Source organism: Larus michahellis, chromosome 1 (genome assembly GCF_964199755.1).
Source record: "Larus michahellis chromosome 1, bLarMic1.1, whole genome shotgun sequence".
In the NCBI taxonomy this organism is placed as follows: Eukaryota; Metazoa; Chordata; class Aves; order Charadriiformes; family Laridae; genus Larus; species Larus michahellis.
In genome coordinates, this window is record NC_133896.1 from 48,853,156 (window position 1) to 48,920,457 (window position 67,302).

Genomic DNA, 67,302 nt, shown 5'->3' on the forward strand with positions numbered 1-67,302 from the left:
GTTGGTTATATATATGGCACCGCTTGCAAAAATAATTTATTAGAGCAAGGTGGGTTTTTTTCACATAATGTATGACACAGTTTTCTTTTTAAAGTAATGAAAAAGTAAATTAAACTTTATGGAGTGGAATGGAATACAGGCTTTAAATTAGCAGGAAAATAATTCTTAATAGCTTTGTCAACTCAAACAGTAGTTCCAGTTCACAAAATCTCTATTGTGCTAATGCTACCTATTAATTTGGCTAACACTCAAAAGGCAAAAAAGTTGACATATGCCCCCATAAAGTTCTTTATTTTTGTCTTTATATAAAAGAAAAATTAAAAAATTTATGCATACGTTCCAACTGTTACAAGTAATGCTATTTAGTAGGTGAAAATTGTTTAATTCATTTTTAAGTCTCTGATTATCATTAAGATAGGGATGACGCAGACACTTTTGGGGACTATTATTTGTATTTATTTTAAAATAAGTCCTTTATTTAATAATGTGATCTTAAAACTTATAGTCAGATAGTTTTAATTTTCTGACTCTTTGGTGAAGAGCAAGTTACATGTAAAAAATGAAAGTAAAATTGTTTCCTTATAAAAATATCTTCTTTTTTTTTGGGGGGGGAGGGGTAGGGGGGGAGGTTTATTCAAAAATACTGCACAAAGAAAGCGGAAAAACTGGTCAGGAATTTTCTTTAGTGGTTTTCATTGAGTCTTGCCGCTTGGCTCCAGAGTTTGATTTCAGAAAAATAACCCTACTTGGTTCAGCTATCACCTCTGGAAAAAAAATATTGATTTTTCATGAAATTGTAAGTTTTTAGTGCTGGAACTTGACAAAAAAAAAATGATTTATCTTGTTTTCAGGAGTATTGTGTACTGAGACATTCATTAGAGTGTGAGGACATGCTTCAGGAGTTTTGTATCAAGAAATGATTTAATATTCTACCTCCAAATACTCCTGTTCTTAGTTTCTAAAAGTTGTAGAATTTATATCCTGTTCTCCTTCTAAAGCAGTACTGAAAGATTATTGTAAAAAGCATTGGAAGGACTGCAAAAACCTGTTAAATTATGGGTCTCTTACGACTGAACTTCAGGTTAATTCTATTTGTGAGTTTAAGGAGTTTTATGAACTGATTTTTAGAAGTAAAGTTACAATGGTACTAAAATCAACTATTGAATTGCAGATGATGCTAACTGAATCGTCTAAGAGCTATGAAATGTCTTGCCCTTGACATATAAATATATAATATGACAATAAAAATGCCTAAAAAATTACATTATCTCTAAATTATGTGCAGCTTTTCATTATTTCCATGATGCAGTCCTCAGCCTCTCTGCTCACCCCAAAATTTACATTCTGCAATCACATTCTGCCCTGATACAATGTTGTCACAGTGGAAAAAGGATCAATAAAACTGGTTTTGGAAAAAAGTACCTTGTGACACAAATACCTAATAATGTGAAGTTTGTCCATTTAACACTTCAAAACTTGACTGCATAAAAAGTCTTGAACCAAAATGGGTTTATTTTTTTTTGTTTTGTGTTGGGGGTTTTTTGCTTGTTTGATTATTTTTTTTTAAAATAGTAATTATTTCAATGTCTTACACACATAATGAAGATTTCATTTACGTATATAAAAAAACAAAGACAAGTTTGGCCATTAGGATCTCAGCATTTTCTGAAATGTCTGGGGTAGTACCTTAGAATTCTTCCCAGAAAATCCTTATTGTCCACACTAATTATATCTTACTAGCTTTGCAAACAAAGAATGAGTTATGTGCTAAGTTTTATCCATCATTGCAGAGAAATGTATGCACCAAGGAAACTTTCCTAGCTTGGTTTATTATTTTATTTTATTTTTTTAAACAAACAAATAAGCACTATTGTTAAGACTAAAAGCACGTTTTGAGAATACCTGATATTGTGGAACAGTTTCAACATTTGCCTCTAGTGCAGAACAGTTTGTGAGGCAGATTCTCAGAAGTACACGGAGGTGAAGGTATGAGGATACCTGGCACGTCTACACAGGAGCCTCTGCTTTACTGTACGTATGGCGGCATGTTCACAAGTGCAGTACAGATGGGCCCTGGCGTGCATTGGCCAGACCTCTAACCATCTGCCCTCAAAGTGATATCCCCAGAGCTGTGTCCAACAGGAAATTTGCCAGGGCGAAAGTAGGTAGTGTACTTCTTAGGCTCTTGTCAAAAGACAATTAGGATTTTGGAGCGGTCTAACTTCAACAGCAAAGAACAATGATCTCTATATGGAGGTGGGAGCTTCTCTTTGGCAGTGTACCAGGTTTTGGTCTGCCTCTAGCTAGCTCAAGGACATTATAGATATCGCCTTAATTTCTGGTAGTTCAGCACATCTTTCAGTTTTAGCTTAAAGGCAAATGCTGTTTTCAGAACTTTTTTTGGAGGTAGGAATACAGACGACAAACTTGTTGCTTGTAAATTTGGGTTTACTTCACAAAAAATCTTTTCTGCAGAAAATGTTATACATCTACATAGTAAGTACTCTTAGACTTGCCACAAATATTTTGGTTTTTATTTTAAATGCACATTTGAATCATGGCCTCCTGGCTTAACATATTAAGAACAAAATTCTTGTGGCATAGCACTCCACTAACCTTCCTCTGAAACATAACGTGCTCATTTTCACGTTCTCCACAAAAATCTGTCAAAATAGAAATTTCAGCAGTGTTCCAGAAAGCCATCTTTCATCCTAGAACAAGCACATACGAACACCTGCTCTTCCACGTTGGAAAAGTCTCAGAGGCAAGAAAAGAGGCTCTCATGTGAATCCAAGGATTACTCAGCAATGCCTGCTGCTGTCTTGAGCAAACACATTAGTCTGTTGCTTAAAACAGATGCAGGTCACGTTCTCTGGGCCAACAAGCGCAGACAAGACTGTTGAATTGCCATCTGTGCTTAATCTGTCACTAAAGAGCAAACAAGGGTGTTCCAGCCTTTCAAAGGAAATGCTGACTGGTAGGAACATGTGCCGCATTCGAAGGCCCTCCAGTAACAGGGCTTTCTTCAGTTGCGCCTTCTGTGTGATTGCTTTCTTAATTCCTTCTCCAAGGCACTTTGCTTTATTCTGACATCTTACAAGGCTGCGCGTCTCATTTAGTATGCTCCTTTCTCTTTTGTTTTTTTTTAAAGACTTTTTTTTTTTTTAAATTATTTTTATTCTTGAGGTAAAAAGGGATCCACCACCTAGTCCAAATTTTTCAAATAATTCTTTAGGTAAAATGATAATCCAAACAGAAATCTGCCCCAGGAAACCCTTATTCTGAGCACTGAATTAGTGAATTTTAGCTGTAAAATATTTTCAAATAATGAAGCGATTTATAGACAATTAATCAAAACATTGGATGTTTATTTGGCCCAGATAGCTATCTTATATCAGTATAGGCACTTATTTAAAAGATTAAATGCTAAAAAAGAAAAAAAAATCCCCTTGAAGATTTTTTTTCAGTATATTACAGAAGTTACGTAATTTCTGGACATGTCTGTTCCAATTAGCCATCTTCTTGTTAAAGAAATCCTGGTTTTTAAAACATGATTTAACAAAGTACGTGCTTAGGGATGTAAAAATGCACAAGAAGTACTTTCAAGTTACTTTATTTTAATATATTATCTGAGGGGTTTTTTTAGAGGCAATTCACACCACACCATGTTTTCAGAAGAAATGTTCTGCCAAAACCATCAGTTTGCCAGTGGGTATTTTAGTCCTCTTTTCTGCACTAGAGATACTTCTATGGATTAAAAGTAGGCTTTACCCTGCCAAAATCCATCTCTTCTCTAAATCTCTCCTACGTATACACTAATTCATGCAGCTCCCTCTATCTTATTGCCCATCACCAAAGAAAGGATGTAATTTCACAAACCGTGTACTATGACTCAGCTACTGTAGCAACTAGAAAAACATATTAAATTACTTTCTCTCTAGAGGCAAGACATCTCTTTGATAATTAAGCAAGGCGGCAGCGAAAGTTGGTGAAAACAAGTTCAAGATAAATCTCCCCAGATTTTAAATAACGTGGATGAGATGTGTATCTTGTATGAAGTGATAGAGTTCCCCTGATTTAAATGACATCCTTATTAATACAGCCAGAGAATTAAGCTTGGTGTGCTTTTGGTTATTGTAATTTATCTAATTTAGCTACCTGCTATCATGGACTGGGTGGTGGGGGCAGGGAGAGAAGATAATGTATAAATAGTCAGGCAGTTTATTTCCCCAGGCAGTTAGAGGGCCTCCCAGTGGAGTCACTGAAATAGTAGTAGGAAAATAATTTTGTTGCACCTTCCATTCTGCTAGAAAGCTCCAGCAAACTGGACAATTTGTTAGCCTTTAAAAAGTCTGCATGAGTTTGGTTTCCTACAAAAGAAGCAAAATTATGAAGAGAAAGACTTCTGAAAATAGATAGTTTTTTTTTTTTTTGCTCTGCCAGTGCATGAAGTCCTCATGAATCTTCCATAACCTCACAAGTTTTTTTGGCCAAGCATACCCTTTTTCTGAAACTTACTATTATATTTCAATATGTCTCTGTCTCCTCAGACAATTGATTATAAGTAGGTTTTCTTCCACATTTAAGATCAGAGATATCCCTAGCCTGTATTTTGCTGAGCCTAAAAGGAAGGAGATCTACCCCTAGAATGGTAACACTTTTTTTTGTATGGAGCTTTGCCAAGTTCAATGGCATATTGCATCAACTATAGGCAGCTCTATAAATAAATCTCTATGGTTTTTTTCAGCATATGGACATAAAATCATCACTGTATTTCATATTCAGTTTGGTTTTGCGCTCCCAAGCTCTTTTCTATAGAGGCAATGACATTAAAAAAAAAAAACAGTGTGTGGATTTTTTTTTTTTAATTCTCTAAAACATTTCTAAAGCAGTTTTTATGTGCTCTTTGTGATATAACCAGAACACATGGCAGTGCAATATAATGGCCATTTTTAGCAGTCTTTTGGGATGTATGATGTAACCTGATCCTGCTCTTATCATTTATACATAATTTAGTTTCCCCAAACTCACGCTAGCAGAAATTAAAAATTATTTGGGAACAAGACCAAAATATGTTCCCTGTTGCTCTTAGCAGAATACCCCCTCTGTCACCATTGTTATTTTTTAAATGATGACAGTTTGTCAGTGTGACCCTGAACTATGTTTCAATTTTGATAAAATGTGTTTTCAAGCAAGAAAATGCTCTGTTGGACTCTTTGACTAGCTCTGCATACTAGAGCTGAGCAGATGGAAAGCTCCTTCTACTACTCCCACCAGCAGCGAGATTCAGGGGGTTGATGCTTTTCACTTCCCGGGAATTTTTACTGGCTTAAAATTTTCCTCCTCCCACTCCTAACACTCAATCCTCTTTGGGGCTGAAACGAGCTTTTCTTCTGTTTTTCAGCTCTTGCTTCTTAGTAACAGTTAAAAATACTCCACACCTCAAATAAGAGCTGGGATGACCCCAAGATACACAGACACTTGTATTTATTTTGCAGTGGGCATCCAGAGCTTTCTAAACAGTTTATGAATGGATTAAACACACTGATAATATCACACTGGTAATATCAAGTAAAAGATCACTATTTTACCTGTAGAAAAATCAAAGTTAAAAGTAGGTTGGCAAGTCCCTTATCAGTGTTCAGCATACCAAGCTTGGAGCGGAGATAAAAACTCGTGTTTTACATGGCTGTGGGCACATTATACCTGGTTTCCCGAACTATTTTGTCTCTTAAGTATCAAACTATTGAGGCTATTAAACCATTCAGGACTTGTCACAAGAGGACTGTCCCTTCAATGCCCAAATAATGTAGCGCCTTAGTGCCCAGGTGCCATTTGTCAGGGAAACTTGAAAGGGTATTTTGAAGTTGTAACCTAGTCCTTTCAGAGTGCTGCCACTTGGTGCAAAACGCTCTGCTGAACAGAGAAGGGTTTCAGTGCAAGGACTGAGAGCTGGCATCTGACAAAAACCTACAATCAAAACTAAAACCTTTTTTTTTTTCTGCAAAAGGCCTGCCACTTATTTCGGGAAAAAGACCTGTTAAACTAACAATGCCGAAATGCCGCTGCTCCCCCGTTTTGCATTATTCTGAACGCACGGGGATTGTGCCGCTGCTGGAAAAGACCCGCAGCCGAGCCGTAAGGAAGAGGCAGGGGGAGGCGGTGCTGCCGGAGCTGGGAGAAGGAGCAGGAGCGATCTCCTTCCCACCGCCGCCTCCGCCTCCCCGGCGGCGGCCGCCCCCGCCCGCCCGGCGCCCGGCGCGGCGTTCCCGCAGCCGCAGCGCCGCCGGACGGCAGCGGGACGGAGCCGCCGCCGATGGCCGGGAGCGGGATGGAGCCGCCGCCGCCAATGGGGAGCGGGATGGAGCCGCCGCCGCTCGCCAGCAGCCCCGTCTCGCCAGCCCCGTTGCCTGGGAATCGGCACAACTCTTTCCGAAAAGCAATGTCAAAATGTAGGCGACTGGGAAGGAGAATGTTTGTTCATATAGAGAAAAAGAAGAAGAAAAAAAAAAAAACCACAACCAAACAAAAAACAAAACAAAACAAACAAACCACCCCATTTAATTTCGTTAGTGCACCCTCCTCTCTTGTTTCACCATGCTGGCTCCATAATTACTTAAGGATTTCCATCCAGATCTTTCACATTCAAAAGGATTTTAAAAGGTCAGCAGGTAGTTTAAGCCACAGTTTTGATCCCATTGTAGAAGAAATGGTACAGTACTGGGATCTCGAGTTTGTCATAGCTATCACAACCTGGCCAGTCCTCTGACTGAAAAAGTCATAACTCATGGGTCTGTATGGCTTATTCTTACCTCAGTGACCAAAATTTTACATGGACATCTTAAGTAGTGGATATGTAAATACTGTATCCTGCCAATATCTCCATAATGCATGCATTGGTCTGCCAAAATGTTGCACCAATTTGAACTCTGTAATGCCTCAGAAATCACCTTTTGCTCTCAGGGCTAAAACTAGCCCTGCTGTGGATGAGGAACGGAGCTGAGCTTCCTGTGACCTGGAGAACGTATCTTGCACTTGCAGCGCTGGAGCTCGTTTTTCTTTTCTTCTGTGTCTGGACCTTGTTCTTAAAGCCCTGTAGGGAGCAACTGACATTGTAGATCTCTAAAGTTAGGTGGGATGATTTCCATCTCAGGTTTAGGTATTTAAACTTTGGCAGAGTCCCAAGCAGTGATCACAGATTCCCGCCCCCCGGCTAACCCCCGTTTATATATTGAGCATGATGTCTACGGTATGGAATATTTCATTGGCCATTCCATTGTTCTGTCTGTTTTTCTATGGGAAGCTGGAAAAAAGTCCTTGAATAGTGTAATTATCACTTAGCAACAGCTAAAACCAATAGGCATTATTGACATTCCTTTCACAGCATTCACTAAAAAGAAAATTATCTCTTTCCCAGCTGAAACCAGGACATACGTTCAGGCCAAAATGATACCTGACTCCACATTAATGGTGTGGAGATCTGCACAACAGTCCCTTGAGTATTTCAGTTTTCTAGTCTAGATGAAGGCTTATGGTGGGAGGTGGGAACAGGGAAAACGTTCAGCTGCTCGGTCTGGGACTATTAAAGGATAAGACTGAGGAAGGGCTCTACATGAGAAATGGGACACTGGGAGAGAGCTGTCTTTAAAGAAAGTGCTTACCATGAATGAAGAGTTCCTGGACTGGGAAGGCTGGGATCAGAAATTAATTTAATTGCAGTCTTTGTAAACAGCTATATCATTTTCAAATACTATATACTCATCTCCTAAACATCTGTCAAAGCAAGGTGCCCACATCTCTGGTGTAGCAATACCAGCAGTCAGTACAGAATGACAATCAGTCTAGTGCTTTGCAGTCCCAGATTAGATTTCATGGATTTTGAAGGATGTTACATTTTTGTACTTTTGTGATGATATCAATACATAATAGAATATAAAACATGTGGATGTCTTAATTGCAAAAAAAAAAAGTTATTACATATTTTGGATTTCTTTTAAGCATCTCCTTAACTCTGCAATTTCTTAAATTTATGTGGTTTAATTTGGAAAAAAATTACAAGTACTGTTTAATGTTTACATTTCAGATGTATATTCTAAGCCACACCTCCCACTGAAACTATAATTTCTGCAGGAATTTTATTGCTTTTCAAAAGGTTGATTCACAATCACTAGGTAAATGCAAAGGAACACTATTATGTAATCATTAATGGTATGGAGCTGTGTTTTCAGTAGAATTCAGTTTATTAGAGTAGTGATTAACAACTACTTTGCATTGCCAAAGGAGAAAAACACAGCCAAGGTAAAGTGCTTACAGAATCACACAATGGCTGACGTTGGGAGGCCCCTTTGGAGACAGCTGAGACAAACCCTCCTGCTCAGAACATGGTCTGCTAGAGCAGGTTGCCTAGGACCATGTCCAGTCAGGTATTGGAGATCCAGAGATGGAGACTCCACAGCCTTTCTGGGCAATCTGTCTCAGTGTTTGACCACCCTCATTGAGATGGTCAGTATTTCTCATATTTAAAAGGAATTGCTTGTATTTCAATTTGTGCTTATTTTTCTTGTCCGTTCCCTGGGCACCACTGAGAAAAGTCTGACTCTGTTTTCTTTACTGCCCTCATTACGCATTTTTTAACATTCATAAGACACGCCCCCTCCCCCCCCCTCCCCCGGCTTCTCTTCTCCAGGCTGAGCAGTCCCAGCTCTCTTAGCAACTCGCCATATGTCAGATACTCCAATCCCTTAACAAACTTCCTGGCCCTTCACTGGACTCTCTCCATTATCCCATGTCTCCAGACCTAGCTTAGTCTCACTTTCTCTCAACAGCTTTTTTGTACCAGAGTAACATGAAAGTGGAATAAGGATGTGTGCATGCCAGAGCGTCTCTTTAAAAGACTCTCTCAATAGTCCAGTTCCATTTTCTTTAGTAGTTTTCTCAAGGGACCTGAAGTGTTATTCAATTGCCCATCCTTACACCCAACATAGAGTTATTCCCTTGTCACAGTGTGACAAGAGATTGGTTCAAGAGATCAGGCCAACAGCAGCAACGAGACTTCACTGTGACATGAGAGCTGTACAATTAACTATCTGTGAAGGAGACATGGTGCTTAGCCGAATCATCGGTGATGTAGTAGCCTTACTCAGGACTTAGCTAACTATTTCTCTGAACCTATGTGGTCATAGCTATTTCATATCAATACATCTGTTACCAACACTGTCCTAGAGACGGTGCGTGCTCAATTTCTCATATAGTTGCACTACAAAGATTCAAAGAAGAGAATCTCAAAGTTTCTCAAGTTGAGGGTGATACTGTTCCCTCACCATTTAACAGCTTGGTGATTTCAGTACTTAAGATTCAGGAGACCTGACTGTCCATTCTTTCTTAATCCATTCTCTTGACTCTATACAACTTTGTAGTCCCATAAATTGCATGCTGGAGCACAGATAGAAATCCAGATATCTTATCTGTTGAAGTAATATGCTAAGCTAGTGGCTGCAAGGTTGTTCTCAGCTTACCTTTGGTCACTGTTTGCATGTAATGTCTAAAATGAAACACTGATCAGTCTGATCTCTTGTGTCTGACACATGAGAAAGGAAGAGATGCCACCTTGCTGCGCTGCTTGTAAGAAACACTCCCAGGTCATAACTAGTTCTGTCAATGTCACATTCACTAAATGAAGAATAGGACTTTGTTTTCCAGCACCACTATTAGGAAAAAGGAAATAAGAAATAGTAAAAATAACCTTGCTGCTTCATTAATATACAATAAAGAGATATTAGCAAGCCTGTGGAGTGCCATTAAAGGCATTCATAGCAATACCCTGTTGGCCTCATTTACCAAATCAAGTATATATTTAATTATGTACAGTAAAAATATTAGTGATTTAGATTTTTAAGTAATGAGCTTTTTAATGTAAATGTCAGTGCCGAGCTGATCTTTAGGTACATTCAGATGTCACTAGAAATACTTATTCAGACATAGTTCACGACAAATTCATGGTTTAGGAAGTGTGTATTTTGGGAGACATTATGAAATGTTATTTGGGAAGCTTAAGGTATGTTATCCTTATACATAAAGAATTCACTTTCTCATTCTGTTGATGTGCCACATATTTGAACGTGTTTACACCTTGGCTTGAAATTATTAGATTGGTTGTCTGGAGAACTTACCTTGAATATAAAATGTAGTTTGATAAATAAGATTAATTCAAAATCTTGCCATAAAGTTAGTGTTGCCTCAGCCTCTTACCTGCGAGACTATTTTAGAGCAAACTATTTTATGCCGTATTAGCCCACATTAAAAAAAAGAAAAGGTGAATAAAGAAGCTTATATTTTCTCTCGGCTACTGCTTTTCACTGTGAGTTCCCTACATCTGGTTCATACCCTCTTGGGACACTATAATAGATAATCCCTTCAGCAGAATTTTCCCAAGCTCTTTACTGCTGTAAGAACATCTTCACTTTCTACCTTTTTTTCTTTCTCTTATCCACACCAGTAAATTAAAAAACAAAATTCTCCTTGTGCTCTTGAGATAAAATAGTATTCACGGACAGAACTCATCTAGCAACTGTAGTTTCTTTTGTCAGAAGATGAATCTGTTAAAAATGCAATAAGCTTTTTTTCCCTAGAGGCATTTTAGACAGAAATTCAATATTTAAACCATGCTCTGCTATATTATTGAGCAGTACCGCAGAGTTGCTTTTCCCAATTATATCACAAAAGCAGATGAAACAGAAGAAAAAATCAGATATTCAAAATTCAGGCTTTAAAAAGTTTTATTTAAAAAAAAAACAGATTACAAGCACTTCTGAAAGATTAATTATTTTTTAATAAAAAAATGGCAGAAGAAACTCTGAAGAAAGGCATTTCAACTTTATAGCTGAGGTCATAGTCAAGATCTTTTAAAACAGTCTCCTGCATGGCAACACCTGAGCAATACAATGTCAATGGTCCATCATTGAAGTCAAGAAGATGACACACAACTTGTAGATTGTGAATGGGGAAAATGCCCTGTAATAAATTCAAACTAGTTCAGTTGTGTAGCAAAATTATAAATATTTTGTACTAACTGTCGTATACTGCATTCTCTTCTTTTCTAGTACACTAAAAAAATAGAGAAAAGGAATAAGTAATTCCAGCTTAATAGAGCACTGTTATTTCAACAACGAAAGAATTATTAAGTAAAGAAACCAAAATTTATTTTTTTCCGAATTCTGAATACTAATTCATACTACTTGAAATATCAATTCCACTGTTCAGTGATAACATTACGAACTGTTTGCTAAACTGTGATCATGTAATACTACAGCTCTGTGAAAACAGAAAAAAATTAATAAATCAAACATACAAATAAGCCCCAGTATAAAACATGGAAGTCTGAACTTCTGTTAATTTTCAAAATGAAGTCAGTGAAGAACTAATAAGTGACAAAAGCAGCATTGTGCTACATCACAGTTCATTTTAGCAGACATCTGTAGCTAGTACGCTTACTTCATATCAACCATGATACCTTCTTACACAGCAAAACCTATAGATTTCACTTTTCTACTGTCAGAATGAACAGTTTTATTTCTGTCATTTTTTATGAACCAAATATTTTTCAGCGCATTGGAACTGAAATTTGCATCAAGATAAATATCCCAGTGCAGTTTGGGTTAATAGAATACCCAGTTTGACCAAAATGTCAATTTTTGAGTGATTGCTAGCATTATGTCATTTGTAGTTCTGCCAAAGTATTTCTGCAGACAGATTCACTTTTACATACAACTAGAAGTTAACTAAGAGGGAGAAAGAAGAAAAACATTTTCCTCTTCTAATCTCAGGAAGTCTTAGAAATCATCTTGATAGGGAAAGTCACTTAAAAAAATAATCAGACAAATCTCTCCTTATCTGTAAAGCAAAAGAAAGTTTTTTATCTTAATTTTATAATTTAAAAACAAAAAAAGAAGATTTGAATAGAAACATTCTGAATGAGAATATGAAATAATTGAGAACTACATTTGAAATATTTGGGGGGAAACTCTCTTTTCTGGTCTTATGACGATTCAGTTCTTGTTAACCTTCCAACTTTGAATAGAATAGAATAGAATAGAATAGAATAGAATAGAATAGAACAGAACAGAACAGAACAGAACAGAACAGAACGGAACAGAACCAATTGGAAGGGACCCACAATGATCCTCTAGTCCAACTGCCTGACCACTTCAGGGCTGACCAAAGGTTAAAATATGTTATTAAGGGCATTATCCAACTGCCTCTTAAACACTGATAGGGCATAGCACACCTCTCTAGGAAGCCTGTTACAGTGTTTGACCTCGCTCAGTAAAGAAATGCTTCCTACTATCAAGTCTGAACCTTTCCTGGCACAGCTTTGAACCATTCCCACTGGATACCAGGGAGAAGAGATCAGCACCTCCCTCGCCACTTCCCCTCCTCCGGAAGCCATAGAGAGCAATGAGGTTGCCCCTCAGCCTCCTTTTCTCCAAACTAGACAAACCCAAAGTCTTTAGCCGCTCCTCATAGGACATTCCTTACAGCCCTTTCACCAGCTTTGTTGCCTTCCTCTGGACATAGTCAAGGACTTTCACACCCTTCTAAATTTGTGGGCCCCAGAACTGCACACAGTACTCAAGGTGAGGTCACACCAACACTGAGTACAGTGGGATAATCACTTCTCTTGGCCAGCCACTTATATTGTGTTTGATGCACCTAGGATGCGGTTTGCCCTCTGGGCTGCCAGGGCACGCTGCTGGCTCATATTGAGCCTGCTGTTGACCAACTCCCACAGATCCCTTTGTGCAGGGCTCCTCTCCAGCCCCTCCTCTTCCAATCCATACCTGTGCCCAGGTACACTCCGTCCTAGTTGCAGAATCCGTCATTTCAACTTCTTGAATTTCATACCATTAATCATAGACCAATGCTCCAATCTATCTAGATCTATTTTGATAAGCCTAAAGGGTTTATCAAGCTTTTATTGCCTTTCAAAGGTAGAAATATACCAAAAGGGGATACTATAATGAAGCTATAAATCTTACATGTATTCAGATGTAATTCACATAGTCTTCATGATTAGCAAAGTTTCAAAACATTCTTAAAGGCACAAAAATGATTGAAAATCACACTGATTTAGGAATAAATTTAATAATGTGATTTTTAATTAAGTAAAGGTTTGAGAAGTCTAATATGAAGTAGCAGTTTCTACTAGTTAGTTTATGGCTTATCAAACCTTTCCTTCTTGCTTTATTGTCTCTTTCTCTACACGAGGCTATCCCATTTAAGTCTATTATGTCATCTCATGGGCTATGTCAAGATATGGGAGCTAAGAATGAGGATTTCTGCCAAATAAGAGATTTGCAGTCTGCTAAATGTTCAAGGTCTAACTTTTTGAGAGGGTTTCTTATTAACTACCAGTGAACCAGAATGTGAAAGAGGAAGAACAAAAAAAGTGTTAAAGCATTGTGAGATTTAAAGGTGCACTTCAGTAAGAGCATTTGGGGGTTTTAAACAATTATTTGGAGAAAGGACTCAAAGGGAAAAAATAGATCCACGGATCTACATGGCCACCTAATTCTACATCAGGTATTTGAGAAATTTAAGTATGTATATTTATATATGCAACTATATATACAACAGAAAGCATATTGACACCTATAGCAAAATTGTATTTAATATTGGTTTTATTTCTCTTTTGGTTTTTAGTGGTTTGTTTCACTAGCAACATGAAAAGCTGAATACTTGTACAACTAGCTGAGTTTTATACCTTGTCTCAACTTAGACCAAAGTTGGAAAAGGCTTATGTCACCTTATTCTATTTTGGTTTATCCACAAATATAAAGGTCAGAGACACAGCCTTTCGCACTAACTCTATTTTTCCTTCTCCCACTTTTAAATTCCTATTCTACATCAGCATAATTCTCTCTTAAGCAGCCTCTTAAGCCAAGAGTTTCTGACTACTATTTCTCTTTTATGGTGGCTAGTAGACATATATGATTCTTTCACCTTAAGATGGAAATACTAGCACATGCATGATGGTTTTCATGGCTATAGTTTCGGTCACCTTAAAAAGTGAAGTTAGGGTATATCACTAAGCCTCTTTCTCTTCTTGACCTTTGGTAAAAGGAAAATGCTATAAGCATTCGTGAAGGGTCAAGGTGCATGGTCTGTGACTTGGCTGCTGTGCCCCAAATGGGATTTTTTGGTCTTCTATTTTAGAGCTGCATTTATTTTGCTTATATTATACAATGTATGCATGTATATATGCAAATACACAGTCCAGCCACGGTTAAGCAGGTTTCACTGCACGTTTATATCAGAAAGTGCATTTATCTAACAAATACTCTTTCTTTTTTCTAATGTCCAAAAAAAGCCTCCATTCTAATGTGTGCATAGTTATGTGTTGGGTTTTTTTTTGTTCTGATAAGGCCTTCTTTTGTTCTAGTAAGGCCTTATGTTTTGTGTAGAACACAGTAATGTACTTAAAAGCTTTCTTGAATGGGACATACGTACCTGAGGGGAACACAGAGACTCTAAAAGACAAATCTCTGAGGTAGTGGTTTTGACTACTTTGCCATAAGCAATGATAACGTTTTTGTTTTTCTGGTTTTTATTCTGCCAGCCCTATCTCAGTGTATGTGAATCACTAGGCAGTAAGCAGCAGGGTTAGAAGTACAGATATATATTTATTTAGGGATCTGAATGTCAAGAGCTTGCCTGCTCTTAATAGCTGGTCATTTTACAGGTTAGGTATTTTCCTTGTGCTGTCGCTCCGCTTTAGATTTCACAGCAGATAGCAGGCTGTGTGCTCTCCTCCTCTTCCTCTTCTGTAGACGTGCCTTCATCCTCCTGGACTGTGAGAGGGAAGTCCTCATCTGCGCTGCTGTAGTTACCGCTTCCTCCAGACATTGCCGCTGCCGCTTCCTCCTCGTTTCTCCACGGGAACTCATGCTGGTCCATGATGTACTGGGTGGTGTTGTGGGGCGCGCACATGCCTGGCGAGCAGAGCCCTGCCATGTTCATGGAGCGGAGGCGCATGCTTGCCTCTTGCCGCATCTCTGCCGTCAGGTACGAGGTTGTCACCCAGCAGCGCTTCTTCGTGTTCCAGAACAGTCCTTCCTCCTGGCCACCGTCCCTCTGCCCACCTGCCTGGTGCTGGTGGAAGGGCTTGGTGCGTTGTTGTTGTCGTCGTTGGTTGCTCCTCCAGCAGTGAACCTGCCAGCCTGCCTTCCCAGGCTGCTCACGCTGGGGTCCATTCCCGGGAAACCTGCGCTGGCAGCGCTGCCTCCTGCAGACATTTGAGAAAGATGCACCAGGGCACTGCCCCATGAGGTATTTCTCTCTCTCCTGTTGCCCTAGCTTGTAGTCTCTCTTGAAATACCATTTTCTCCTGCGCTGCTGTTGCTTCCATCGGTTTCTGCCCCTGACAGCCCTCTTGTGCCACCGGAGGAAGCGGGGCGCGTAGCGCACCTGTGCCTGCCGCCGCCGCCTTCGCCTGTTGCCACGGCCCTCAGCTTGCCGTACCTCCTCGTGCTGCCCAGCATGGAACGCGGCCAGCAGCGTGGTATGTCTGGGTGGTCTGTACCAGGGATGGCCTCTTCTTCTGCTGGGGTGTCTCTTTGCAGCGAGGGCATCATCCCTGACCCCACGGCGGATTTTTACCTGGGAGGCCTGGGAGGGAGCCTTGTAACTTGCCCGCCCCATGCTGAGACGCTGCTGTCCCACGGAGGGTGTTCACCTGGGGTGGACTAGGGGCAAAGTGACAGGCTGCCCTGCCGCCCCGCCGGGTGGAAGCAGCAGGGCATGTTTTGTGACATAGGGGTGATGGCTGTGACAAGGGCGCCAGCCTTTGTGACCTCAGCCCCGGTCAGCAGCGGGGACAGGCTGCATAAGCCCCATGCATAAGGCCAGGCCTCGGACCAGGTCTAGCTTTAATGTCAGTCAGTATTAATTTTTGCTTGCCTTAAAGCACCTCGTAAGAGTGAAAGAATGTTCCTCTGGCCACAAGGCGGAGGAAGATGCAGGGGTACGAAGAACCTTTCACAAGCTTGCACGGAAAGTAAGCACTGCCAAAAAGCCTTTCTCGCTCTCCTGACTCAAAATCCTGCATCCAGTTCTTTATAGCACCTGTTGAAATTCATTCCTGTCCTTTTATTGTGAAAGGTAGCAAGATGGATAGTAGGTCTATCTCGAGATGCATTTTCTATACATACCATATTTACATCACACCAGGTGCTATTTGTAGCATCTCTTTTGTTGGCTTCCTGCGGTACAGAATAAATAAATAAATAAATAAATAAATACATTTGTCTGCCATGTTTAGAGAAAAAGCCCTATAAAAGACAGCTAGGTTGAAGACAGGTGTTATACAATACACTTATTTATGGAAAAACAGGTGGTGTGTCCTCATTCTCACCACACAAAGATAAGGGTTGTGGTTTTTTGCAGCTGTGTTTGTCTCTGTGGAAGTTCACAAGGCTTATGTAGCTAGGAATAAGTAGGGATTGATTGTTTTAGCCCCCCCATCTACTGATATTGTCAGATGAGGTTTAATCCATGTCCATCTTTTGCTGAGAGATGTCGTCCAGGACTCTGAATTTTCATACTTAATGATTACAGCATCCATATAGTATTACACCCTGAGACATAAATTTTTCTAATGGCATTGCTATTTATTTTAATGCTGTTTATTTTAAAATGCATTAATGAATATTTATTAAATGTAAAATATTTGTTTGCAATATTCCATCCAAAGGGATTTTTTTTTCCTTTTTATTTTCTAGGCTGATATTTTTTTTTAAAAAAACAACATCCACACAGTGTTCCTTTGTTTTTCTCTTTCAAGAGTTTCCCATTCTTTCAGCTTTCATTAAAGATGAAAGGAAAAAAAATGCGCATAGGATTACGTTTACCAAACACAAACAAAGTCACATCTACCTGTAATGTTAGGCTTTGGTATGAAGTCAAGGTTACTACTTATCAACACACGATGGCAGTAGTAGTCCATAAAATGATTAGCTGATGATGCACGTTAGTAAAACAAAATCTCTCTTATGCCTTTATTTCTAGAGATAGCCACATATTTTGCTAATGAATCTTGACAGTTACTGAGCTCTGCTCCACAGAGGAAAGGGGAAAAAAAAAGGCGGGGGGGGGGAGGTTCCTACTCTTTGCTTAATCAAGGTGTTCCTCACTGTTTTCAGATGCGGTTTGTGATCCCGAACTCAATGTATGAAGTGGCAGTCTGGTGATGTCCTTAACCATAGTGACTTTTTGGAAAACTTTCTCTGGTTTATCACATTAACTGTAGCAGGTTCTGTAGGCGTTCTTTACCTCCTGATGAGATTGTAGCACTTTGGGGATCTTCCCAAATCAAAAGAACAATTTCTTTAGCAGCCCATTCAGCTAATAATGCTCCCCTACCCATGATCAATTTTAAGTGAGGTATCAAAGGTTCTTGCTGGAGAGACATAAAGGTTTTGTGTATTGTCTAAGCAAATATAACTTTTTTGTCACTTCATCTTCAATATGTCAAGGAAAAGTCTTTTAGGCATGTAAAAGTAGTTTAATACTCTCAGTGATCAGTTTGATTGGATTTGATGTCATTACTTACCTTCTTGTTGAACACTGACAGCTTCAGCCTTTCTGCAGAATGTTTCTGCATGGATTTCCTTTCAGATGAGCTGTTTGATAGAAACTAGGCATTTAACATCAACTCCCTGTAACTTAAAGTAATCGCACGGCATTAAATGGTTATGATTCTCATGGGTCTCCCAAGCTGAGTCAGATTGGTCCTGTGGCTGAAGGCACATTTGCACTGATCAATGGATTGTGCTACTGAGACAACTCTGTATCCTGCCAGCTCCAGAGCTAGCAGCAGAAATAGCTCTTTCTCTGTAAAAGCCTAAGTTAACAGGATTTACTGAGAGGAGCACAAGGGTAACGTAGCTACGCTCTTTCAGACACCTGATGTCCACCCAGCGGAGTTCAGTCCCCCAGGCCAAGAAATGATTTACACGATACTCATTCCTCCTGCGACAGTCCCAGCAGACAGTCTCAAAAGATGTCAAACACACAAATGCTGCACTGAACTGTCTATAAAATGTAACATCAATCTTGTTCTTTTAAAACCAGCACTGCTTTTACTTTTGTGGTGCACTAACAGAGCTTTTCTAAGAGTGTGGAGTTCCTAGTAGAGAGGGACTTGCAGAAATTACCCCTGAAGAGACAGGGCCCTACCCACTTCTAGGACTTTGCTTTGCTTTGTCCGGACAGGAGTGGTGGAATACAGCCGCAGATTGGCCCATACATGACTCAAACACGTAATCTTGGCATTATTAGCGCTAACCGCTGAACTATTTTCTGAAGTGGGAAGAGCATCAACTGTATTACCTCTGATAACACTTTCATGCTCTATGGGTAGTGTAAGGCCTGGTCAAGTTAGGAATTCAGAGCAGAACATACATTTTCAGACTGTGGATTCAGAATAAGTGGAAATACCATCCTACAACCTGGAAAACAGGATGAGGCATGTGTGAAGACTTGATGCTGCACTCACTGTGTCGTGGTAACTGACCAGTGGAATCTGCAGCTGTTTTGGTTATGTTCCATGGCACTAAGGTCTTGCAGTGTGGAAGGCATCAGACACCTCACTTGGTGTCCTACTCTGGAGCCAGCAAGTCAGACACTGAGGGTGTTTTCTGCAGGCACCCAAATTCTGTGTCATAAGAGTAGAATAGTCCACAAAGGGTAAAAGGAGAGAGATAAGGAACTGAATTCAGCGAATCACAGCCAATTTCCTCATCTTCTCTAGAGAAAAGCTGGGAATCACCATTTGTTTGGTTTTGGTTTTTTAAATTAATTTATTTTGTATTCAGTTTTTTGTTCTTAATAGACTTTCCAGGTTCTTGCCCCAGTATTGAGTATTTGGCAGAGAGAACTATCTGCAAATCTAACACCTTTCATTTGTCACTCAGGTACTTAGACTCTGCACACAAAGGATATATCTGCTTTTCAGTCCATTGGGCGGAGAATTTAAATTAAAGCAATACACCTATCTTCGTCTGTTGAAAATCTACCCCATTGTATCCCATTAATTAATTTTGAAGCAATTATTTGATGCTAGGGAAGACTAGGTCTGGTTTGCTCCTAAAAATTCTGTCTGAATCAGTTTCTGAGAGAAGTGTTTGCATTTTTAACTTCAGAGAAATAAGATTCTCTCCCTTTATTGTGTCCTTCTGGCTTCCTTACTTTTTCAAACCCACCCACCTGGGCACACACCCTTTTACCTACTATGAGTTTTCTATTTTATTGTCTGAAATTTGGGTTAGCCTTCTCTTTAATAAATGAGAACCCTAAATCTCATATACATTGCTCTTGAAATAGTCACAGAAACTCATGGAAACACCGTTTTTAAAAGCAATCAAATATGAACGAGGATACCGTTCTTGCAGATGTCACTTCACTCACAATATAAAAGGGATCACAACTGATATTCTGTATGTATAATGAAAAAATTGAGAAAGTAGTGAGTGTGCTTGGCCTTGTGAACTTGCACCAGAATATTGTCCTTAATTAATATGTATGTTTGTTTTTCCTAGGAAGCACAAATTATAGTATGGGCACAGGACTGGGTACAGTCTCTAATGCTTAGTTTTTTCCATTACACGGTTTTTTAAGGCTCTTAGTTGTTCTGGTTTTATCTATCTGTTGCTAAAATCAATCAGGTTCATGCGCATTCACTTTGTGAAAGCAGTGTGAAGATAACTCGAGTAGAAAATTTCTAAAGGCTTTTCTCTCACAAAAGGCAGTGGAAAATGACAGCTACACTAGTGCTCATGGCGTTGATAATATCCCCTGGGAGTCTTCACAGTCATTGGAAACAGAAGTCAGTAAGAATAGAGTTGTCTAGTTTCTGCATCTCCAGAGCTCCTTTTATTTCCTGTGTATGCCAGGCACGACATTTTTGACCGAAGGACACATTGTAGGAGTTTTTCTTTTATTGCAGTTTGGTCCAACTTTTTTTTGATGAAATTTCACATTTACTTTTTGCCTGTCTCACGCTCTCACAGTTGCAGCAGTCAGAACATTTCTTTTCCCTAACACAGGCATACACTCGGCACGTACTTGAATGCGGAAGTTGCAAGACTGGTCGAAAGACAAGCCAGGCTTAGACTTTGTGTTTGGCAGTGCTGTTGCAGGACACTGAACTACAGAGGTAGGGAAGATAAGGCTTAGGCAGAGAAAAGTATCAAAGCAGGTAGCACGTGTACTCTGAACAGCTCTCCCAAATCTCTCCCATGCTGAACACCTCTCCTAGTCCTCTGAAGAATGGAATTTGATAGCAGGCTTCAGGAGGTCTGTTCACATGAAGCAGGTCTGCACCGAGCATCACAGCTGAGTTCCATGAGAGTTGGTGTGATTTGTGATATGGAACAACGACTGAAGTTCAGAGAATCCACAAAAAAAGAAAAACATATACACAGAAACTGTGAACTACGTGGCTAGATTTCCGCAACTGGCTAAGGCCTGCATTAGATTAGTATAGTTCACCACTATACAAAGGATGGAGCGCTGGCCTGTGGTTTTGGAGGTTTCTTCCAAGGCAGAGTTTAGAGAGACTGTATTCCATTTAGTATTTCTTGACTTCTGGAGTACAACACTTGATTTTTATCTTTCCTCACTGTCCTTGATCAGAGAGTAGCCTGCAAAACAGTCTTCAAATTGCAGGTATGCACCGTAGAATAAGTATGGGAGCCAGATATCTGAAGACCCACATTCCTTTCTATATTCCTCAGTCCCTCCTCAACCCTTGAATTGTTATATTTCCCAGAGCACATGTGCTCCACTGGGAACACGAAGAGATGGTGATGGCGTGAGGGGTGAGGTGTGAATGGAAAGGAATAGCTCGAATTTCTTTAGCATAAAAATAAATGCAGCTAGAATGTAAGACTTCTGGGGTTTTGCTGATCCCCCTCCGCTTTTCAGCAAGATGGGAGAGAAACAGAATAATCTCTCTCTACTCTCAATCGTACTTTCTTCCTCTCTTGCTTCATCAAGTCATTCCATACTCTGTCCTTGCCTCAGCTCACCTCCTTTCTTCCAGCTCAGTACCAGAAGTTCTTTGACAACACAGTTCCTTCTGTTGCATTATATTCTGTAACCCTTTGCAAGCTATTTATCCTTTTTCTCTCCCTTGGTAGGCAAGTCACTCATTCAAACCCAGGAGTTCTTTTGCTTACACCTCCATTTGCTGAAGAGGAAAGCGCTTCAGAATCAGAGTGTGAAGTAACCAGTAGAGGATGACATACATACATTTTATAGGTAATGGAACACATCTGGGTACGAAAATGTTCCTGTTGTGTAGGAATCTAATATTCATGTTAATTAGATTACCATAAAATGTTGCAACAGAGAGTCTTTTTCTTACGATATTGCAATGGAGACTCTTCTCCTTCTGCTTCTCTGCTAGGCACTTGGCAAAATAGTTTACTTATTTAAACTGGAGTGTAAAGCAATGTCCGCACCTATGTAAATCACGTGAACTTGACTAGCTAGTTCTCTTTGGAAGTCTTTGGAGAAAATTTTCACTGCAATATTAGGACTCTTTTAGAGGTAAGCTTCTCTGCATGGCACTGGCCATGTCTGTGATATCTCCGAAGGATGTCTTAATACTGCAGGCTAAAAGGCTAGATTAGGTAATGATCAACCTGTCTGTATATCAGGGACATGAGTGCATAGACATTTACACCCAACACAGAATCAGGGTTGTTTTTCAAAATGTGCCCCAAAGCCCACTTAAAGCTTGTGTCTGAGCATAGGCGTATGCCCAAGCAATGCAGATGCACTGAAGGTGATGGTGGGTGCAAGCTCTGGCTGGTATTTAGAAAGCAGTGCATATGTACCCTGAGAGATCATAACTTTTTGGAGACAGTATCCACTATCCGTGCAACACATTGACAGAGACAGAAATTTCAAAGAAAACAACCGCCCAACAGAACATATTATGTTTTTCCTCCTCAGTATTAATTTTCATTTGATTGACAAAACAATATAAAGCTGGTTATTTATGTATAGATTGACTGAACAGGGAAACTGAGTCTCAAAGGTAAGACAAAATGGCTACAGAACAAGGCAGTGTAGATTCTGTGTATTTAAGGAGTTATTGCACATCGTCCCTTTGACCACTAAACACAGTCCTGTAGGTTCAAATTTTAGGCATGGAATGACATCTGTAGCTCATAAGGGCTTTTTAAAAATCATTGACCTTTCAGTTACTATTAAAGAGAACTGAAGGACGGAAGAAAAATATTGTCATTCACATCATTGGAAGGAAATGCTAAAATGAAGATAGCTGCTGTTCTACAGTTTGTTCTGCATAAGTATCTGGAAACAAAGAAAAGTTATTTTAAACAGAAGTGAAGGGTCCAGCTGTTATGTTTGGTTGGGAATTCTTTTGCCTATCTAGATTTCAAGTAAGACTGTCAAATTGGTCGAGGTATGGGCATAAAGGCACAGTCATTGCAGCCTGCTGTATTTCTTCACCTCTGATTTTAGCCCCTCTGAGGCTGTTGTACACAACCGTGCTGTCCATGTTCCCAGTGTGTTCTCTTCCAGAAAGTGGTGGTGAGGGTGAAGAATGTGGTCTCTGTGAACAGAGTTTCCATTGCTGGCACAACAGAAGTTTAGCAACTCAGCTGTACTTACATTTTAAATGAGTATGTATGTTCAGTTAGATGAAAGGGAGCTTTGATATTAAACAAATATTGACTTGTGTAAGAGGAAGGATTTGTTATGTTTTATGGGGATTTTTTTGGCTGAAGTCTTTCATCAAACCTTTATCACTGAAGATGTGCAGGTGTTACTTGCTGCTTGTCACTGCAGAACAGAATGAGCATACCTATGTTGTATCTAGTGGATCTTTTCTGGGGGATTTCTCCCTGGAAAAATATGTTAAAGCTCCCCCACAAAAGGAGGAGAGTTGGTCAAACTAACCAAAGGGAGGGGAATTTTCTAATCTTTAATCGGTAAGGCTCTTAAGCAGTAAAGCGGAAAAGCTCAGTGAAATTATTTCAAATAATTGGAACCTAAGCCACAGCTCCACAATGATATTTGTGACTTGGGTCTCCAAATTCTGGTCTTCAGCATACAGAACTGCAATACTTTGTGACTGTGGAAATATGTCAAGGGGAGGCTTTTTCCACTGCCTATGCAGAATAAAGTTCAGTATTTCTCAAACAGGCTATTTTACACAAGAATTTTATTAGCCACATAATCTGGCAGGCAAAGTTATCAAAGAAAGATACAGAAGACAGCTTTGAGCCTCATCAGCCTTACAAAGACCAATTATTACTGCAAAGGTATAAATAAATAGTTTAGGTACTTTTGGGGGGTAATCTGATACAAGTTTAATCTGTACTTTTCATTATTTTTTCAAGGAAAGAAAACATACTCTTTGGAATACTGCTAGTACTTTTCCAAAATGAAGGGACATTTAAGGAAAGAAACAGAAAAATGGATGTGTCTCTGTGAGAAAAATATTTAATTAAATGAAAAGGGGATAAATAGTCAATTGTGTACACATATTTCATTTTTATTTCTTTATTTACTGTGTTATAGTAGATTTTAACATATAAAATTATTTAACTTTAGAATTCATACATTGGTTCTGAATAATTCAGCATAAAATTTTGCATTTACATTGATCTTTTATTGCCTTCAGTACAGTTTTTGTAGTAAAATATTGTTCTTGCTGTTGCTATACAGCTTACAGTCAGGTGCAGATAATGGAGTTTTAGCATTTTGTACTATTCTTTGTATCTCAGTAATCAATTTCATTATTAATAAAAATATTTCCCAAACTACTGAGATTTGAAAAAATGCATCTTGCTTAGTGTAGCAGTGAGTTAATAATTTGTCTTTAAATATTCTTATAGTGTATGACAGTATTGTCTTCTGTCAAAGCTTAGATGAGGTTACCAACAGGCAAACGGGGTAGACACATGTATGCATAAGGTGTTTTGCTCAGGTTGATGGGATTACCATCCAGTCTGATGTCTTCAAGAGCCCTACGTACATAAGTAAAATCTTTCATTTTGCAGAAAGTGTCTTCGTGCATCTCTTGAATGTTGTTGTTCTAAAAAAAAAAAAAAAAATCAGAATAGTTGCTTGAAAGCAATGTTTTACTCTTTGAAGGAAAAAGAACAATTTATGGATGTATTTTTAGTGCCTGGAGAGATACTTATTTGAACCCAGGGGACCAGATTGTAGCTGAAAGTCATCAACAGAGAAATCTCCCAAGCAGTGGGAAAATTTCTTGGCCAGTACAAAGCTTCAGAACTGAGTAACTCAGATCATGTAGCAGAGATGGGCTTTGCAGGAGGGGCCTGGTAGAAGTACAGAGCATTTTTAATTTCCATATCCACAAGTATAGAGCCTTATTAACCCAAACTGGAACCAGCATAGGCCAGTCCAAAAATCATAGAACCGTAATTATCATCCTGACAGCTTGATATGCCTCAACCTGCAAAGGCACAAATCTGCAATATGATCTGTGACAAATTTCTTTCCCCCAGGCCCTCTCACATTAGCTTAGCCCACATCTGTATATATACAGGGAAAATTTAATGCTTTAGGTTTCATTCCTTTAATTTAAATTCCTCTTATATTCGTTATCTTCACTGAGCTTTTGTTCTTGAAATGAACCATTTTCAACAATGAATTGCTAGAATACAATATTGTCTGGAAATTGAGACTAAAAAGGTCATCTGCTAAAATGAGGGCTGTCTGAAAATTCTTCCCTTCTCCATTCCTTTGCTAGTCAGAAGTTGGTGTGGAAAAAATCCAGCTGACTAGATTTGGTCTGTAGCACATAGCACTGAATATTTAATTTACAGGCATGGGCAGGTGAAAAAAATAATCGTCTAGCAAGCAGAGTATTTCTATAGATTTATTTATTGATAGATAGAGGTCAGATTATGTATGGTCCATCAGGCTATTTATTCAAAGGTTTTTTGTTGCATTATGTAATACATAAAAACATCTTCTATTCATCAAAACTGGGCATTGGTACAAGGGGCAGTAAAGGGAAAGAAGCAGAGATGGAAAAGGTTAAAAAGAAGAATGCAGAAACAATAGTTTAGGTAAAAGCAAACACAAAAAAAAATATTACAGAAAGATTGTGGATGGGATGTTCCAAAATAGTGAAATGGAAAAGTTTGGCTGAAAAACTGTTTGCAGTTGGGAATGACCTTTATTAAGACAATGAAATATGCCGGATATAGCAACTTTCTGTGGGTATCTAAAAGTATTCCTATTGGAAGATTTGTACGAGCAGTGTGAGGGGTTTCTGTCTTTGAAGTCTCTTAGACTACTGTTGCTCTTGACGGCTGTGAAACTAACTTTAATCCGTACTAACAATAAACCTAGGATTTTATGCTTGAAATAATACGGTATTACAAATTCTAATAATTAAAGCTTAGCTGAGCTAAATTTTACTTCTTTCAAATACTGCATTCACCGATTAATTGTATGTTTCCAATATTTTGTTTAGTGAAGTACACTTTTGGATAAAGAGAAGAAACAAAGCAAGACAATAGTTACACTTTCCAGTTTTACTTACTATTTGAACATGATACTTTTGTAGCCTACCTGAAGATGAAGAGCTTGCAGGCTTTCAGGGAGCGGCAATGGAATGTGATCCAAGTTATTGTCAGTGATGTAAAGATGCTGCAGTTCATGCAGATCCTAGAGGATGAAGGAAAAATTCATGAGAAAATTATACACATTTTTGAAAGTGTCTAGCAAGTAACTTTGAAATTTATCACTGCAATGAGAACCGCTGGATACGAACGCATTTTGTTTCAGCATGATACGGTTGAAAACATCAGAAATTCAAAGACAGGCATGAACCTTCGTTTGCACAGGCACAAGTGTTGTTGTTAAAAATTAGGTGTTTGGATTAAAATGAAGGAAAAAAAAATTTTGAAATGCCTAGAGACTTAATAATTAGAGATGTAATTTCATACTGTTCTAAACTGAAAATACTGCCTCTCCCAGTCATTATGCAGAAAGGCTTCCTATTCTGTCTGTTTTCTTGCTTTTGTGACAAGCTTACTCAATTTTGCAGAAATGTATTGGTGTTGAAGCAAATTCTGACTGCATAAGAAATGCCTGACCTAAAAATAAATTTATCATTCCATTTGAAAAGCTCAATCATTTTCTCCCTTGATTCAGTGGAAGAAGCAGCTTCATCTGGTATTTATAACAATAGTTAGATATAAACTTGGCTACATAAATAAGGCTCATAGAATACTATCATTTTGCCCCCTTTTTAGACACATGTTACTATTGTACCTTGAGTGCAGTGTCCTTACTGACAGAACTCTGATATTATCTGGGTGAAGGTTCTTGGTAAACATGGAAGATAAACGCTGAGACTCCTTCTTGTGGCTAAAATCAGGTGAGTGCAGAACAGGAGGGTGCTAGGCCAGAGTCTCAACTGGGGGGACTGATTTTTGCCCGTCATTCCTATTCCCAGCACCTGCCTTATGTTGGTCTAGCAGAAAATATCTAGTTCAGTAACTGTTGTTTGTTGCTTCATTAAGAACCTGTCTTCCAAAGGAGGAATTCAGAGGTGACTGGTTACAATTTCCTTCTTAGATGCAATTGAAGAGTGCATGTGAGCTAGGTCTAACATATAAATCTAGCCTATATTCTATAATGACTTCAGATTTCACATGCAATTAAGAGCAGTACATAGATGCTTCTATCCACCAAAATTCTTGAGGAAGGACGATCACTCAGAGGTTCCAACTTTCCCGCTTTTCAAGGTGGAAAGGAAATATATACATTTAATGAATACTCTAGCAAGTTCCCATGTAGATACACAGCAGAGTAAGTTTGAAGTAGCAGCATCCACAGTTTTGCCCTTCCCTCTTGACTACTTGTAAGGGAACATCACGCAGATTTCTGGAGTCTTGCTAGTCATGTGGGTGGTTGGTGCATAGATACAAACATAGTGTGCCATTGCATGTCTTGTGTGGATCTTTGTAAAGAAGAATAAAAAGGGTTCTCATGTCCAGCTGATAGTGCTTATACATCTTGCTCCATCTTTATAGATTACCCAGCAGCCAGGACAGTCATGGTGCCTATAATCTTAATATTTTTAGTACTGTAGATGGACATTTAGGCTGCTCCTCTGACCACATCCTTTGGAGAGAGGAAGTAAAGATTTTCCCATCAAACCCAGACTCACTTTAAATGCCTCGTTACGTATTCCTTTGCGACCAAGCCTGTTCTTACTAACATCAATGAATGTTAAGGTAGGTGGTAACTCAGGGAGTTGCCTTATCCTATTGTCACGGAGCACCAGCTCCTCAAGTTGGGGCAATCTCCGGAAAGCATCTTCATGGATCTCTGATATAAAGTTTGCTGTCAAATCAATCCTCTTCAAATTGTCTGTCAGAGAAATAAGATACAACAAGCATATAAGAAAGTATTTCCTGTAAGTTTTAAAAAAGAAAAAGGCAAATAGGTTATTAAAATTACAGGTGAAATGTCTTGAATCGGGTCTATTCCTGACCCACTATGTGGCATCTCTCTCTCTCTCTGTATATAATGCAATAACCTGTATTTGAACAATTCTCCTAAGGAAGGGGACCAACATTTCCTTCTCATTCTGTTTAGAATTGTCTGTGTCATTCTTCATACATCTTCCAGTGAAAGATTTTGAAGTTAATATTTTTAAAATTTATGTATGTTCTGGGAATCTGTTAAATGGTTAACTTTTGGAAAAATAACATTTAAAGGGAAGTAAACATATTCTCTACCACCTTGTTCCACATTTCTTTATTTCCAACATTTTCCTATATGTAAGAAATTTGATATATTGTCTTTTTTATAAAATACACTCAAACATTTTTTTCCAATCAAATAAAGAAAATTAAACTTGTTTATTGCAAAAGAGAGCAATGCCTAAATATCAGTGCATTAATATGCATTAATTTTAAATGTATTTTTCTGTAGCTTACTTCTATTTGCCACCCAGAATATTATTCATTGTTATTTTATTTTATTTTATTTTATTTTATTTTATTTTATTTTGGCCTAAATGAATTTTCTCTCTTCTTAGTATTTATTTCCCTTGTGTTTTTTACATACTAATTGTATTCCTTCCCAACCTTCATCTTGGTTTGTGCAAGCCAAACCCTTACAGTTTTCTTTCATAAATGGATCTTTGCATTCCCCTGAATTATTGCAGTAACCTCTTTTGGCACTGATTCCACACTTCTCCTCATAAAATCAATAAGCACTATTTACGCAGAGTTAGGTCCAAAACAAAACCCAAAGAATTTGTCTTGATATGCAGGCTGGTGAGTGTATAGCAGTTCCCATCCCTAAACAGGGTAGGCTTAATACTTCCTGAAAAATTAGGTATCTTGAAGAATCTCAAGTAGGAAATGTGAAAATATAAGCTCCCTAAACCACTAATTTTGGCCAGGTTGAGGCCACAAATGGTTTTGGATTAGCAGTTTTCATTTACTGAAGGTTTTCCTAGATAATTCTGGAGGAAAGCAACGAACATATACTTTAAAGGTAAAACGTAAAGGTAAAATTCCTTTCACACATATACTTTGCAAATATTTGAAAGTATGTCAACCTGAGAACTTGTTTTGTCTAGGAAAACAGTACTTTCCAATATGCTACAAATGTTCCATGAGGTTTGGGGTTTTTTTCTACCTTTTCAAAGATGGTTACAAGTAACAGCAAAAAGATACATGAACATTGTTATTTCAGATTCGAAAATTTAACAGAGAATCTGTATTTACATTCAAAAGCAGCAAACCACTTTTCCATACGTACAATTATGTGTATAATCCTACCGTCATCAAACATTACATAAAGTGAATTGCTATGTCTTAAATTAGTATGAGTCAGAAATTATAGAAATTAAAGCTAATTGCAACAATACTTCTATCCATACTTAAGTTAGCAAAGTCATTTCTGTTAATCTTCCTGATTCTGTTGTAGCGTGAGTAGAAATATGTGGTTTTCTTAGGCAATGGTGGAATAGCATCAAGCTCATGATCGTCACAGTAGACAGTGGTCCCGAGACACGTACACAAAAGGCAGGTGGGAAGGCCTATAAAAGAAATTAAAAGAAAATAGTTTGTTACCAAAAAATGTACAAAAATTGTAATTACTACAATGAAATGCTCGCCTAAGCACATAATGATAAGATTTTGCTGATGTTAAAGTTCACTCCCATCCTGTTTTGATCACTACATCATATAATTGCAACAAGAAAGTGATTAAATTTTGCTTAAAACTATTTTTTTTCTGCCTATGCCTATTAGAAGGTCATTTAACTTGTTCTGATACAGCATTTCTCAGACTATAACAATAGAATACTAGGTGACAGCAGCCAACCAAAGATCAATTTCCCCCTAAACTGGCAAGTGTGCACTTCCGTCTAGATGGAGAAATAAGAGTTGATGACTGAAACTCGTTAAGATTTCCCAAGTTTAATTCTATAAGTAGCAATTCTGAATAATTTGTAAAGAGATTAATATTTTCCTACAGAGGTATGGAGAAGAACCTCAATTTCCTTACATGTGGTTTAATTATGTTTTCTGATTCAGAAATTCAGCATCATGAAAAGTTTCTCTGTCAGTCTGAGTTAAGGTAACTTGGAGACCATGTTAACAAAAAATTTGGTTACCACCAGAAGTTCATGAAAATGAAAACTTAAGCCATTCTTCTCAGTCATAAAACTGCATGAATACTGTAAATTCAGAAGTTTCTTTGGATGCTACTGTTTTCAAATTTAGCAAGAACTGTGACACTACCTGATTTGTCTGAATGTCATTTTCAGTAGGAAAAGTTGCTACTTGCTATGTGTGTTGAATTTTTGATACATCTTTTCTTTGGTTACCGGTATAAATCAGCATATTTTTTTCTCAGCTTTTAATCCCAGAGAAATCCTTTTCTGTTTCGTGTTTTCTTCCTCCTTGTAGCAGATGGTTCATTGTTCTGGTTACTTTATAAAATAGTAGCATAATTAATGAGTATGAAAATATTTTTCTTGCAGATGAGTTTCTTCTCCAGATTAGTTGTGGCTACGTGGAAGATTTGCCTTCGTAATATGTGTCAATTACCAACAGGCAGCAGTAACTAACTGAAGACTGGGCTATATACGTGTGTCTTTTCAGGCAAGACTCTTTTATTTGAGAATCTCTACTTGGACATCCAGGAATAACATTTCTGCAGAAATGGAACTCTTTTTATACTTTCCCTAACTTCCTTCACAGGACAGCTTAAATTAGCTACAGGGAGCAAGCCTGACAGCAGGAAAAAATAAATGGTCACACCTTGAACCATTCCAGCAAATACAAACCTAAATGAATGTAGAGTTCAGGATGGCTGACAATTTTTCAAAATATTGCGACATTGTACAGGAAGAGAGTTTCCCCTTCTGCCCTATTTTTGATCTTGGAGGAGTGGTATTTGTCACCCATGGCTGGTGTAGACTGAAAAATGACAGAGGTATGGGAAGGATTCAAAAAGATATCAACAAGAAAAATGAACTTGGCTTGATGTTCCTCAGCCTTGTAGTCTTCTATCCAGTATCAAGCCAAGAACAGCAACAATATCTGACAGGAAACTATGTTACTGAAAAAAAGAATAAAGACACAAAAAAAGTCTGATTTGATATGTTACAGTCTTGAGCCTCCCATGAATATCTTCAGTTGATGCACTAGTTGATTTGCACTCAGTGCTCAAAAATGTTGACAGATACAGAATTCCTAATATGTAATATTTACGTGAAATGTTTAGTAGCATCCTGCAGCTTTCAAAATTGAAGGAAATTGTGTGGGTTTTTTCAGAACTCTTCTGGGAAATTCTCATTTCCATTTTTATTTGTTTTGACATCAGTGTATCTTTTTTGCCTGGTCAAGGTTCACTAGTAATATGTATAAAAACAAGACTAGGGATGATTAATTTCTCTTCACAGAACACACAGTTTTGGAAGCATGAACTCTTTTTTTTTTTTTTTTCTTCCCATTTCATTTTCTTCTATGGTGCTCAGTTACAGTGTTAGGCATAGTAAAAAGTAGGCTTTTCCTGTTGTTGTATGTTGATAGCCACACAACAAAAAGACCCATCGCAGCAGTGGATAACTCTAGTGATCTTCAGCTACAAGAGTTTAGAGTAGCTGCTAACAAACGCCAGTTATTAGCATCAGAATGTTTGCATGGGAGAGAGACAGATTATGTCTTAGAATTTTAATTCCCTGGTGAGATGTAGAAAGTTCTTAGCTCACTATAGCTTGTTCGAAGACAAATCAGCTTCACCCAAAATTTCTAAGTAGTTCCTTTCCTGAAGTTTCATATTTTCTAGTTTTCATGGTCCAAAATTATTCAATATTTTAATTATATTTTGAATGAACATATTTATAAAAATCATATAACAAAGCATTATAAAATAAAGATAGTTGGCAATGATATTGAAATCTAAGTCAATAAAAAAGTACTGGTAGCATTTGCCAACCATTTGCAAATTTTTAAATTGTGTTTAAGTGTTAATAAAATTTTATTTGAAAAAAAATCTTCATTGGTGATCAGTCATTTTCATAGTGAAATAGTGCGGAAAAATTTTGACTAGGCACCTATCTGACTTCAGAGCATTCAAGATAGGCATGTTATACATCTCTACAGTAAGAGAGGTACAGGAATTATGTACCTCCTCTGCAGTAAGAGAGGCAGACATTCATAAACAAGCAAAGTGGGCTTACTCAAAGCAAAGCTACACACGTGAAACTCATTGCTCTTTCTTACTAACCATCTTGAGTTTGAGGTCCAAGAACCCCAGACCCTTGTGCTGAAGATCCATCAATTAATTTTGGAGTTGATGCTTCCTCATCGGGTTCTTCTGTCAATGGTGCAGAAGAATAACTCTCTTGAATTATAGCAGGTAGTGCTGTCCCAGTCTCTGTCTAGGGAAATTAAGAGGAAACAGGAAATGTTACTGTTTACTTCCACTGACAGCTGTTTCTCTTCCATTTATTCATATTCTCCCACTAGAGGTCATATATGTTCTGAGGTTTAGTGGTTGAGCTGCATTTTATTTGGCAGCTATAATGAATTCTGATGATGTGTAAACAAGTTATGAAACTCCAACATGCTCATTCACTTTTCATCTTGGTGTTTTAAATGTTTTTTTTGTATGCACACATGCATGCACACTGCATATGCTTCATTAGCAAGAACATGTAATAACAAAATGCATTTTTCCACATTTATTCGAAGTGAGATTTGTGATAAAAACTGATATATTCTTCGTGACAAAGGAAAATTTGCTGTGAAATATGAAAAAGATGCAAGACATTTGACCATAAAATTGTAAATTTTACCAGCATAAATCCAAATCCAAAGTAGCTGTTCAGGCTCTGTTTTAAAAATATTAACATACTTATTATCAATCTTATTATCTAAGAATTCTGAAGTCTAAGTTCACATACTACTTGCAAATACGTTGGCAGTGTTTTTGTCAATTTTTTTTCTGGATCTGAGTAACAGAAGACTCTGGTTAGCTTTATTGATCAGTGGCCGCACTATGTAGTACAAAAAATTAAGGATATAAATTAAAAAAAAGTTAGATAAAATCTTGATTTAGAAAAATCCTATAAAATTTGGGAGTTCCTTTCATGGAACAAGAAACCTTATTTTTTCCTCTCCACTCAACATAATTAGTCAAACCGGTGAATTTTCTTGTGTTAACTGTAATCTAAAGATGCATTCAGTTCATTTTGCTATATGGCAACTTCAGGATAAAAATGAAGATGTACCAATTTTCTTGCATCATATCACCCCTCATAAACAGAGTATTGCAGACTTGCCAGGCTTGTTGGAGAGGGGCCTACATTTGCAGAGAGACAGAGTGGTTTACTGTAATCACTAGACACTGAGAATCCACTCTAGTTGTGTGACCTTTGCAAGTTACTTTACCACTGTGTTTTGATTTCCCCATGTGTGATATCATTGTTTGACCATCCCAGGGCCTCCTTCGAAAATGCACTTCTTTTTTTTTAAATCCACAACAATTAACTACTGTACTTATAGGACTTTGCAGATCTGAAGTACTGTTTAAGATTTAGATAATACATCCACTTCTGTGGGTGCTGCATGCCTGTGCTGCATTTAACGCTCCTTAGCCTATATCTAAGGCACAGTCAAAAGTAGGAATTTTGTAACAATGTCTTTATCCCAAGAGTGAAGGCACAGAAGCCTAAAATTATGCTTTAGTAAAGATTTTCCCCCATTCGTTTCAGCCGTCTAGCACTACACCACCATAAAACTATTGAATCCTGAGTTTTCACCTAGTCAAACCGCTCACATTTTTGTGATGAGCCCCCCTCTACTGCTGACTGTTCTGTCCCTGTGGAGAACCGATTGTTGAAATCACTCACACCAGAGCTCATAAATTCTAGTTGTAAAAGACAGGTAAAAGTAGATTGCATCCAGACTGGACAGGAGGTTAGTATTTTTTGAATTAGGCTTTCTAAGTAGACTATACAAGTTAAAGGAACTAACACACTTGAGATCTGGGTCCCAAGCACGAACAAAGCTTTTGCTGTATTGTGATCCCCATTTGAATCTCATAGCTTAACTATATAACATTCAGCAAGTAGAGTTATTTTTGTTTTACTAACCCTAGATAGGATAGATTTTAAATATATTTATGTGAAAAACCTATATACATTCATATATGTATACATATATATAACAAAAATTTTGGAAGATAGTCTCTCCGGATTTTGCAGTGTAGCTATATAACATAGGCGGTATTAAACATTATGATCCTAGACCTCCTGAGAACATCTAAATAATCACCTAAAATTTACTTTTTGCACAGAAATAATTTGACTTAAGTTACATAGTGGTCATAGGTTCAAATATTTTGCATCAATTAGTTTCACTTAAGACAGAGAATGTGGAAGCAATGAACAACCAGGAAGCACTCTGAACCTCACAGACTGAGTTTTTGACTGAGTACACTTCAGGTTCTCTGTATATTCTTTAGTTGTATTTCAGTAAGCCGTAGATACTATTACTAAGTAGAGCTTATGGATAAAAATGCCCCGATACAGTTACTAGGATCATAACTTTGCAAAATGCGTGGTGATCAAGTGAGCAAAATGAACTTCAGCTGAACTGTGATGGAGTAACCTGTTGGTGTAAGTAAGAGTAAGGATGTACCTTGTTGCTTTGTGCAGACCAATACACAATGTTCTCATCTGCAGCACTGACAGTAAAACAGCTTAACCAGGAATGGACTTGGGGACAAATCAAAAGAAGACTTTGGGAACAAAGGAAATGGGACAGATGTTCTCTGAATGGAGGAAGCCTAGAGGGAGAGATACATTCCAGACTTTTATTGACCCAGGGTAGTACTGCACTAAAGTGCTTGCACATGCGGTTTACTACTTCACCAGTTTTGTGAAAATCAGATAAGAGTTCCTGTCCTGAACTTCAGAACAAAATCCAGATGTTTTGAGACCTATTAATGGCTTTGTATGCATTTTTTGTGGCAGTCCTACTGAAAATAATATTCTGGAGAAGAGCATTTTCAAGATACAGTTTGTAAACAGGCTTCAGATCTAAGATAATGTTCCTTTCACTTGTCATGGTGTTTGGGTCATCTACACTGACTGCCACTTCTCTGAATATTTGATGACACACTTTATGTAACTTACTAGCTTGGAATTTGTGGTTTGCTTTATGCTTCCTCAGGTGTTCTTAGTTGATTAATCGCTGTAGCTGTTGGGTACCAAAGCAGAGGTATTCAATTCTAGTAATTCTGTTCTTAGACTGTTATGTCTTTTTTATTAGAGGACGTTATCTAGTTTTGGAAATGTGCAGTTGAAAACCTCCCTGTAGTTTCCTTGCCAATGTGCTAAATCTGGGTTCTAGAGAAACTGCTCCCAGCAGTGAGTTAGTATTATCTATTCAGTCTCCTGTAGCAGTTGTGACTGTCATAAAAAATGCCAGTTATTACAGTGAATTTAATGATGTTGCCATTTTTACACTGGTAACAGGATAGGAGTTCACTGATATGTGTGTAATACATACCAGACCTGGAGCATGAGCAGTATTTGCTTGCTGTGTGTAGGTTGGACTTGAACCAGTAACTTAAAGGTAAAAATCTGTTTTCCATTATCAGTCATCTGATCCATGCAGCTTTCTATCTTCTACATATTTGATAAATCACGCAAGATTGTAACAAAACAAAGATGTTACTTGGACTATATATACTGTACAGAATGGACCGTTGTCTTCCAGATGTTTGTTTATTTTTGGCAACACACACTTTACTAAAAAATTGAAACAGAAATGATTCTACTTCACTTAATGGTATTATTCTACATAGGTTTTTTAGGGGTTTGGGAGTGGGGGTGGGTTTATGTTTCCTTTGCTACCCTAAGTGAGATACTTTATGAAAAATCACAAAGCAGGAAGAATATTTTAGAGAAATAAAGAAAGCACATTTCTCTTTGCCAATAGTTGCAAGTCTTTGAATCATAATCAGCCTTCCAAGCCAGATATAATACATGGCATAAGAAAACACTGAAAGGGAATCACATCACCTACCTTTAGCCATCAAACTATGTGGTTAATAGTTACCCTACTCTGTCTTTGGAATCAATGAAGAGATTTAGAGAGTACCAGTGCAGAATATTAGCCACAGAACATGCTGTAAGCAGAATAATATCTTTCCTAAGATTGCATTTCCCCCCCACACCCCCCCATATTTATCCAATGTAACTACATTTAGAAATGAAATTGCTTAATGTGGATGGCCAATTTAGAGGTAATTTCAGACCAGGAAGTCACAAAAGTCAAGAGCACAGAAATCTGAACATACCAATGAGTGATAGAATACAACTGGGAAAAGACTTGTAACTTTAGTCATCCATAGGCTAGGCATCTAGTCTACACTACATACTTTCACAGTCAGCAGAAAATGAGACAAAACCTGAAAAGCAGTCTCACACACTGACCACAGATGCTTATTTTTGGATGGGCTTTTTAGGTATCTATCTCTCACCATTGGCTGAAAAGCAGGTGAGAAAAATGAAAAGGTTTTTAAGATTAGAAATGGCTCAGGAGGCTGGGATGTGAAAATAAAATATGTTGAAAGAGTATCTGTGGGCTAGGAGTCAGTAGGGGTGGAACAGAATAGAAATGTAGATAAGAGTAACCTACACGAGGATTATGAACCCACATAATCAATCCAAAATAATAAAATATAGAAAATAAATAGATTTAAAGAGGTAAAGAGCAAGGCTGGAAGACACCAGTTGCCACATTTTACCTCTGAGGTGTAATTCTAGTGGCAGATGGTTTGTCTATTGTTTTATGTCTACATCTTTTAGGAACAAAGTTGATATATCACATATAATAATTCAAATCTACAGGAGAGTCTGAAGTGTATCCTGCTTCAGTGCTTCTTTTATTGCAAAAAAACCCATATTTACAAACAGATACAAAAGTTCAGAACTTAAAAAGAGGCCTTATAAACTTGAAGGAACAGTTGTACTACACACTGACCCATCAAAAGGAGTTAGTCTCCCCCGCAGCTGTTTTAAAATTACCAAAGGCTTACAAGAAAATGCCTAATTATGGTAGAGGTTTTTGGTTTGTTTTCTTTTCCAAAAGTGGCTCATACTTGTTTCTTCTTGAATTATGCATTTAAGGTCTTCTTTTCTCCTCTTGTTCTATCTTAAAAATAAATAGATCTGTGAGCCATTGGATGTTAATGCAACATCTGCTTGGACTGCAAATTCTGCAGCTCAGATAAATTGTCATTTTCTTTTAAAGAGCTACTTAAGTAAGTTGCATGGAGAAATTACTGTAATAAAACCCAGGGACATCTTGGGGAAGTGGAAGGTGATATTTGTTTACAAAATTTCGAAGTGAACTGATTTTACCTACTCACATTCATTCTCTCAGATTTTAGTTACTTGCTTATTTACACCCACATGCTCCCACACACCTAAATGTGTGTGCCCGAGTGGTCTGGCCAGGATCACCTGTATTCATCACAGAAAATGAGGGACAGAAGCTACTAAGTCCTTTTAGTGCCTCTGGGGTTCTTCTTGACGAACACTGAAAAATAACCTTTGGACAGGTTTCTATCTCCTTCAAGAGTCACTGTCTATTATGGGTCAGTCTTTTTCCTCAGAGTCTTGAATCCTACGGCATCCAAGAACCTTAGGCCGGGTTGCTGCCCATTGCCTGCTTTTCCTCATTGGGAATGTGATTTCATGATGGCTAACATGTAAAAGAATGGTATATATTGTATTCTACAACCTTCTTTCCTGTCTGCTGGTGGTACGATGAAGGGTCTTCACCAAGACGTCATCTGTGCTGCAATATTATCAGGGCGCAGGACCTTTGATTTTGGCATAAACAACACATTCCTCAGTTCTGCTTCTGGGAACAGTGTTCTGGAAGTAGTGCTGTCAGGTACAGTGTCCTTCATTTTCAATGCTGGACATTCTTTTAACCCTTTAAGCCTTATAATTTGTTTGTTTGTTTGTTTTTGCTGGGTCTTGCATACACATACACGCATAAATTTCCATTCATATTTCAGTCAGACTAACCTTTAATATTTAAGTTACAGAGCTCTAGAGTTGGAACCCGGTTCTCTAGAAAGTAATGTCTGTGGTTTCTGCCTTGGAAAATATAGGTAGACTCTGAGGTTCTTATAATTTGTGTTGGAAAGAGAAGTAATCTTTTTAGCACCTTGACAACAGAACACCCTAAAGCTTCTTGTCTCAAAAGCAAGTGTATCTATGTCATGTCTGATTTTATCTGAGTAAAAACATTTATGCTGCACAGCATTGCTACAGAGATTTAACTTGCTAATTCTGTTATCTAAGAATGAAGGAAGTCCATATAAATGGAGATAGCTAATCTGTATTTCCATGAGTACGAATGAAGTCAAAGCCTCATTCCAGCTCTGTATTTGAAATTACAGATTTTGTTTCTAACATTCTGCTTTGAAGGCTCTGTAATATCTAAGTTAGCCTACAGCAGATGCTTTTCTTTGGAACAGTGCTGAAGTTTTGCAAGACATAAAATTTCAAAGAGAAATATGCCAGTTTTAGAAATAAGGACAGGGCTTTTGCCTTTGCACTATTATAAAGCACAAAAGGACTGAAAACTAGTCCCAGCTATTGAATGAAGATTTCCACAAGAGCTCCTGCTGATCCAAGCCACAGAGTAGGCATACAAAGTAGCCAGACAAAGTTGGAGATCACTCAGATGACAGAGTATCTACCATAAACTTTGTCAACCCTCAGACCTGTGGTAAGGGGCTGCCTCAGTTGGACTTCCAGAGCTCACTGTAAAGGAGGGTTCAGGGTCTCAAGCATTTCCTCACGCAGTCCAGGCAGACCAGGCACTGCTGGAGCTGAACATGCTTTTGCCCACTTCACCAGCCTGGCTTTTTCTAAATGCACCGTGATTGCTTTGAATCCAAACTGCAACAAAACAGTGTTAGAAACACGAAGAAAAAGGATTCACTCTACTTAACTTCAGACACTAAATTTAAGGGTCTTATTTAGTAGCTTAGTCTCCTTACGCTCCTGGTGCAGACAGTGGAAGAAGAATCACTTCCTGAGGGTGGATCAGCACACATATGTTGCGAAACAACTTCCTGAAGTGCCCGTCCATCTTCCTTTGGTTGTAAAGAAAACCGTATAGAGGCAGACATATTTTTTTACCAGACATCGAGCCCAAAGTCTGTTGTCAGATCTAGTCTTCCTCTCGTTTCTACAGTGCATAGTGCAAAGACATTTAATCTGATTTGATCCCATCCAGTACATGCATGTAACCTGCAGTGATACAGACGTAGCACCCACAAGCTGCTGTATCTCCAAACTAGAGAAGTTTCTAATAGTTTAGGTTGGTCTTCACAGTGTGGACTGTTATGCTATATAGAAAAGTCCTGTCAGTGTAACATCAATCATTTAGTGGCGGGTCCAGGACATTAATATGGTGCACAGAAGAAAGTGATGGGGACAGGAGCATGGGTGTGATGCATTTTCTGCCACTGGGAGGGACATTCTACATCATAACAACAGGCAATGCTGCACAACTCTAAAAATAAGGAACGCTAATATCAAAAAAGGAATAATAATAATAGAACTTTTTTTCCCCTGCATATTAAGTTTTTTGTACTTTCTACTTTTTCTTCAACTTGTGGTCTGAACTCTATGGCCAGGATCAATAGCTGCAGCTATTTTATCCACAGCTACTATTTCGCCTTCTATTAGTAAGAGCTAAGTTGGGAGTAGAAGCTGAAAAGCAGAAGTTGGAAGCTTGTTCAAGCTTAGATCTCCTGTAAAGAAAGCCAGAGCCAAAATCATTCTTGAGAAATAGCATTCAAAGAAAATTTTCAGTCGCTGGATTTTTGTTATATCACAATAGGGACTGTGCTGCTATGAAATATATACAGTTACCGCAGTACCATTTCTACACTAATTTTTCCTTTAAAAAAAGCAAAACAAAAAATAGCACAAGTCATTGAAAACTACAGCTATGCTGATACTGGTGGACAGTCCACCACATCTTTAAGCATATAACAAGATATTAGATTGCATTGAGGAATCTAGAGAAAGAAATTCAGTGAAGTTGTACTTAGCTAACTCAGCTGCTTGATATATGTTGTGCAGCTAAGGATTCAGGCACAGATTTCATTAGGGTTTTACAGTTGTGCATGTTTCAAAGATTTTATTGAGCTATCTGTCTCACACTTAAGGCTATTTGTGTAGGGAGTGAGGCATTTCTGCATATAAGCAATTCAAAGAATTAATCTGCTAAATTTGTACAACTGTTTTGCACCATTTCGGTTCAGATGAAAACAAAGGTGCTGATTCTGAAACTACTAAAGCAAGAGAGCTGAGATATAAATTGCTAGCTTGAGGAGGCTGGCACTCCAATAACCTCTGTTCCAGAAGACATCCTGATCAGCAAATGGGGTCCAGAGGAGAGTTTGGATGCGATGTTGAAACAAAGCCAGAATACATCCAAAGGGCCAAAACTCATGGCAGGAGAAGGAGAACAAGCCAAAGGAAACATGATTATGTAGCCTAGTATGAAAGGATCTGAGACCTGGGAGCTTTTTCAAAGGATTATTAATGTCCCACGCATTAGATAAACACTAAACAGGAATAAAGATAGAAATGACTCAAAACAGACTCAGAGCAGAACCACAACACTCGCCGCTCTGAGTTGCGTACCAAACCACACTCTGGGTTCCGTTTTGATTGGCTCTGAAATGATTCTTATCTTAAATGATTTCTAAATGGGATAGAAATGCACATGTTATTTAACTTGTCAGTGTTCAGAAAAAGTATATAGCCATGGGTACAATTTAGGAATTTGGGATAATTTTCTAAAATATCTGTATCCTTGTTTTGTACTCCACGTCTGTGGGGATGATGCACATTACTTCTTTCTGGAAGAAGCCACAAAACTAAGTCTGAGAAAAAAATGAAGTGACCAGGGAAATCAAGGTAGTAAGCGACTACTGTGCAAGGTCTATGTAATCTCACTACAGAGTTTCAGCTGTCACCTCTCTCACAGGAACTTCCAACATCGTGATAGTTACTCTTAAGCAGTGATCCCTGGGTGGACAAATTTAGGTGTTTTCAGACCAGGACAACTCCTTAGAGAACCTCAATCAATCTGCGTCAAGAGGAAAGATGTAGTTACTCTGTTCAGCTAAGGTAGTAGTAACTAATGGCATGCCCAGTATTGGTTTTTGGTGCTTAAGAATGTCTTAGCCAGTACACTTAGTCTTTATAACATTTCAGATAGCTAAGTGGGTGAGACAAGATCTTCTGGGATTGTACAAGAATATAGGGATTAACATGCTATTTCAAATCCTTCCTTTTTGTCTTGTGGTATTTGCTTTTGCTATATGACAAAATAATTGAAACATCACTCAGATATTCCATGACTACTCTTTAATCCACAGAAATGTTTACCTTTTGTGAAGACTTCTGTACAGAAGCATATGGGATCAGTTATGAACAGCCAAGTGAATGTAAGAGCTGTAGCCAAAGCTTTTCTGAAAAAGCAGAAAATTTCCTATTTGGGCATAAAGCTTCAAATGGTAAATTTAATTCTCTGATCAACTATGTAGTTATCTGACTTCTACATTACTTGTATCAATTCATATGTTTTGTAAAATTGTATATGACATTCTGAAAAGTCATTGCATATCCACCTATTTAATCAGACACTCGCTACAAAGATAGAAACAGCAATGTAAGCCTCTCTCAACTCTCCAGAATGGCAAGTGGGAGTTCTTGCACAAGTAAGACCCATCTTCGTGTGTGTTATGACAACAGCATAGATGCTTTGTGTGTACGCGCACATTAATATAAGTGAATGTCTGTGTGTGACTCGAGTTCTGAGCTTTGTGTGGCACCTGAATATCCTATTTTCAGCTTGATTCAAAACCAACAAGCTAATGCAGGATCAAATATTAGGCTTTCACAGTGCTTGTTTCTGATTATTTTGTGGATGGTACTTTCCAGCTCACCTCTTCTGTGTACGCAGACCCAGACCAACTTGTATTCACCTCCCTTGTTTTGCTGTTGATGCAGCGCTAGGATAACTCCCTTGCTTCCCAGCCTCGCTGATAGCCTATCTTATTAATGAAAATATTTTCATGATGCCCCTATATTTTCACTTCTTATTTTTCTAACATATCTTTTCCTACCTGAAGGAAAATGGGCTGGTTATGTTTAACAAGCACTGTAATAAAAAATTTGCAAGATGATTTTATTGGGCACTAGTAGCTTATGTACATAGAAATCTCTTCCCACAATTTGTTTTCCTCACACAGTATCCAAACAAAGTTTTAGTTTCAAAGAGTGAAAAACTCTGAACCTTCTGTTTTACCATCAAGAATCTTATACAAGAATGCCTTTGATAGCCTGGCTTGATTGTATCCGTTTTAAAGACGGAAATCTGTCTTTGTACATGCTTGCAGAGCAGCTGGGACAATCTGGAACCTCTGGACCTCTGACTGGAACCTCTGGACCCTATCATGATATAAATATTCATTGAAAATAATAATGAAACTTACTGTGAAGAAAAGGGGCAATACAGCAGCTCATGTTTTTACTATTGTAACTGTCAGTTTCAGAAGATAAATCCAACACAATGCTTGTATGCTACCTTACAGTGACCTTCCTTTGCAGTCTCTTTCTCCTTTAGGACCTTGGAATTTCTTCCTTTGTGATAAGTTTTTTCTTTTACGTTGCCTTTTTTTACCATTATATGTGAAAGAGTTGATACTGTTCTCTCTAACATCTCTGTACATATTTTATTTCTGAGTGATATATTACTTAATTTTTTTTCAGTAACAATTTGCCTTTGGATGCAAAGCTTTAGGTAGGTCTTCCATGTCTCACAATCTAGGAACTCAGAAACCGCAGATTTTATAGCTCAGATTTGACCCGTCTAATACATGACAATGCATACCTTTGAATGAGAATTCAATACAATTCTTCCAAGTAATTCACAGATACAAGTATTTTCCCCATGCAAAATCTTTGCATTAAAAAATGTTTTCCGTGTACGCATATTGAACACAATGAAAAGAACGCAAGAAATGGAATGGATCTACTGATGTTAGCAGGCAGTGTTAGATAACCTCTGATTTCCATTGTTAAGTAACTTTTCCAAACCTTAAATTTAGTCTAAAATCTATGAAAAAAAATAGACAGATTTCAAGTGGAAAAATATCAACAGCCGTTATCTAGATAAAATGCTCTCAGAAAAATCTTTGCAAGCCAATGAAGTGTGTGTGTATATACACACACACTTCATTTTTAACATACATAGTTCACAAGGAAAAATACTTCTAGAGTAATGAGAAGTAGAAAAGAAGTCATGAACTTGGACACAGTCACCCTTGATTAACTTTATTAAGCTGAAATTTTGGTGCTAAGCCTGAGACAGGTGCCTAGGGCACTTCTAAAGTTATTTGAGGAAGATAGGTGTAGTGGGTCTGACTGGGATGGAGTTAACTTTCCCTATAGCAGATCTCTTACTGCTGTACTTTCTATCTGTAGTTAGAATGGTGTTGATAACACAGCAGTGTTTTGGCTGCTGCTGAGCAGTGCTCACACAGCACCAGGGCTGTACCTCCAACCCCCCTCCCAATCCCAAGGCTGGTAGCCTAGGGATGGGCAAGAGGTTGGAATGGCACATAGCTCAGACAACTGACCCAAACTGAGCAAAGGCATATTCTATACCATATGGCATCAGGCTCAGCAATAAAAGCTATGAGAAAGGAGGAGAGGTTGGGGGAGCGGGCTTTGTTATTAAGGCATTTGTCTTCTGAAGCAACGCCACATGTACTGGGGCCTTACTTCCCAGGAATTGTTTGGACATCACCTGCTGATGGGAAGTAGAGAATAAATCTTTTTGCTTTGTTTTGCTTCTGTGCATAACCATTGCTTTTCTTCATTAAACTGCCTTTATATCGACTCAGAAGTTTTTAATCTTAATTTCTCCCCCTGTCTCTCTGAGGAGGGGGAGTGAGAAGGCAGCTGGATGGGCACCTGGCAGCCAGACAAATTCAACCCACCACCATAGATATCCTAAGAGAATTATTCATACTTGGAGGATGTCTGGGGATGCGACGCCTAATTTTAGCCAGATAGAATGAATGGGAGGAATCCCTCACTAATTACCTCTAGGTCTTTCCTCTGTTTTGGTGGTTACACATTGAATGAGTGATTACAGTACCCAATGGGTAATATTCTGCAAAGGACATACTGATGTAGGCACTTTAGTTTAATTCCTTAAGATGTACAGGTGCCCAATTCCAATTGAAATCAACAGGAGCAAGACACCAGGCACATCTGAAATCCTGGAACCAGTCAGTCTCCCGGATCTGCTGAAAATCAGTTGGACACACAACCATGAAAAAGTTTGTATTTCTCCAATGAGTCTAAAAATGTGTTAAACAATGGTTTGTATTTGCACATAACTGAATTTTAAAATCTTAAATTGAAGACAGTAACAACAGAAAATGCTATTTCATTTTTTCTCCACTATTTCAGAAGTCTAAAGACAGGATTCAGAATTTTCTAAAAGGAAATGAAGGCCTTAAATCAGGCCCTAAAGAGTTACTGTACACAGGCCAGATCTAATGAAGGCCTGCTGTTTATCTGGGTCTCTGTGGTATTGCTCATCATTTAAGCTATGCATAATAAAAACTAACCTATGACCTTGCATAAATACCGGGGTTTACACATAGAGCCACTTGTGTAGTTCACATCTTTACAATAACAGAGTTGTAAGGAGGAAAGTCATAACCACGATCAAGAAATCATTGGTGTATTCTGTTTAAAACTTGAGGGACGTCAATAATATTCAGTATCTAAAAGATAACTTGCAAGACTGACATGCATGTCTATAAAAGCTGCGTGATTTGTACAGCACTGGCCACTCTGATTTCTCCTGGGTTTAGGGGAATTGCGAATGCTTAGTTTTCTTTCGGGTGGTACATGGTAACAGGAATGTAAGCAAAAAAAAGGTTTTGGCTGAACATCTAGGAAAAAAGGGTTCTCACAGGGGGGTCCATCCATATGCAAAGTAACATTCCTTTCAACTGCTATGATGGATGACCTTCACTTGATGAATTTTAAGAAGGCTATCAGTAATGGAGGAAAATCCTGCTCTGGAAAGAAGTTTACAAGATAAAATGAAAAGACTTTTTGGACTCTGCCTATTCCATACTACCCAAAAGAAAGCAACCTGTGATAGGACCTGTTATGTCTTTTCTTGTTGATCATCCTGAATTTCCTTTCAGCTGGAAAAGAAACACTGGGGCCTTGCCTTGTCTCTATCCTTCATTCAGAAACTTGCAAAGGGGCTCCCCATGCTTCAGTGTCATAGAACCTCACAGAGAGAGCACAGCACAGGAGAGTCCCACCTAACTTTCAATGCATTACTAAGAAATCTATTGTTTGAGTGAGAAAATCTCTGTTGTGAGGCACATACAAAATAGCCTCTCCCATTTCTGGGAAGGAAGCCACTTCTGTAGGACAGGTAAAGGCTTCAATTTTAAAAGCAAAGAAAGATGAGAACTGTGACTTATTAGTCAATGTGAAATAGAGAGAGTACAAGTATCCGGTGACTAAAAGTAGGGGTGAGTTTATCAGGGAAGAAAGCTCAAGCGCATAGTATTTAAAGAGCTTTGATTCTGCATGGCACAGGGAAGCAAGCCAAAGGCAAATTAATTTCTTTAGAGCAAAGTTCTCAGTCCTTCTTAGCTGAAATACTTTCTTTCCCCCAAACAGTAAGGTTCTGATCTTAGTGCAAGCTTTGAGATTATTTTCATCTGTTCAGTTCTTCAGTTTTGGGATATATTTATTCCTAAATTGTCTCTTTCCTTTGATTTCAAGGTTGCTGTCCAATTTTGATCTCACCTTGATGAAAGACTATTTTCTGTCCCTCCTGTTGCAATCATGAATCACTCAAAGGAACATATTTTCATGAATTATGTACTGTTATGTGAAAAAGTTCTAAAATACTATGTGTAACAGCAAATCCCCCATATTATTATTTAAAAGTTGTATTTTTCACTCAACTTTTATCTCACTCAATCCTGAATCATACAGTGTATATATCACCCTCGGGGAAGTTGTGCCCATTTCTAAGCAGAAGAGTGAGATTAAAATTAATGTAGCCTTTCAGTAATGTAGAGAAATACAGGAATGTAGGAGGGGAAGGGGGCGTTTTAGTCAACAAATTGAGTCCCTTGCTTGTACAGGCAACACATCTTACTATCTCATACTATAACAGAATTCCAACAGTTTTTCTTCAGTAACCTTTCTTACTTTCCCATTTTTCAATGAAGGTGCTTTCCTTTTCTTTTTTTCTTCCTTCTGCCCACTTTCCTAACAGAAATAGAAACCACTAGCAGTTATAGCCTGAAATACTCATATTGAACATATCTATTACTGTAAGAAATAAACTTGGGAAACAGCACTTTACAACCTCATTTAATGTGGAATGCTGAATGTCCTATCTCAGCCACCTTCATGCCTCATACAGACAGAAAATCACAAGGACAATCTCCAACAGATTTTGTGGCAATGCAAGGAGAGCTGAGGGAAGCACGGTAGCTTTCATCTGCTTTCAAAGATTATGACCAAAAAAAATTAAACAGGAAATATTTTGGCCACATTTGTAGATTAGGGAAAATGTGAATGAACTACAGTGTGTTATTAGCACAGAAAACTATTGAACAACCAAAGGCAATGGCAACCACATGAGTAGATTTGCCTGATAAATGTTTTCATAGCCAACAAAAACTCATCAGTAGGCACTGCATTTGTGCAATTTGGAAAGACAGAATAAATGAAGTTCTGATTACCTCTAGTTGGTCAGACTGCTCGTTTTCATCATAGACAAATGGGTGAGGCAACTCTCCAAATGGTATGTCATAGAACTCAGAATCATAAATTATGGTATCAGAGATGGGTGCAGCTCCAACAGACTCAAAGATAAAAAATCCCAGAAAAATATTTACAAAGGTCTGCATTCTGTTTTCTTTTCTGAAAGAGAAGAAAATGAACAAAATGTGGGTAATCTGGTATTTGTAAGGAATCTACAAAAATTTAATCTCACAAATACAGTACTTATACGTATGCAACAATATTTTGGATGGATAACTCATTCATGATGGATCAATGGTTTATTCTGTTTTGCTTCATGAGGAGTCCCTGTATCTGAGAATTTATGTAGACTACTTTGGCCATACTAACATTTAGATAATTTAGGAAAGACCTATTGAGTTTTACTGATATAAAAATAAACTGACTTTAATGAGAAAGTACCTGAAAATGTGAAAGGAAGTTATATATATATTCATCTTCTTTCCTTTTCATCTAACTTCACCTATTTACACTGCACCATTAGAAAAGAACTTCTGAGAAACTAGCCAAAAGTTAAATTATTATATTATATGTGTCTATCATAATGAATAATCTTTTGAAATGTACAACAATGCAACTTTGTCTTTCTCCACCACCATACAAAAAATAGAATAAAACAAAATAAAATTAGAAAACATTAGGACTTCTTTCTTTGTTGTCTCTGGATAAGCATAATCAAAACACTATTCACCCAGTAGCTCTTTTGACAGAATATAGTTTTAACTTGTTGAATGGTGTGACACATTTGGACCATCACTTCTGCAAAGGTCTGGGGAGCAAAATAAAAAGTAGTCTGTGTCCTCCATAGCCCTGTAAGTGACAATACTCTGCATTCCTTCATTATTCAATCGACACCATTTTTAAAGTAGTAAGAAATGGCAGCATAGTACAGTCACCTGTTCTCCCTGGAGAACAGAATTGTAAAATCAAATTATCAACCATTTAAAAGTTCCATATTTTAGTAAAATGGTAGGAAATTCATGCTAGGCTTCAATAGTAGTGCTTATGCATTCCTTATTCCGTGTACATGATGTATTCACTATTATCATATCAGATGCCTGACACAAGGCTCTATTCAGCATTCTTTACTTACACCTTGATTTAGTTACGGTTCCCACTAATTTCACCAAAGGCACAGACAGCGGTAATGAGCAGTGCATAAGTCTAATAAATTGTACTCCTGATATGATGCCATACTACACACACTTAAATATTTTATTTTTTAACTGTAGCTACTTAAATATATATTAAGTATAAGAAATGCATGAGACGTTTTTTAGAATGTGTGTGCTGAGCAACAAGCTGAATTTTAGCTTCATGAAAAGAGGTCTTTATGAAGCTGGTTTAGGCGTGAGGATATGAAATTCCTCTGGGGATGGTCAGCAACACAAGGCATTCATTTTTCCCTCATTTGCTTTATTCAAAAAGACTTTTCAGCTGCTGCTGGGAGAAGCTAGAGTCACTTGGGCTTGTCTTTGAGAAGATTTAGTTGAATTGCACGTTTCAGTATTAGCTTCCAATATTAACAAAGATATTCTGCTTCGTTACAAAAAATTGAAATGAAATAAAATAAAATAAAAATGCAACCGTTCTCTGAAATAAACTGAAATATATTGGAGCTTGTTTTTTTTCTATCTTTATATTTTCTGCTGCCTATTTTTGACAGGACTGGGTTTGGTCTTGCTTTTCCTTTGCATGTCATTTATCCCAAATGATTCTACTATATAAGATGTTATCTATTAACCCCAAACGTAATACTAACATATCTGGTATAAATTTTCCTCTGAATAAGCAATATCTAAGTAATAAAAATAGTTATTATTCAAAATTGTTTTCATTTTACATTGGCTAGAAATAAAAGGTTTTTAAAGGGTATAGGGCTTGATAAGCATTTAATTTTGTCTATATATAGAGAGAGACAAACCCAGCAAATGTAATGATAATCTCTATGAAAAAAAAATATTTACCTATGACTACAGTATCTACGCTAACTTGCAGAGTTTGCATGTCTCTGTACTCCCCTTATGTGTAATATATTGGAACACACTGTAATGATATTGGCATCTGCAGTAGCTGTAAGATCAAATATTTTGATGAAGATTATGTATTCCTCTCACAGGAAGGAACTAAGACATATCCAGGGAAAAATAAATAGCCTCCTCAATCTGCAGCCTTTGAATCAGTATTATGCATGATAAAATAAAATAAAAAAAAACCCTATAAAAATATTTCCAGTCTTAAAAATCCAATTAACTGTTGTAAAAGAGAAGTACCAAAACTTACCTTTAGCTTCCAATCTCTCAAAAGGGATGGAGTTACTCAGAATGAAGAGCCAGTGGTATTAGACCCCGACCAATGGCAGTGGCATTCTGGGGCTGCGGGAGGTGGTACAGCTTCTACCCTCAACTGGAGACCTCAGCCCAGGGAGCTTCTCAAACTTCAAACACCTTAATATTTGGTTTTGCCGAATCAAATTTTAGCAAGGTCGAACAAAGGTGTGTTGTAAGCAAATGGCACTCATTTCACATCACAGCTTTTTACCCTTTCCCCTCAAATTTCTTACTCTTCCTACCAACATACCAATATACTGATATACCAATAATATTCTCAGTTGCATTCTGGAAACAATCTTTTGGGTGTCCTGATAATCTAGAAATGCATATTTTCCAACATCCAAAATCAAAGCTTAAGCAAAACGGATTACATATGAATATTTTTTCCTATAGGTAACATTTCTATTTTGGGACTCATTTTTTGTGATAACATTTAATGAATTTCCATCTGCTATAGGTATTATCTGGTATGTATTTAGAGGTACTTTTCTTCCTCTACTTTTCTGTAAGTACTTATGAGGCATTACTCATAGGATCTACTCCTTCCAGAATGTTTTCCTTCTGAAGGGAAAATACCACTTCCTATTAAGGAAAATATATTCCTATTATAGCAGATATGAACTGCTATAATATGCTGCAAATGATAGGCATACACAGTAGTATCATGCACTTTATTACATCAGAAAAAGGTTTTATGATGTTAGCAGAAGTCAAGCTATCTCTTTTACTTATTGAGGGTATTTTCTTTATTATCAGTTCCTACTTAATTCTGGACTTACTTTCATATTACAAGTATTTTGTACAACATACAACCATTCCTTTGACCTTTACCATCATTCCTCCAACACTTCAATAAAATATATCTCCTAATACTCTCAGTGTCCTATATTAACAGTTCGGAAAAGGCAGAACCCATTCCTTATCTATGGAGGAATATGATTCATGTAGAAGATACCAATGTCCTAAGCAAACCTGATTCCATTTGCTTTATATTTCTGCATCAATTTTTTTCCAGTAAGAAGACCATCCTAGAAGGCCAAATTTGTATGAGGCACTGAAAGCATGTTAAGAATTTTAAGCCAACTCTCAATAATTTGAATGTCCAATATTAAACTTCTAGGGCTAGCCTAGGGAATCCAAGATATTTGAAAGGGTTTGTCAGATAGATAGGTCAAAGAGTAGAAGAGTAACAGCACTTTTAGCAGGTAGGTAGAGGGTAGGATATTGTTGGACATATCAGATGGCACTAGGTATCATGTGCTATTCAGGTTTGCAGTGCCTTACAGTACTATGACTGCTCTTGGACATCAGACTTCTTTCTAAGGAAGGTTCAGCATGATTTGCTTCTATGAATACAGTGGCCTTGAATCATTAAATTAGATATTTCTAATTTCTGTATTCACCGTCCCTTCCCATTGTAAAAGCAGCTTCTTGCATGAAGAGTCAGGGCAATAAGTACAGTGGGAGCACCACGCTATTGTGTCCTGTTGCTTTTTCTACAGGTCAGTAGCTTTGGCCTCAGTTTACTCATTACTCCTGTATCTCTTGGTCCATAGGTTTGCTTTTTTTGTTTTATTAAGACCGATGAAGTTCAAGCCACTGTGTCTCTGGATCTTAATCTTGATTTTAGTGGTTTACTGTATTCCTGTCAGACTACAATATTCTTTGCTGGTCTTGTTATCCAGAAATACTAGGCAGGGAAAAATAATTGAAGGCAAATATTAACTTTCAAACATTGAAATGTCTTTTTTTTTTTTTGTTACAGCTATGGAACCTTCTCTGAAAAATGATATATTTTATACACAACATTTTACATTCTTTTGAGCATGACGTTTCATATGGCACACAAATTTTGCCAATAAGGGTTAAACAAATAAAACAGTTTTGCTTGTCTCAATTTGTGCTTTGAAGAAGCAGAACTTGGAGGCTGAGTGGTATACCTGTAGGGGATACACCTTAGTTGATGCTGGAATTAATGTTTGGCGTTTTGTTCGACGTTGGATGCTAGGAGTCCTGATGCTAGCAACCCTAGACTAGCTAGAAACCCAAGAGAACCAACATTTAAGCAGTTTGAGAATATTATGCCATTACAAGCAAAGGAAAAGAAAGACCACTTACAGCTCTTGTGGTGTTGCTGAGGAGAAAAAGAGAAGCATTTGAAAAAGCTCACAGAACATCTGTGCTTGAGCTAGGAATTGATTCAAATCACTGCCTTTTGCTTTCTGAATCCTGTTATCACAGAAGATAATGAAATTCCTGAGTATGACTAAAAGACATTTGGGAATGAGCTTTTCATGTCCTCTAATTTGTCCCATCACTGACACTTGTTTTTTTTCCAGATCCTCTGGCCTTGTGCAGTTTAAGTTACTGTCTTGCTAACTGCCTCAGTTGTCTCTAAATCTTACTGTCTGACTTACTAACTTGGGCTTGATTAAAAGCTTACTAAAGTTAATGGAGAGTTCCATCACATTCAGTGGTTTTTGGAGCATGACTTCAGCTGGAAGCATATCCAGCTGTGGTCCTTGCCTAACACATTCCTAGCTAAAATGCATTCCCATTGTATAATTGCTGGCAGTGCTAAACGAATTAACTTATTCCCTTGTTTTTTGAGAGGGCTTTGTTTCCATTTCAGTTCTCTAAGTTCTTGGAGGTGCAATGACTCCTAACTGTGTTCTTGAACTCAGTGCCAAAGCCTCAGGGTTGTCCTATTCTTGTTTTTCCAAAATCTTGATTATAAAGCACTGAGTCTTTGATTCAGACTGTCAGCATCCACTTGATATAAATATAATTTTTTCTTTTCTTTGTTTTCTTTTGGCCCTTACAGATTCATCCCCAGGAACTTGTGATAAGAAAGAATGTGTGGGAAAAATACTAGCTTTGCCATAAAATGAAAAAATCCTGTCTCAAGGAAACTCAGAAATAGTTTGTGTATGGTACTAAGTTTCCCTCTTGGCACCTTCTCAGTTTGCCAGCCTGAACGGAAGTACACGTCTTTAGTCTGCTGCATCAGCTCTGGAAAGTTCTAGTGCTGATTGTTAACAAGGAGGGCAAGGTAATATCCAGTTTTGGAAGGAGTGAGAAGGGTGTACCAAAATGGGTCATTCACTTGGTTGTTTCTACTTGCCACCTGGCTAAAAGGTCCTCCTGATCTGAAACTATAGAATAAGAGCAATAAATGAAGATGTTGATGTATTTTCATATAAAATAGTAACAAAATGAAAGATCACCTTCTCCTAGGCCAAGGACCAGTCCACATAAGGGAGAGGAAATACAGGAGTGTTCCAGTACTGGTGACAGTAAGTTCATCTGCTTGGGCTACAGAGTCTCTTAAAAAGACCCATTGGTTTCCTCCAACTCTTTTCCACATTCTGTGACCAGAAGTACATCTGCCAGATGAACAAAATGGGGTCACTCACATTACGTGGTGGGGTCAATTGTGTTTTGGTCATGTGTGAGAGGTCCATAAGTATTCATTTCCTGAGATAAGCTATGTCTTACAACCAAAATGCAGGTAACCTGCATATTGGTGCTAGCATTAACTTGTTAACATTAATGTTAGTCTGAGGAAGCAAATGTGGGGCACTTGCAAAAGAACGCAGCAAAAAATAGTCAGGTAGAATTGGTATGAAGAGCTGGGTGTAAGCCAAAGACTATAGGATAGGTTCACCAAGCAGGGGCAAGAGCCATCTATTCCAAACAAAGTTGTTATGAGAATGTCACCTCAGTGGATATAGAAAACATTGGTCTTAAACTTTAAAATTTATATTTTTGGCAGATTAGTTATAAATTTAAATTTACGCAACGATTGTTTCTAGAAAAAGAAAGTTTGTGTGGTTTCCCTAAAAGATCTGTATAAGATGTAGTTTATTTTCATATACTAGGAGACAATTCAAAGTCGACGTTATAAAATGTTATACATTGTGCCACTTTGGCTACTGATTTGTATATATTATTTAATTTTTGAAATTTTTGCTCTTTTTAAATGATTATAAACTGTTATCTGTTTAGGTTAGGTTTCAGATTATTTGGTGGCACAAACGTAACTTTTATTAATAGAATGCCCACAACGAATCCTTGGGTTTTTTGGCTTTACTGTTGAGAAGAGATCGCAAAGTAGTTGTAACTTCTTCTACAGACATTGTAAATTATTTGAAAAGACATTTATTATCTTGAACTTGTAAAATTTTTATTTTAGTATTTAAAATATGATTTTTCAGCCAATACCCTCTAACCTGCATATATGCACCTCAACCTAATCCAAGTGGATATTTTTTAGTTTTCTAAGTAAAGGTGGTAATTAGAACTCTAAACTATGTCCACTGAATGTTCATGAAGAACTTTACTAAGGTGCATAGCAAAGAGCTTTCCCTTTTTACACCTAGAACCATCTGTTTCGACATCCTACTTCCGTCAGGACTTTAATACTAGAATCCTCCAACATTTTCATGAAAGTTATATACTGTGCCAGAGAGTCTGCTTCATTTCCAAACAAATGCTTTTTCTCAGCTTGTTCTTGGTGTGTGACATTATTAGTTACTGAATCATTATTTATGATTTATTTTCCAATTTTAAATAGGTGGTCAGAATTATATTGAACGAAGAGAAACCACAATGTGAAATCCTGCAATCATTGAAGTTGGCTACAATCAATTTCATGCTAAAATTCAGGCCAGTATTTTAGAGCGTTTCCTTCTGAGATACCGAATACCCTGACTCGCCTTTCTGTGTTTGTTTGTTTGTTTGTTCTAAAGGCGTAGTAAGAGGACAGGGATGTAGGAAGCTGCTTTGATACATCCCATGCCTGTCTCGGTATGACTTGCATTTCATGAATTGCTGGATTGTGGAACCTTGTTCACCCTAGGACCCTGGGAAAAGGAGTACATCATATGAACCTCGCTGGGACTAGGGAACAAAGACCAGAGAACAGAAAAACAAATGTCTCAGAGAGAAGGAGAAAGGAAGGAAATCATGTGTCTGCAGAAGGGATTAGCATTTCCATTTTTGCTCATCAAAGTTAAACAAAGTACAAAAGAAGGATTTAGAGTGCTCCAACTGTTCCATCCCTTGTGCACATCACCATAAACAGGAGGAAAAAGAGAGTTAAACAGAAAATGTGAGATAGCTACAATTCTTTTTACTAGTAAAGTCTTGTTTAGGTTTAATTATTTCTGCATAAACAGTGACTACAGGAAGAAAAAAAAGCTTTTAAATGAGTCACAGAAATAAGTAAAAACCCATTATGTATGGATCAACTCAAGTGCCTTATTTCTTACCTCAGTTTGCCTGATTTTCAGTTCTCGATGGCAAATTCCCTTTCGATTCACGTACCCTCAGAAGCTGTTATTTTTTTCCTTTGAAGTTACTTCTATTGTCACTTCTTACTTCCATGGTTGATGTAGACAGGTTAAAGTGTCAGATCTTGTAGTATAAGACTTTTTTCCTGTCATTCAAATATTGATTGTTACTCTTTCATACTGCCTGTCCAGCTGTCTTTTTTTTCTGTCTTTCAGAAAAAAAAATAACATGCATGTTTAAAACTTGGCAGATGTGTGCTGGATCTGGTTAATATTGACTACTAGCAATGACATCTCAGAATATTTTCATGCAGTCTGGTCTACCAAACTATGATGCTTTTCTAAATGATCACCCAGAATATGTTTTCTTGCATATGTAAAGCCCATATCTATTTAGACTCTGATTCGTCATTGCATTCAGTATACCTGGAATTTCTTAGTTGTTACGAATAAAGCATTGGCTTTAACGGGGACCATGAATATTTACAGTAAAATCAAACAACAAATCCAAACTTGCAATGACAGGAATGGATGTCTCCCACTTTCCTTTTGGAAAGGGTGATTTAGAACCTGCAATATCTGCTTCTGAAATTATTAAACTTGGTTGCAAACTACGAGCGTGATCCAAAACCTATTACTTTTAATCATCTTTAACCAAGGTTTGCTGGCATGACTGTCCTGTAAAATTCAAAGATCCTCCTTAAATACATTTCCAATTTTACCTCTCTAACATTTGTATAATCAGCCCATAAGTTAAATCCATCACAACATGCTGTTCACTCTTTCTGTATATTATAAATTTTCAAGAAGATGAAAAGCTTGTCACATTATTACTATATATTATATATGAATAAACCATATGGTTAGCTTAGAAAAACACTTAGAAAATCAGAGAACTCTGATTATTCAAACTCCACTAAAACAGGTCTGAAATAGCCTTTATAATAAACTGTATTCCTTGCACTTCTTTTTATCTGATTCAAAAGCCTCAAGATAATGTATTTTTCTCAGGATATTTTGTAATTCTGTTTTGGACACAACTGACAGGTAATACTGAAATATAATCTAAATTGAGGTTGGTGCTTAATATAATTTTTTTCCTTGTTCCATGTAAATATGCAGAGGAGAGATGGAGAGATGTATTTTCTGAAGATTTGCTGGAGAAATGATAATGGGTCAGGTTTTTTTCTACCTTGTTACTAGCCTTTTCATACTTTTGAAATTAATTGGAGGAAAACAAATGTGCATTTTGTGTTTCATTGGCCTATCAGTTCTATGTACGCACACAGATACATGAAGGTTATACTGTAGCTTGTTAATGAAAGCAGTCTCAGGAATTCCCACTGAAGCCAAAGATTGGAGTCAGAGCTTCAGACTCACATACTTGGGTTATATTCCACTCACATTAGACAGACTGCCATTCTTCTAAAACCAAATTTACAGTTTGCTGTTTAAGAGGTATAATTTGCATCATTTTTCAGAAGGAGTTGGGAAAAGAATCTCTGTTCTTTCTTTAATCATAGTTGAACATAAGATAGCACTGCTGAGTATGCAAGCATGTGGTGTGGCAGAATGGTTTTTATTAACATCCAGAGCTATTGTCTGCTGTTCCAGCCCAGCCTGTGGACTGGTTGGTGTTAGACCCTTTCAGGAAAACGCAGTTCCTGGCCCCAGAGATGGAAAACTTCAGAGTGTTTTTGCTTAGCTAAACAAGTACAGTTCAGAGCTGGGTTATCATATTTATCGCTAAAAGATGTATGATGTTTTGCTTGGGATGGAAAAATAAACCAGAAACAAAGTTCAATAAGACAAAGATTTGGAATTCACTAGAGCACAGGCTTCGTATTGTGTATTGTATGTTGACATGCCCTTTTGTTCAAAAGAAGTAGTGAAGACTATTATATTATACTTATTTCATGGATAGAGACTGTAAAAGATTTTATGTAGCATAATGAGGGTCATAATGTCCTCTATATCCTGAGCAAATTTGAAATTGAGGACATGAATTAAAGTTGATTTTCTCATTAGCTAAATTTTACCCAGTTTCCCATGATGTTTGAAAATGAAATTGTATGCGTGTTTGTAAGTTTGCATTTTGTTTTGCATATATTGCAGTGGTTTATACCCCCTACATATGCTTCTAAAACATTCACAAAAAGCCTTCTAAGGAGGATAGCAGGACTGTTTGCATTTGAATGCCTTCATGTAGTGCTACAGTTGTAACATAAAAATGATCTCTACTGTCATTGAATTTGTTACGAAATATATAAATATTAATTATTTGTATCTTAAATTTCACAATGTTAGCGCAACTCACTAGCAAGTAATTCTCACCTACAGTGATCCAAAGAAGTCCTAATTACTCCAACCTGCAGAACATAGTCTGGAAATTATCAGTGCAGCGTATAAACTGGTCATTATCATACTTTGTTCAGGCACCACTGTGTCAGACAGGCAGCTGGCATTCATGATATCATAGTATCAGTTGCATCCTTCAATGGCATTTATGCATTAGCTCCTTTTGATTGTTTCTTCTAGCAGTAGCCAGGTTAGGGCTTCTGAGGGCACTGATCTCAAGGGAAGCTCTACCGACATTAACCTACATTGCTCTGTTCTGATATTTGGGAAATATGATCTTAATCTCTTACGGAATCAAGGATTGAATATAAGAGTGTCTAACCTTGGAAGAAGAAAATGGAAAAAAAGAATATTATAAAGCTGGGATACAAACAGTAAAACAGCTTCCTTTTTCTCCCCCAACTATCAATACAGATATGTTAAAAAAGAAAAAAAAAAGGGGGGGTGGATTTTAATCACATTCCAAAAGGCAGGAATAAAACATACGTAGTATTGGAATATATTTCATAGCATTTTGTAAAATTTTAAAATTGTAACCCTACTTGTAGCATTTTTAATATATGTTGGCCTCTAGGGCAGATTATTTTTCTAATTAATTTACTTGAAGTATATATGTTGTAAAATAGAGCTGCAGGTGATAATTGAAGTGATTGTAGCAAAATAGATCAGCCACTATATCCAGAGCTGAGCTGAACTTCAGCAGGATTGCTATTGCCGGTCCAACTCACTGTCTACAATTTGTTCTCTTCCCATTATTCTAATAACATGGAAAGGTTTTTTTGAAAATACAAATGTTTTCATAGAGTAAGTTGTTGGGGTTTTTTTTAGCAAAAGTCTTTTTTACTTTTTTTCATAACAGTCTCCATTCTATGGAAAGTTTTCTTTTCTGTTAACTGTCAGTTCCTGAGTTTGAAATATTTAATTTTAAAAAAAAGAAAAAAAGGCCATGATCGAGGCTTGTTCTGTAGTGTCAGGAATAGCACCAAGAGTTTTAGACAAGTTGTAGAAGAAGGGAGAAGCTTCACCACCATGGCCTATGGGATGACTTGTGGTGCCAGGGAGTGGGAAGAGAAGGAAGGGAGAAGGTACACCAACTTTAGTAGTCTTCCCTACTGCTCCTCTTAGCAAGACAACAATCACAGGTTAGTTCGTAGGGCACAGGAAAGACTATCCTGCTTCACAGATGCATGCAGGTAACTTTGGTGATACAGTGGCTATATCCACACCAGCACTAGGTCATCTGATGGGGGAGCAACCAGGCTGAAACCTAAGATGTATTTCCCAGTAGAGCTTCCAAGAGATTATGGGTCCTGTTAGATGATCCAACCCCCACTACAACACAGCATTTCAGGCTCTATCCAGCTTTTGGATGCCTGGTTCCAGCTGACAGCAGCCAACCATCTTTGACTGGCACAATTAAGAGGTACAGGAGGAACCGTGGTGCTCAGCGGTGAACGTGGGAGGTGGACGTTGCGGTTGGGGAGCGCAGGGCAGAGGTGCCTGAGCCAGATGCACACAGTGAGACAGACATAGCTGGTCTGTGCCACGGCTAACCACAGCCTGACTCCAGGACCTCTGGCGCTGTAAATAAGAGACACACCACCCTTCAGCCAATATTTCTGTTTATTTGTTTTGAATTTCTGATTTAAACTGTTTCTTTTCTGGGTAGACTTGGGAACATGTCCTTTGAGAAACTAATGTACAAAGAATGTGAGAATCTAGATTTTTCTCATAGGCTTTAAGGAAAAATACTGATTTTCTTTAGCTGTTAGAATTACAATGGTGTTTTATCTGTTATCTATAAACTAATGTGACTGTAAGCAAGAATGAAATACAATGTTAGCCCAACCTCTATTTCTATCAATTAAATATTTGGAAAACACCTTAAAAAAAAACATTAGCTTGTAGAAAATATCAACCCAGACATCAGTTCAACAAAAGTGTAGATTGCTATTAGAATGACAATAAAGGAAACTATCACTAGTTGAAGAGCAACATGTGAATTTCTCTACCATTTTACAGGGCAGACATTAGTCATGTTTTTAAAGGCAAATACCCAAGAAAAATATCTAAATTAATGCTTTGTTATTATTTTTGGTTGAACTGAAATATTAAAACATTGTTATTTAGTTTCTACTTGAAATGTATGCGGTGTTTTCCGAAAGCATTTTTCTAATTTATGCACACACATACACACAGCCAGGGACACACAGACAGATCCTGGTAGCTTCACAGAACCTCAAGATAATGTAATCACATGGCCTTAAAACATCCAGTTTGCAGGGTTGTCTTTTGGGGGGGTTTGTTTGTTTGTTTTGCTTCATTGCCTGCACATTGTGACTGTCACTGCTTAAAATTAAACTGCTATCAGCATTTGCTCAGCTCACCATCTGCAAGAAGTTACCATGTGGTCTCTGCTCCATGCCATGTTGCCATTAGCAGAAACAGGATCAGAGTTAGCTGATGGAAGACCTTTTATCTAGCACAGCCAATATAGCTAAAATACAGGTAACATTCTTTGTTGAGTGAAATTTCAGTACCGTATATCATCCAGAAGAGACAAACCAAAACTTAAACACCACATCTAAGCAAGTGTTGGGAAAATACACAAGGAATGGATGAGATATGGAAGGGAAAAGTTTTAGGGTTCAAAGTAACTGCAAATGTAGTGTGTCTCAGTGCTATTTCAAGATTGCTAGTATCCTGTTTTCACACAAAGCTGTGCTGATGAACATCTGAGGGAATCATTCATGGGGAAGTTTCAGCTTGTGCAAGTTTTCTGAAGTCAGGAAACGCAGATTAATCCAGATTCATCCAGCTTTAGACTGAGGGAATTACTCCAGCTCTGCTGCAGAGGAAAATTCTCCATCCAAGCACAAGGGAAACAGTGTTAAATTTCATTGTATACATGGTGCCTTCTTTCTGTTTCTGTCCTTTGATGCGCAATGTGGTGATTATAGTGCTGTTTGCCCAGATGCCCACAGTTATTTTGCTGATTCCTTTTGGTAGTCAGTTGGTCCACTGTAAGTAACCAGAAAAAAAAAAATCTGCTGGCACCACAGCGAAAGAGCCTACATCAGCCACATATAAATTCAGGTGGGAAACGAGAAGTTTTCTTACTGTAAAAGCAATAGATCCTGGAGCAGCTGTCCAGTGATGGTGAAAAACCTTTGGTAGTTTTACTGTAAAATCCCAGAAATATATGAATTGGATTATGTGATAGCAAGTAACTGAGATTTTCTTGTTCATTCCAAATGAACAAGCCCTACATGAAAATCAGAAGCTTGAATTTCATCAGCTGGGGAAAGAGAGCAAGTGGAAATGTTCAGATATAGCCTGATGTGATCAAAATGATAGGCAAGGAAGATGATTTGAAACTGTACATTTTTAATGTATGAAGTATATTTGAACGATCATGTGTGAGGAGCAAGAAGGAAAAAAAAAAAGGAATTGCTGTACCAGAGATCAGAAGTAAGAGATTGTAATAACTGAGCTTTACAAAAATACTGACAAAATCCATGCATAGAAATAATGGTTCAGACACAGGAAACAGTATCGCACGTAGTAACAAAATTCAGATCGCAGCAGGAGGAGGGGGGGTTCCAAAAGAAGAGTGGGGGAGAAAGTAATAGCAGTAATGGAGAGACATAGATAGCATTATGGAGGATCGCAGAAGAAAACGAATAAGCCCCATGTTTTCCCATTACAAATTCTAGTTTCCCTAATATAGCCTTCAGCAGGAGATTGAGAAATCTTTACCACAGAAGTTAAAGATCAAATAGTGTGAATAAATTGACTTGCCTAAGGAAAATGAGCAATGGAAGATCAACAGGGCATGGAAGAGAGTGAGGGAAGGACTAAGACCTACTGAAGAATGACCTGAGATGTAAGATGACACCCAGGAACGGATGTTGCTGCTAAACCCATAAATAAGATACTGAACCGCCAGTTGCTCACATGATAATTTTCTGGAAGGAAAATAGAAATTTCAGTTTATCTCTGTTATGCAGAGATGTAAGTGTGCATCTCGTTTGTAATCTGTACTATTAATAGATTATGTCTTCTCCTTAGTAAAGTCTGAGGGACACAGCCTCAGCTGGTGAAAATCATCAGATTTTCACATCGGAGTGCAGATTAAATGAAAGTTGAGCCCTGAACATTTTATGGTCTTTTAACGATAACTAATGCACAAGCATGATATGCCAAAACTAAATATAAATTAAAGAACAGTGCAGCGTGACTTGTAAAACTCCATTACTGAACTAAAGCCATCTCTGAGGTAAATCATTTGGAGCCCATGGTGAGCTTGGTCTGCTGGAGAAAGTCCTTGCTTTCATTTACACCTCTGAAACACCATTAACAAAGGCAGATTTTGTCCCACATGCTACTTTAAACAGAACTCGAGGGTAGTAAAAAAGCCAGACATTTCTATCATTAAAAAGAATCCTGCTGAGGGGAGCCAGTCTGTTTTGGTTGCTACTGTATAGTGCCAATGACTGTCACTGTATCAGCTGCTAGAGAGAAAAGTTTGCTCCTGTAGGACTTTCTGCGATAGAGTTTGAAATGTTTTCATTTAAATAACTCTGGGTACTATGTCTGCAACTTCAGATCATTGACTAAAGATAATAAAAGGGAGCAGAGGAGAACTCTATAATATATTGTCTGAGAAGAAGAATTACCAAAGGCAACAAGAACTTTCCCTTCGGCAGTTATTTTTTTCCCTTTTACTCCATGAAACATGAGAACTTTTATTATATAAAACTGTGCTTTCTTGTGAATTTTTCCTTTAGGCTTGCCAATGAGAGATGATGATTTAATTTTTTCCAGATATTCAGTTGATTTAATATAATTTCTTTCATGTGTAACAGAACGGGATAAATGGGCATAGGTCCTAGAATATCTATTCTTTTTCACAGATCCTTAAGGGTACATTTCATGGAATCGCAACATATTTTTGGCATTCAATTCTTGCACTAATTAGATAGTGTTTGATTATAAGGCTGTTTATTGAAGATCATATGGTGCTTGTCCTGTGTGTTTAGCCCTGAATTTTTTTCTTTAACGGAGGGAGATGTATGCTTGAATTGAAAATGCTATTTAAACCAGACATATTTGAATAACAACCCCCCTTGCCCAGGTTTTCTATACACAGCTGTTACTATTGCAAACCCAGAAGCTTTCATGTACCTCATTCTCATTTCATTTCTCTTGGATTATTTCCGGAATAGCTTGAAGCCTTGATTATGGTTAAAAGCTTCATTTTTCTCTAACTGAAACCAGTTTCATGGAAGTCTTCATTTCATAATATCTTTTATTCACTTTTGTGCCTCTTCCTCTACCCCGTGTCTTTATGTGTATGCAGTATGTTTCTTTTGTGTGCTACACATATATTTAATTGTAAAAGAACATACTGAAATGAACATACATATCACTCAATCATGTGTTATTGACACAAAGAACAACCCTACTACTGTGGGATTCTGGCAAGAAGATGTGTAGATGTGGAGAGGGAATGCATGATCCAGAACAACATTTTTTCTTCCTTAACTAGATTATGTACTGAAATAAAAATGCTGTTGTGTTAAGGTTGAGCCAAAAAGCAATACTGTGGGTAGAGGGGTTTGATAGAAGAGCTATTGTGTCCTTTGCTCTCAGCTTTTCCTCCTGTTTGTTACTGAAATTCAGCCCTCAAAGTTAATCTCTTTTTGCACTGTTCTAGATATTCTTAAAGTAGAAAAGGACTTAGGGAAATTCACACAATTTGCCTTTTATTCCTTTCTTTTCCCTTCATTTCTAAATAGGAGCCCTTAAGGTCACCCTCACTGTCTGGGAATGACTCCTTCACTGACTTCATAGTCCAGGATAAGGGAACAGCTGAATTTTGTTGCTATTGCTGTCATGGATGCTTTAAAACAGTGTTGTTGCTTTCACTGTCAATTTGTCGACTGGAATCCATTTGGGATGAACGTAACCCAATCTATCCATGTAATAAGTGCTTCACTCCTAGATTCCTGGAACTCAAAAGGATGTAAGATCAGACGTTTAGCTGTCATGAAAAAAATAATATAATAAAGCCTGAAAAAATGTTTATCTGGAAAGGTAATCTGTTCTCTAGTGAAAAAATTCCTGTCAGTTGGATTCCTGATATTCTGCAATCTGAATTTAGATTTGAATTTGGTCCAAATTAATCAAGATTAACTATTCAGTTGTCTACCTGTCATGAATCAGATGAATATACAAAGCCATCCCATTTACAAGAGTAGAGGTGTCAAAGACTTTATGATTGACCAGTGTTGGGGCTGTACTTACAACCTCTTTAGACATTGTTTCTATAACCAGCTGATGTTGGCTTTTCTACTTCGGCATGGACACAATTTTTTTCCTGGTATTCCTATAAAAAATGAGGAATTTTTCATTGCATAATGTTAAGTGGAGGCTATCAAGAAACAAAACTTTGGTCTTGAGCTTGTAGTACATCTGAGCCATGATTCAGCACCTGAGAGTATTTAAGGGGCCATAGCACTTCTGAAAAACCCACCAAGTTAGAGGGCCACTGAAAATTAGTAGACCATGGATCTTATATCAACCAGTGTCTGAAACATTAGCTGATAAAACTAAGCACATGGAGAAGCATATGGTTTACGGGATAAAGGTTAAGCCTGAGAACACTGCAGAGTTGATTTGCCAGCTGACGTTGTCTCTTCATGTGGTTTCCAACAAATCTTTAACGAAATTCATGGTTGTGGCATATTACCATATTCCTTCTGGAGTTCATTCTAAAAGGCAACTCCACATCAGCATGAAGCAGTGCACAGAATGTAGTAATGCGTGATCTGAAGAAAGCCCATGGGTGTTATTTTCACATCGGCACAGTTTCTTTGCGTTTGGACAGGGCTCAAATGTTGGATTACGTATTAATCACAGCACTTTGGACAGCATTACAAATATTAAACACTTACTATTAGCTGTTGCTGCCCTGCCAGTTCCCAAAAGAAGCAACGCTAGACTAAGCTGAGGCGTTATAAGTCTCAAGTTTTATGAAAGACCACAGCACTGCTACAAGAGGCATTGTGCTCCAGTAGTTTCCAAGCTTCCAGGCTTTCAGTTTTCCTCCCAAAAAGCATCTGAGGTATTCGTGTCTCCATCCCCATCCTTTTATTCTCATGCAAAGGGATGCCTAAAAAGACATCTCTCAAGCTTCCTTCTTTTCCAAATTAGCCTTATTTTCCTTCTTTTATCCCCTCCATCCCAAATTCCTTCTCTTCTTTTCCCTCCCTAGTCTTCTATTTCACGTTTCTCCTCTTCTCTCTTCTAGTATTTGACTTCCTTTGTCTCTTTCCTTGTCGAATTGTGGTTATATTGGTGACATGACAAATGACAAATACAGTTGGTTTTTTTACTTGGCCAGATATTGGCCATGACAAAAGCCTTTTCATGTATCTGGGAGTACTGCATAAAACTGGTGCTAACTACAACTGAAGGTCCTGCACAGATTTTTGAGATCTCTAAGAAGTGTCCCTAAACAGGTAGTTTTTCCACAATTACAATACTGTAAAAGGTCATTTTTTTCAAGTGGAAAAGACCATCAATGTGGCAAAGGCCATATATACATACCTTTCTAAGTAAAGAATACCACCCACAGCCACTTTGGCTGCAATCTATTAACTGATTGCCCATTTATTTGCATGACTTCACTTTGCTTTCCACACTGTTTGCATCTGCCCACAGTTCAGCAGCAACCAACAACAGAACTACATGACCTTGTGATGCAGAGGGGGAAGCGCCACCTGATCCTGATCGAGGGCTAGCTAATTTGCAGTGCTTTCAGCTTTTTTTTTATCTGTAGAAAGCACAGGGCTTCAGCATGTCCCACTCATCTTTAGACAAGTTAAGAGGTTTTGGTCTGAGGGCTTACTCCCTTGAAAGAACAGGAATTTCCATTCCGAGCAAGCAAGACTGCAGTAGACTGAAGTCAGAAGCTCAGGAGATTCCTAGTTCTTCAGGTATTTTGTCAAATTTTAAAACAATCTTAAAATCAAAATATATGTCTCTATACACACACGGAACAGGGACAAGTTAGAAATTTTAAGTGTTTTCACTTCAATGGGATGCAAATATTCAGTGCGAAATGTGTCTTCTAGCAGATCAATATGAAAAGATTTATCTAGAACATTTCAAATTGTCTGCCGATGATAAGATATGCTTGTTCAAAGTTTATTTTCTTTTAAATAAGGCTTATGAATTCACCAGAACTGTTCTGGAAATGGTTTCTGAAATTATGAAAAAGTTAACGAAAACTGTAGGAGTATTTGACATATTCTCCCTGAAAACAGTAACAGCTTTCAAAGCAGAGGCCTCTTTTTTTTAAACAAAGAATATGTTTACACAAGCTTTCAGCAGCACTTATAACTGCTGGTCTGTGCTTGAACTGTTATGTTTAAACAGTTTCTGGAGACTTGGAAGAGCTGACCAATGACTGTTTAGATCTGATCACAATGGTCAGTATGGAAAAATGATAATGTCACAAACCCATCCTTGTCACCAACTTACTGTTTACCTCTGAGAAGGACAAATCATTATCATTATGTGTTATCTGAAAACTCTGCAAATATTAAGTCAGTCACTGCAATCAAAAGAGCCAGTAGCGGTGGAAAAACCTTTCCATTTCTGCATTCACAGCTTTTAACTGGTTCTTCTCTCTGAAGTCCCTCCGGTTTTATGCCTTAGCAGTGAATTACTCAAACTTCATGCATAGGTTTCCAAAGATCTTTCTCCCACCTGCACCAATGATTTGAACTATCGTGATTCAAGAGGCAGCTGTGGCAGATCATTATATGGACTCAATGACAAATGATGCTAAACCAGATGGAGCTGAGGTAGTGATGATGTTGAAATTATGTTCCTCAAGTCACTGATTATAGAGAATTTCATCTTTGGTTAAAATGAGTGAAATTTTTAGTCCTGCTGCACATGTATAAAGTAGGATTTTATAAACCCTATGAAAGCTTAAAATTCAGAAGTTAATTAAGAAGAATTCTCTATTTTTACTTTGTCTTCCCCCTCCTCCTCCCCCATTTTGTTTAGACATCCCAATCTAAGAGGCCTGGCTCATGTCTCCGGTCACCAGGGGCTGCCATGAAAATTTCCCCATCCAAACTAAGATCCTTCTTTCCCTTCCCCCTCTCTCACCCTCCAGGCTCCCTTGTGGGAAAGAAAGTGTGAGGACTATGTAGTCTTTTCTCCAGGTAGCTTGTGGGACTTCAGATAGTTCAATCTGTGTGGATGGCTGCTTGAAGAGAACATGAAAAGGAGTAAGGCAATGACGTTAGAAGTGTATTTTCCCTCAGAGTGCATGCAGCTCCCAACTAAAGGGGACTATTTGCTGACATTGATATACATGACACTGTGGGCTTGTCTCCTAATTTCTTTTGACACAATTAAGGTTAAGGTCTGCTCTAAAAGAAAATATATTTCAGGGAGCAGTTCTGTAAAATGGCTGACAGAAAGCATGTCTGATATACCAAGGATTTGGTTTATTGTTTTGTTTTTTTTTTTAAATTGATAGAATTATTATAAGATCCAAAGTGCTAACCTGGTGGGCTTTTGGACTTCAGTAAAGTATTAGAAACCTTCAAGCTTGAAACAAATTTTAAAAATGGGGTTATTTTTCATCATTGCTGATCCTCAGCCAGCCAGAGCTAATTGTTGCCTTTCTCTATGTTTCCCACTTATACAAATATTTGCTTGTACTTGTAAGTCTGACAGTTTGCCCCAATTACATCTTCATCTCCATCTGTCTTACATGTGGAACAGAAAATCATCCAGTGCTTGTGATTAAACAGGCTTCATTTAGTTGTTGAACCCCTTTCTTGTTGCCTTGATTCCTACCACTCAATTCAACCTCTTCATAACCCTGAGCTGCTGGCCACCTGCTTCAGCTCCTCAGACACAAGGCCCATGGGCTGTCATTCCTCCATCAACCCAGATGGCCTGTGTTAGAAGCAGCCCATCAGCAACAGGACTTATACTGCTCCATCCTTCACAGTACCAACATTGGGAAAAATCCCAGTGTTAAATGACCAGGAGTAAGCCCCACAAGAGCTTCAGGAGGTAGGTGGTAGATGATGTCTAAATATGAGGAAAGAAGGCGCCACAGAAAGTCTTGAATCTCTGGGAGCGCTGTATTTCCTGCACAGGCATCTTGTACAAATATTGCCAACAATTTCTGTGCAAACAGCACAGAAAAGGAGACCTGTACACAGCGCTCACAAAAGTAGGAAAATACACGTCTTATGGATACTTTGAGGAGCATAAGAAGCATGCATAATATTGCAGCTGAAATCATTCGTAATGTTCTTCAATACCTGATAAATCTGTTAAGTGATACCAGACAGAATGCTAATGTAACATGTGAATGAAATGAACAACATGTAACATGTAATGAAACAAACAACAGAGGAAAAAAGGAACTCATGGAAATCTTGGCTCAAGAACAGAAAATTGGCTTTTCTGTTTGTTTGTTTGATGGTCAAACCAATATAAAAATATTTATGTTTATTTGACTAAGAATTAAATATTTTCGTCTTTTTTTCTTATTGAAATGTAAAATAAAACTTATATCATGTTTATATGTTGTATTTTAAACTGAATGTTAAAGAACTTACATCAAAACAAACACATAAATGACTAGCTTTTTAAAAGACCCAAAACACCATGACCTTCAGAGAAAATCTTCACCAAGAGCTTTCACTTCCCTATTTGGCCAGTAATTCAGAGGCAGGGAATTTGG

General features: G+C 37.8%; 1 protein-coding gene across 1 annotated transcript; it reads right to left on the reverse strand.

The window, feature by feature from the left end:
* Positions 1–23,633: 23,633 nt before the first annotated feature.
* On the reverse strand, positions 23,634–54,263 carry EPYC (epiphycan). Its single transcript, XM_074574871.1, has 7 exons — positions 54,135–54,263; positions 46,468–46,648; positions 31,834–31,987; positions 28,976–29,134; positions 27,248–27,450; positions 25,642–25,737; positions 23,634–24,127 (listed from the first exon to the last, which is right to left on the reverse strand). Exons 2-7 carry the CDS (start codon positions 46,633–46,635, stop codon positions 23,957–23,959), a joined length of 951 nt encoding a protein of 316 aa, XP_074430972.1. The 5' UTR covers positions 46,636–46,648; positions 54,135–54,263; the 3' UTR covers positions 23,634–23,956.
* Positions 54,264–67,302: the final 13,039 nt, after the last annotated feature.

Bases quoted from the DNA above. Each gene is read 5' to 3' on its own strand.
- EPYC (XM_074574871.1), bottom strand. From the start codon at position 46,635: ATGCAGACCTTTGTAAATATTTTTCTGGGATTTTTTATCTTTGAGTCT. The intron at 31,988-46,467 runs GTAATCAGAACT...TAATTTCCCTAG, and splicing joins AGCAGTCTGACCAACTAGAG to ACAGAGACTGGGACAGCACT. The intron at 25,738-27,247 runs GTGAGTCTGGGT...TTCATCCTCTAG, and splicing joins TACGTAACGAGGCATTTAAA to GATCTGCATGAACTGCAGCA.